This window comes from Rhinichthys klamathensis, unplaced genomic scaffold (genome assembly GCF_029890125.1).
Source record: "Rhinichthys klamathensis goyatoka isolate OS25496 unplaced genomic scaffold, OSU_Roscu_1.1 h1tg000254l_1, whole genome shotgun sequence".
NCBI classification, from domain to species: Eukaryota; Metazoa; Chordata; class Actinopteri; order Cypriniformes; family Leuciscidae; genus Rhinichthys; species Rhinichthys klamathensis.
In genome coordinates, this window is record NW_026606776.1 from 822,293 (window position 1) to 877,156 (window position 54,864).

Genomic DNA, 54,864 nt, shown 5'->3' on the forward strand with positions numbered 1-54,864 from the left:
AGCACTGGCTCCCTGATCTGTTTGTTTAACAGGAAGCTGTAGTAAATGCATGAATGTCTACGGGGAATATGGGGAGACGGCCGGTGAGTGGTATATAATATGTAGTGAGCTTGTGTGCAGATAAAGTCCATTAATCTGTTGTATGAAATCTATCTCATACCCCTGACTGACAGTAGTGATAGAGTGTGAGAGGACAAAGACTGGCAGAACACTGTGTCAGGAGAGAAAGATTGAGAATAAAACTAAATATATACACTCACCTAAAGGATTATTAGGAACACCATACTAATACTGTGTTTGACCCCCTTTCGCCTTCAGAACTGCCTTAATTCTACACTGTAAAAAAATTGCTGTAGTTATGCAGCTGGTTGCCAGTAACTTACTGTAGATTTAAATTGATGTATATTTACTGGCAACAGTTTGTTCAAAGTTAAATGAACATTAAACATTAACAAGTCTTTGTCTTTACAGAATAAAATTATAAAATAACAATCTAATGCAAAGCATTCTGGGAACCAGAAATCTTCATCAACCTTTTTCTGTTTTTTTCCTTCAGATTTTGGTTCCCAGAATGCTTTGCATGAGGCTGTTATTTTAATTTTATTCTGTAAAGATAAAGACTTGTTAATGTTTAATGTTAATTTAACTTTGAACAAACTGTTGCCAGTAAATAACATCAATTTAAAACTACAGTAAGTTACTGGCAACCAGCTGCCAGTAATACTGTAATTTCTACAGATTTTTTTTACAGTGTACGTGGCATTGATTCAACAAGGTGCTGAAAGCATTCTTTAGAAATGTTGGCCCATATTGATAGGATAGCATCTTGCAGTTGATGGAGATTTGTGGGATGCACATCCAGGGTACGAAGCTCCCGTTCCACCACATCCCAAAGATGCTCTATTGGACTGAGATCTGGTGACTGTGTGGGCCATTTTAGTACAGTGAACTCATTGTCATGTTCAATAAACCAATTTGAAATGATTCGAGCTGTGTGACATGGTGCATTATCCTGCTGGAAGTAGTCATCAGAGGACATGGTGGCCATAAAGGGATGGACATGGTCAGAAACAATGCTCAGGTAGGCCGTGGCATTTAAACGATGCCCAATTGGCACTAAGGGGCCTAAAGTGTGCCAAGAAAACATCCCCCACACCATTACACCACCACCACCAGCCTCCACAGTGGTAACAAGGCATGATGGATCCATGTTCTCATTCTGTTTACGCCAAATTCTGACTCTACCATCTGAATGTCTCAACAGAGATAGAGACTCATCAAACCAGGCAACATTTTTCCAGTCTTCAACTGTCCGATTTTGGTAAGCTCTTGCAAATTGTAGCCTCTGTTTCCTATTTGTAGTGGAGATGAGTGGTACCCGGTGGAGTCTTCTGCTGTTGTAGCCCATCCGCCTCAAGGTTGTGCGTGTTGTGGCTTCACAAATGCTTTGCTGCATACCTCGGTTGTAACGAGTGGTTATTTCAGACAAAGTTGCTCTTCTATCAGCTTGAATCAGTCGGCCCATTCTCCTCTGATCTCTAGCATCAACAAGGCATTTTCGCCCACAGGACTGCCGCATACTGGATGTTTTTACCTTTTCACACCATTCTTTGTAAACCCTAGAAATGGTTGTGTGTGAAAATCCCAGTAACTGAGCAGATTGTGAAATACTCAGACCGGCCCGTCTGGCACCAACAACCATGCCACGCTCAAAATTGCTTAAATCACCTTTCTTTCCCATTCTGACATTCAGTTTGGAGTTCAGGAGATTGTCTTGACCAGGACCACACCCCTAAATGCATTGAAGCAACTGCCATGTGATTGGTTGATTAGATAATTGCATTAATGAGAAATTGAACAGGTGTTCCTAATAATCCTTTAGGTGAGTGTATATATATATAAATACATATATAGTAGGCTATACACACACAGTGTGAATGCATTAGATGTAAAACCAGGCAGCATTTATGGTAACTCTTTACAATAAGGTTCCATTTATTAACATTTTAGTTGCATCTTTGATGATCTTGGAACAACATTCCAATCAACCAATCAGATTTGAGGGATAAGTTTACAGTTCATGTCGAGTTTGGGCTTAAAACCAGAGTATAGGTGCTTCGACATCAGTGTTATTTACCTATCATTTCACTCTGATTTTAGGGATAATTTATGCTTAGGGTTAGGGATGTAAGGACTACATTTTTGGACAGGATTGTTGTACCAGGATCAGCAAAATATGTTGACTCAGGAACACGTCTAACTCAGCAAAATCAGGACGTGCAATGGAAGACAGCCCAAGCACACAATGTCAAACATTAGAGCATGTCCATAGTTGTTAATGATGAAAGTTTGACAACTTTTTCCTGTGGTTCCAGAGTGATTTATCACACGGCATTTACGGCTCAAGTGACTGGCAAGCAAGCCGAGCAACTGCCATTTCGTTCAATCTCTTTAATATTCATCTGTATATTTACGTAAAGTGTACACATACAATATGGATGTATTGACAGCTTTTAAAACATAAAAATACTAACGTTCGAACATCTTTAAAATGTATTTAAAACATATTTTTGAGCCACACCCCATACCCATAACACTTCACAATATGTAAAATGCAAATAAATGTAGTTAAATGCTATTATATAGATGTTTTTATCGTGCATTTTAGCAATAGCTGACCTATGATAAACAAAATAAAAATCAATCTATTTATTTATTCCATATATATATTATTCTATGAACCTGAAAGGATTTGTAAATATTTGCATATGGCTAAAGATTTTTATATGTAAACACTGTCGATAATGCAAATGTGCAAAAATTTGTTTTTTTTGTACACATATACAGTTATGGTTGTCATTGAAATGGTTTTTTTCCAGATATTATAGGTCTTCTTGACACCTTGAGGGGAACTGACTTCATACATTCTTTAACAATCATCTCAGCAGCAGTTAGTCAAGCGTATTTGCAAAAAAATGACTCAGAGAAGTTGCTCTCTTGTCATTAGCACTAAAGTCTACTTGTCAGTGACTGCGGTGTCTAATTCTGTCTGATTATATGAACTACTGGCCAAAGAAATCCCTACGGATTCATTCATCACATTAGCATAAAAAGCCAGATATTCAGTATCATGCTCATAACAGACCATGAGAGTCATAAGAGTCCAGTCGAATTTGCAGTGTGCATTTCTCTTTATTTATTTAGATTTATTTGTTTGTTTCTCCACCCCAGAGATAGCTCACGGCAGCTAGTATATTTTTAGCAAACTCTGCATTACTGAAAGACACTCAGTGAACAGCCTGGAACAGATTTCTCCCATTTACAACAGTCTGTCTTGTCTGGGACGTGGTAAAGAGCTTCTAATTGAGGGGTATTTACTTCATTTGAACTTTTTTCATGCAGTGTCAGGTTTTATGGTCTCATGGGCACTAGCTTCTAGATAATAGTTTACAGATACAACAGTGTGGTTAAATAATTCCAGACTTATGCTTCACTGATGTAAAGGAAATCGCACATTATAATTTATAATAAAAAGTGTCATCATGCAATTAATATTCAGTCAGTAGCCATGTTTCCATCCAAAATTGTGAATTTAACTCGGAATATCACATAAAACATTTGTGAATAAAGCAGCGTTTCCATCCCGTTTGTTCAAAAGGTCACTTCACTTTCCAGGAAAATTGGCACAAAATATCTGTAATAATATTAGAAGTTTCTGCAATCGGGGAAGAAACTGTGGCTCTTTTTTCCTGTATACATGACGCAATAAACGCTGTCATGTTACCTTGCGTTTGGATGCCTGGTGTTTGTGAACGCAATCATGTACGACACTTCTTGGAGGGAATTAAACCAAATCATTTTAATGACAGACTTTGGCTCAGGCATTTCAGAATAACTAAAACGACATTTGAGATTATGTGCAATGAAACTGTGCATCCTGGCAGTTACAACCAGTGTTTTTATGCAATATCCCAAAATTCACATACAAATAGGTGGATGATGCATTCAGTTTGCTATGCTCTTGAGTAGTATTATGCTTTAGTTTGTGAGTGAGTTGCATTCAGATTTGGTCTCTGTACTGCATGACTGTGCAGTGACCTGCAAAGCTTTGTGCTGTACTCCTTTATATCTGTCGACATCTATCACACTACACTTCAAAAACATCCTCTAAACTACTCTTAAACCTCTCAAAGAGCTTCCCTTTTCCCAGTGGACATGGCATTGTGGTAACAGCGCACATTGGTTGAACAAACAGGTATTCCTGCACCCGAGTGCAACAAACAATCTGCAACATTCATCTGCTCTAACCTTTCAGTTTGTTACCCGTCTCAAAGCGTGAGTCTGTGAGAAGCATGCCAGATGAAGCCTAAAACACTCTTTCCCCTGTTCTATTCTTGGCTGCTTGCACAGAGCATATAATATAAGGCCTGGTATGGTAGAAAATGGACAGGCTGGGAAATTAGGAAAGTTTTAATGACTGATGCTATCTCTCTGCACTTTGAGAACTAACAGTCAGTAATTAGAGCTGGTAAATTAGACCCCATTCAGGCTAAAGACTATCATTCACACAGTGCTTATAGAACAGCTCCTAAGTGCATTATCTCTGCCTTTGATCTCTATCGAGACATTTAGTCTCGTCCTTCACCATGCAATTATGTATTTAGTCACCAACAAGTATAAAGCCTCAATATTTAAAGGGATAGTTCACTTTGAAATTAATTTTTGGTATGTTTTAGCTTACCTCAAGGGCATCCAAGATGTAGGTGTCTTTGTTTCCGCAGTAGTTTCAATTTTGATATTTTTAGGTCAAACCGTTCTTGTCTGTCAGTCATATAATGCAGGTCTACGGTCACTTCCTCAAAGAGCATGCACAGAGAAGTCCAAATTAAACATGATTTAATGACTCGTAAATGTAAGTACACATTGGCTAAGACACGAAACGAGCGGTTTGTGTGAGAAAACGAACAGTATTTATATCGTTTTTACCTCTTGTAAACACAGCCACGTCCAAGTGATCTGAGGGCGCCGGCGCTTCGGTCTTTTCCGGCAAGCGCCAGAAAGCGCCGCAAGTGATCTCTCGCGCGTGTACGTCACTCATTGTTTACACAGAACAGAGATTGTAGGTAAGACGGCTAATTAAAATGGTACTAATTTGCGCTTATCCGGGATGTTTAAAGAAAACAATTAAAAAAAAATAAAAAGTAAAACAATTGTATGAGTGACGTACACGCGCGAGAGATCACTTCCGGCGCTTTCCGGCGCCATCAGATCACTTGGACGTGGCTGTGGTTACAAGAAGTAAAAACAATATAAATACTGTTCGTTTTCTCACACAAACCGCTCGTTTCGTGTCTTAGGCCATCAATGTGTAGTACTTACATTTACGAGTCATTAAATCATGTTTAATTTGGACTTCTCTGTGCATGCTCTTTGAGGAAGTTACCATAGACCTGCATTATATGACTGACAGACAAGAACGGTTTGACCTAAAAATATCAAAATTGAAACTACTGTGGAAACAAAGACACCTACATCTTGGATGCCCTTGAGGTAAGCTAAAACATACCAAAAATTAATTCCAAAGTGAACAATCCCTTTAAGTGTAACAGGTTTCAAATATAATCTTAATATTAACAATTTCGAGTTATTTTTGTTTTTATCTTTTGAGATGCCATTTGACCCTTTATTTGAGTAAGCATTTGAGCTCAAAAGTTTACATACCCTTTGCAGAATCTACGAAATGTTAATAATTTTAACTAAATAAGAGGGTTTAATTTAACATTTAATGTAATGTAACATTTAACATTTAATTTAACATTTAATGTAACATACTTTCCATAAAAAAAATAACTAATTAACACAATTAGTTACTTTTTCATGGAGTAATGCAATAATTGAATGCATTACTTTTAAAAGTTACTATCCCAAACACTGTGTATGAGTCCCTCAGTTGTCCTCAGTGTGAAAAAAATGGAACTCAAAATCATACAGTCACTGCTGGAAAGGGTTCAAACATGCAAAAGAGGATGGAAAGCCAAAGCCGATTTTTTTTTAAGAACTGTGGGCAGTTTAAGTCCTCAGGACAAACCACTTATTTTGTGGTAAATTAATACATGTGCAGAGATATACACTTCAAGCAAACCGTGGAAACAGTCTAAATTTGAAATATTTCATTAGACAATTTTTATGGCGTTTTAAATAGGCACAGATAACTGATTCTGCCCTTCAGAAAGTCTTTTATAAACCACCTCTCACCATCTTTCCGCTATAGAAAATTTGACCTTTGAACTTATATTTGAATATATAAAAAGTCTTTACCTAAATTGCTCTTGGTTTTGTCCGAACTTCTAAATATGATTTTTGAAATTATGATAAAATGATCAAGACAACATTCAGTTGATGTCTTTGACGAAATATACAATTGTGACAATGTAACTGATCTGCTCACAGACTGACGTCTCCATCATGCCATAAAACCTTGAGCAGTCAGTCCACCTTCATCAGAGCCAGATCATGTGCATGTGTTCAGCATTTATAGATTCTGTGCTAGGCTTCATATGCAGATTGAGCAATTGACCTGCTTCGACCTTGTTGGGATGCCCAGACTGCACTGGTGCCCTTCCCTGGAACAATGACAGGTTCTTTTACATTTCTGATAGTCTGTCTCCATGATGCTCTTTTTCTTTATCCATCCTCTCAACTGTTCCTGCATCTTTTTCATATAATTAGAACTCCTCAACTACAGCTCCTTTACCATCATCCTCCTCCCCTCTGGTACATCTTCTACTCTCTAACTGTAACCCATCTTCTGTGCCCCCTTTTAAATAATCAAAACTATTGTACAGCATCCCTCCTTCCCGCTCCTCTTATGCACCTCCTCCTTTATAGCCATGACTCCTCAACTTCACCTTCTTTATAATCTTTGTCACCTCTCCTCTACTGTACCTCCTTCAATCTAATTGTAACTCAGCTGCTGCACCTCCTTCTTTAGAACACATACTCCTCTTATGCACCTCCTTCTTTATAACCAATTGAACTATTGCACACTCGTCCTATTATAATTCTTATTCTGCATCTCTTTCTCTATTGCCATTAATCTCCTTTGCTGCACCTCTTTCCTTTTAATCATACTTCTACTGCCATTCTTCCCTTTAACCGTAATTACTCTATTGCACCTCCTGCCCTCTCATCATTCATCTCTTCTACTTCCCCTCCTTAATCATAACCTATGCACCTTTCTCCATCTAATCATAACTACTTCACTGCACCTTTCTACAAATCAGAATTCAACCTCTAACTCCTCAACTACACCTCCTTCTTTATAATCATTATGCCCTCTCCTCCGCTGCACCTCCTTCTCTCTAACCGTGACTCAGCTACTTCACCTCCATCTGTATGATTACTCCTCTTCCCTCTAATCATAACACCTCTATTATACAGCCTCCTTTTCTCGAAACTCCTCAACTGTATGTCCTTTAATCATAACAGCACCCTCTTCTTTCTTATAACTCCCCTTATGCTCCTCCTCCTCTATAGCATTACTCCTCAACACCACCTCCTTATAATCATTATCTCCTCTCCTCCGCAGCTTTTAACTCCTCATCTTTTAACTCCTCAATTGCACTTCTATTAATCATAACTGCTGTACTGCTACTCCTTCTTTAGGGAATGCTCCTCGTCCTATATAGCCATTATTCCTCAACTACTCCTCCTTCTCGATCATCATCTCTCCTCTCCTCTGCTGCTATAGGGCCGTCACTAGCGGGGTGAATGTTAGTGACGATTCTATAAGGGGCCTGGCCTTAGGGCCAGCTACGGCCCTGTCTGCTGCACCTCCTTCTCTCTAATCATAAATCAGCTGCTTCACCTCCATCTTTATGATTACTCCTCTGCACCACCTTCCCTCTAATAATAACACCTCTATTGTACCACCTCCTTTTCTCACAACTCCTCAACTGAACTTCCTTTAATCATAAGTGCTCTACTGCACCTCCTTCTTTCTTATTATGACTCCCCTTATGCTCCTCCTCCTCTATAGCATTACTCCTCTACACCTCCTTCTTTATGATCATTATCTCCTCTTCTTCGCTGCACAGCCTCTCTAATCGTAGCTCAGCTGCTTCACCTCTTTCTTTAGAACAGGGGTGGGGAACGTTGATCCCGGAGGGCCGCTGTCCCGCAGAGTTTAGCTCCAACCCTGAAAAAAACTCCCCTGATTAGCCTTAGTGATCCTGAAGACATTGATTAGCTTGTTCAGGTGTGTTTGAATAGGGTTGGAACTAAACTCTGCAGGACAGTGGCCCTCCAGGATCAACGTTCCCCAGAATGGTTTTACTATGTCGCTCCTTCCCTCTAATCATAACTCCTTTATTGCACCTCCTTCTCTTTTATCATAACTCGTCAACTGCACTTCTTTCTCTTAAATCATAACTGCTGTACTGCACCTCCAACTCACAAATCACAACTCCTTTTCTGTATCTTTTACACCTTCTTCCCTATCATACCTCCTCTACAGCACATTTGTCCTAGTCTTTCTCTGTTGTAATAACTCCTTTACTACACCTCCTCCCTTCTAATTTAATTTCTTCTACTGTATCCCTTCCCTCTAAACATAATTCCTCTATTGCACCTCCTGCTCTCTGATCATTCATTTAAATGTATAATAATATATTATTCTCTTCTCTGACCCTTTAACTTATTTACTGCACCTCCTTTCCACAAAAAAACTCCACTCTAACATAACCTTTAATCATAACTTTTCTGTTCCTTATAGTTCTAATTGCCCACTGGCCTCCAACTTCCTTGCTCTGATTCATCTCCTCTCCATATTTCCTCTGCATATCTCTGCCATCTCTACTTACCTCCTCTTCTCCTCACTTTTCTCTCATTCGCGTCTCTTTACTGTACTGCAATGCAGCAGAGCGGAACTGGGCGCAGCTCAGGGAACCTGAGAGACCAGCCCTCTGTCAGCTCGCCTGCACTGGCAAGGATGCTTCTTAATCACACTGCACTGCCTTACTCTCCACATCAGACATACAGTCTACACTGGATGAGTTTGTCTGAATTTGAGACTGATATTGATTCATAGATATGTGCATCAATTGCTCCATAAAAGGATGCTTCCACAAAAGTCAGATACTTTTCCACAGTGAAAGAGAGGAATCTTCTAGCAAATAAGACGTCTGTATGGTTCTGTATTATTAAACTAATAACCCACTAATATAGCTTACTATTATTTCGGTAACGCTTCCTTTTACAGTCCTGTTACCCATGTACATACTATGTACTTATTATAGTAATTACAATTACTGGGTAATAACTAGGTACTAACCCTGAACCTACCCCTAACCCATGTACTTGCCTTATATTAGCCAGTACTTTCTAGGTAAGTACACTGTAAGTACACGTAAGTACTGTACTGTAAAAGGAAGCGTTACCATTATTTCCGCAGTATATAGTACGTATACTATGCACATTTTCTGTATCCATAGAGACCCATGACTTACTGCAAAATGTGTATACAAATGTGTCAAATGTATACCACAATGCAATGCACGTGACTTTATATTTCCAGTGTTATGAATGAGCTGGAAATAATTAATTAATTAATCTCCCATTTGTAAAAATGTCTAGTTTGATTCATGATTTGATTTGGCTGATAACTTTTAAGACACTTTTGGTAAAAATGTATTTCGATAGTCTGCATTAGACATTCTACTAGCTAACTATAAGCAACTTTGCAACTACATGTCGACTAACTCTCATTAGAGTATAAGTAGATTGATTAATATCTGCTAACTCTTTATTTTGATGTTACCAGAACAGCCATTCTGACTGTATGTAACCTAACCCTAACCTTAACCTGAGTATACTAATACTTATGAGAGTTGACATGTAGTAGCAAAGTTACTTATAGTTAGTAGTATACCAAAGTGGACTATCGAAATAAAGTGTAACCACATTTTTAAACAAAACTAAATTTAAAAACACAAAAATTAAAAAGAAAATTCCAAATGCAAAATTTGACAACAGCATATTGTACTACTGTTTGAAATATTTATCGTGGTATAATGCACAGGGTTTCACAGAAATAATAGGCAGCATACACCGCGTAATATTCAGTAGTAGCCTATAGTTTTATATTTCATAGCCTTAGACCCACAAGGGATTTGATTTTAGCAGTAATTTGGCTGCAAGCCAGAGAGAATTGCAAATTCAAAGACACTAAGAGAAAGTATCTGCAAAGAACATAAAGGTATGTGCAGCTCTACGATAAAAGGCCTTTTTAACAGCGCCAGATCTTATCTAAACAGCATTTCTGTCGTCGATAAGAGGATCAATTGATGTCATCACAGGCAAATGCTCAGAAACTTAAATCCGTCCGGAGCCTCCCTGCTTGAGTAATGATGAAGCGGATTGAGGTCGGCTCAGAAGCCGGATCTCAAAACCAAAGCGAAAAGCTTCTGATTTCATGGTATAACAGTTGAGAAAATATGAATTTATTCATGACACACAAAAATAAAGGTTTGTAATAAAGTACTCACTGATGTTATGGCACAATAAAGAGCTCTGCTTCATATAGAGAGATGTTTGATTTTAAAAACAGATCGGATGGTTAAACTCAAATTAGCAACCTGGGAATAACTGCTCCTGCAGATTGCTGATTAAAGCTTTGTGCTTTAGTATTAGTGAAACAAATAATAAATGCCATGCATGCATACATAATGAAAATCCTTTAATATTTTGCACATAGATATATTCATATTATTATTGTTATAATAATAACTGTGAGTCAAAAATAATAGTCATTATATGCATATAAAACTAATCCATTAATTTACTATACTATGCTGTACGTCTGTATATAAAACAACATAAAGAAAGACCTCATTAGCTTATATACAGGAGCTTTTAGGGAAGGAATAATAAAGCCAATAAACACGCATACACACACACACAGAATCAGTGCAAAACACTGATCAGGTTATTCAGTCACTGACAACATATACAGAGTCCATTCTGCTTTCGTTGATGACCATAAACCATACACAAACACCTTGCACTGGTGTCAGTCATGTAAAAAAAAAAAACAAGATATGGAAAACCTAGAAAACATGACACTGATACTCCTTCATAGATGTCTGGATGAAAAATGAACATTAAAGTTATTTCAAATAGCTTTGGCTGAAAAGAAACTGCATAAATAAATATCAAGGACAGGGAAGCACCTTCAGAAAAGCCACAGCATCATGTTTCATGTGTCCTATTGCTACTCAGAATGATACAGAGAGACACCGATATAGAGAGAGTGTTTGATTACCCAAATGCAGTGCTGTTAAACATCTGTAAACCACAGGAGACATTTCGATTCTCATAGCTGTGTGTGGGTGTGTCTGTTTCTGTGGTTTGTGTGAGCGTCTTCTTTCACCAGAACATCCTGCGTCTCTCTCTAGTCCCCTTTGAAATGATTGCACCAGAGGGTCCACAAAGCGAACTGCAGCTATGACAACTGAAATGGGGCCAGACTGCTCGGCCCATCGCACACAAGGTGAAGGGATGGAATATCTGCCTGGTTGGAGTGGGGCTCCAGGGGCCCCTGCGTCTCCCCAAACCTCCAAGCAAGGGTGTGGTCAAGAGGAGCCATCAAAACTGTGGACACAGAAATTTCACTTTCAGCGGTTACAATTTAAAAATCATGACATCAAAATTCATGTCCCCTCATGATCTTTGATTCTCACTTGCAATGACATCTTTACTGGTGCGAGGGTGGGACAACCTGTCACTCACATGAGATCCACCAATAGCAAACCACAACCATCCAGTAATCACGTCCCGCTTTACTTGCTATGATATGGAATATCCACGGAAGTGTTACTAGCTACTCATTTCGCAGATAGTTTGTTTCTGTATTGTATAAGTATTTGTTCTAGCTCTTGTTTTAAATTATTTTGAGCCGTTATTACGTTTACTCTGTTGACGTTGTTCAAGCAGGATGTGACGGTTGGTCAGTGGTATTTGTCCCACCCCTCCTTCACTGTGATTGGACGGCTGGGTAAAAAGGGACAGTGATGAGCGCTGCGTTTTACCCAAACTTTAAAGTTCTTCAACTCTCGATAACTGCTAAAAAACTGAGTTCTCAGCGCTTCAGTGTGAAATTGACACTCAGCACCTCATTACACTCCTGCCGTTTTAAAAACGTGGCGCTACCATTGAAAACAATTGGAAAAAAAACGCTTTAGTGGAAACGTGCCCAAACATGCATAAACATACCTTTTACAAACCAACTGCAAATGTTTTATTAAGGGTGTAATCTAATAAATGCAATTAACAAGTCATCTAATACCATTAAAAATTAAGAGTCTTCATAATATATTATTTTATGAAATCGTAGAGCTTGTTTTGTTCGTTTTATGGAGAGCTTGGTTAATCAGACCTAGTTAAGAGACTTTTATTATACAAATGTTTCATAAAATTTCCACAAATTTATAAAACTGATCTGAGATCAGGTCAAAATCAGACAGTGATTCATGGGTTCAGAGATCGCCAATTTTTCCATGTCGATTCTTATTATCATTTCTACTGAATCTTGTATCATGTATTTTAAATATATTTCTAATTACACATTGTAACGATGAAGTTGCAATTTAGTACAATTAAAATATAGTAACTTTAAATGTAATATTGATAACCACACTCCAGTTAAAATTATAATCTTCACCTTAGTATTCAACACATCAAAATAAGTGTACTTCTGTAAAGCATGACAAAAGATTATTAAAACATAATGATTTAAAATGTACTTTTTTGAAGTAAAACTTTTAATGGGTCATTTTTGAAAAGCACTTAAAAACACTTTTTCTGCAATATAAAGATACAGCAGAAATAGTAAGAATAGTATGCTATTCCGAATTCAGCATATGTCAACACTGGACATAAAGCTGTGCCTGTTAAGCGATTTTAAACAAATAGTTCGCCATAAATGTGTCATCATAATACTAACCTCTGTTTTGTTCCAACCCTGTATTATTTTCTTTCTTCTGTGAAACAAAAAAAAAGAGATATCTTCAGAAGAGCTTTAGTTATTCATTCAAGTAAAATGGATGGTGATTTATATTTTTAAAAAGGCGCCGTACATGTAGTCCATACTCCTTGTGCTCTATATTTCAAGTCTTCTGAATGCAAGCATAAAAAAATATTTGAGAACTCCAGCATATAGGGGAAGTTTTTTGGGGGATTTGGGGGCTAAGCAGTTTATACCATATTTTTTTGTTTTACAGAGGAAAGAAAATAATACAGATGCCTTAACATGAAGGTGAGTCAATGATGACAAAATTCAGAATCACAGGTTTTACAAGAGGATTACAGAAATCACCCATGCATTAATTACCACAAACAACAAGAAATTGAAAATCATGGTGTGAAAAATCAGCATTCCTGTGTATATACCATAGTGAAATCTTGATGGGATTGATGAGTTATCCCTAAGGATAAATGTCTGCCTTTGAGCTATTAAATATTAACAAAGCCATTTTCTGCCCCTGCTGGGCAGCTTTACGAGATCACAGAAAGATAGGGTCACCTCTACCGTTGCATTCATACACATAAGGAAGCATACATGCATGGACCATGGTGACACTTGGGCTCTGTTTTAACTATAGTAAGCTGCTTACTGGATTCTCTCTACATTAACAGCTTTCTACCTGAAATGACAATTGAAATGTTCTGTACAGACAGCAACCCCATTAGCCTCAGACGCTACAGTCTGTTCATGCATATTGCACACAAAACTGGAAAGCACTTGAGAAAATCAGATCAGACAGAACTCTTGACAACTGGAAGCAAGGAAGCAAAATTGTTCAGGTGGCAGCGTTCACACTTATTCAAATGAACCGCACTAACAGGGCACCAGAGTTCGTTTTATTCAAACCAACCCTGTCAAGTGTGAACACACCCTAAACACACCTGGTTAATATAATGAGCACTTCACTGAGCTAGTCTCTAGATTTGCCAAAGTTTGTTAGGTTTGTAGCATCAAATTTGAAAGATTCTCTTTCTCTACAGCCTGGTGTTTTCTGTAGACCTGTAGAACAATTTGAATTGTTTTTTTCAATGTCAGTCTGTTGTCGTGTCATCACTGGTTTAGTTTGTCAAACGATGTCGATCAGTCCCAGTCCACACTACTGCGTTTTCGTTTAAAAACGGAGACCTTTTGGTACGTTTGCACCTCCCGTCCAGACTAAAACGGAAAAAACGAAGACCTGAAACGGAGAAGTTTAGAAACGCTGCAGCTCCGTTTTGCGTTTTGAATCTCCGGGGGGGCGTTTTAGTGTAGACGGGACAAAACGGAGGACTTTAGAAACGATGACGCAGAGGCTCACGCTCGGCTCTATGATTGGGTGTCATCAGTCATGACGTATCCTTCCCTGATTCGTCAGCCACCCATCACGTGTCAATCCGTTTCATGTTTACACCGGCACGCGCATGCCCAGTGCTGGTGAATGGTCACGTGATCCGCGTTTTCAGGCGTTTTAATGTGGACGGAGATCAATTCTAATACGCAGGTAAAACGCTGGTGTGGACGGAGATGGTATTCGTTTTAATTCTCCGTTTTTAAACGAAAACGCATCCTTTCTAATTAAGCCGTTCTTGGCTAGAATAAGCTGTGAATCAGAATTATTTTAGTGTATCAATATTTTGAATTAGCTTTTATTTTTATATTTTCAAGTTTTCATTTGAATTTTAGTGTAAGTTTTAGTAAAGAAAAAATTGTAATGTAAAATTGTAATGTGTTTTTGTTATTTTTAGTACTTAAACGTAAACGTATTTTATTTCAGTTATAGTTGCCAAGGCAGTTTAAGCTTTTCGTGGAATATTTCAGCTTTACTTCAATTAACAAAAACGATTTTAAATGGTTTTAGCTTTAGTTAAAGTCTCCCTGTGGTAAAAATCAGGTTCCCTTTCGTAGTCACTCCGAGTTACGTCGGATGACGGAGAATGGGGGTTTCGCCAGAAAGCCTATCACCTTCGAGTATTAAAAAACGAGCCTATGGCAATGAAATGCCATGGGTCTGCGGAATTTGCATAATGTATCTCCGCCCCACCGCGTGGGTATTTAAGGAGAGACACCTGCAACAGCAGATCATGTTTTTGCTTCGGAGCCAAGAGCATCTCTTCACTCCACAAGCCAAATCCTGAGTTTTCTCAGTGACTACATCTCTTCGAGACGAGCGAACTCTCCGGTGTTGGTGTGACGGCGGTATCCAGCGAGTTTCACATTGCCTGCGAGCTGAGCAGTGGTCAGTGTGTTCTCCCTGGTCGCTTCAACATCCGCGGAGTTTTTCCTCTCACTAAAGAGCTGCACGCGGCACGTCTTTTTAAAGACGCGTCTTTCTAAAGACGATCTGCCCGTGTTTTTTTGAGTGTGGTATTCTGATAGATTCAGCTGATGGGCGCGAGCGCTGTTTTGAGTGTTTGGGCTTTGATCGCGCTCAGACAGCGCTCGTGGGTGTGTCACGTTCTCTCACTGGGAACGTGACCATCGCAATGTAACGGTCGAGACTCGATGAGCTCAATGAGTGAGAGTCCCCTCATCCACACCCCGATCTATTTTTCTCCACGTGAGATAATACTTCGGCTGGTGGCCAGGGTGACCTAAGACGGCAGGTCTGGAACTAAACCGACGAAAAATTCCTCGGTCCACACCCCGTCTTTCACATTGCAACCTGCGTGGTCCCAGGTGAGTTCGCCGGCCCGCCTGCGGGCCCGCGGTCTCATTCGGTACCCCGGCTGATGAAATCATGTATCACCACATCACAAGGTGAGCTGGAGTCCTCTAGAGATGATGGCTCGTCTGTGCTGCCGTCCTCGGATGTGCTAGCATAACGAGTTTGATCCAGAGTGCACAGCTATGCTTCCCGGGTGATTGGTTTTTGGGGGTGGCGAACCCAAATCCTTTCTACCCGGACGTGCATGAAGAGATCATGAGATCGTAGAAGTCTCCTTGACTTTTCGCGACTGCTCAGTGGCCTCTTCCGCCTTCTCTGCCCTTGTAGAGGCCGCGGCCTAGGGTGCACTGGGGTTCCCCCTGTGGAGTGTTCTGTGGCAACACTTATGTGTCCCCACAGCGCCTCCACCTGGCGTGGCGACTCTTAAGCACCCCTCCAATGCCTGTAGGTTCTTGTCTACTCCGGTGGCGGGGACCTATAGAGCTGCGGGGCAGGCTGCCACCTCACTGCGTGTTATTGCCATCCTCCTGGGTGTTCAATGACATGCACGAGGGTAGGGCTGATTCAGGGCTCATCCTTGAGCTGCCTGCCGTCACCGACCTTGCTCTCCGAGCGACGTAGGTGACCGCACGCTCCCTGAGTCAGGTGATGTCCACATAGGTGGTCAGACACCTCTGGCTAACCTGGTTGATGTGCGCGAGGCTGAGTGATTTCGTTTCCTCAACTCCCCCATATCCCAGGCTGGCCTCTTCGGCGGCGCGGTCGAAGACTCTGCCCAACAGTTCTCGGCCGCCCAGAAGTGGACTGTGGCTATTTTGTCTGACCCCGCGGCTTTGCTGCCTCCAGCTGCCGGCTCAGACGCCCCAGTCCGCTTGCTGCCGAATGCGCCCTCCTGCGACTTCCGCCCCCTCCCGCCCGGCCCCCAGCAGCACCGGGCCGCGCCGTGGAGGTGGTCGCAGGAAGGCGCCCCTGCCCGTACCGGTCCCGCAGCCCCGCCAAGGCCAGGCTTGCGGCGCTCCCGTTACGTGCAGCTCAGATGTGGGTTGCAGTTCTTCAGGGAGTGGTTGCAGGGCCACTCCTTCCCCCGGTGGAGGGCTGGGGGAGAATCTTTCTAAACCAAAGAGCTGCATCCCATCTCTGAGCCCTCAGAGGGCCGGACGACAGTGCGCGACGCTCCCGGGCCTTGCCGCTCTCGTCCCCCTCTGTCTCTGAGGGCGCGGATGACAGTGTGTGCCGTCTCTGGACCACACCACTCTCGTCCCCCTCTGTCGCCAGACCCCTGGCAGAGCAGACCCCCGTGGAACGCTGGTCCTTCCCTGGTCTCCTCTGTCAGGACGCGGAGCATGACCGTGCCCCCGCACCGGGCCGCTATGCCACCCACGCCTGGGCCGGTCACTCCGCTTCGCTGCCCCTCCGGGGGGACGTCTGTCGTTCGGATGTTTCCGCTGGTTCAATTCTTGGGAGCTTGGTTAGAGCTTCCCTACCTGTCCCGCTGGGTCGCCCGAACTATCAGGCTCGGCTATGCGATCCAATTCGCACGGTCTCCTCCCCGCTTCAGGGGAGTCCGTTACTTTGGTTGGTGGCAATGCCCCGATCATGAGAGCGGAGGTTGCCACCCTGCTGGCGAAGGGTGCAATCGAGACTGTCCCTCCAGCCGAAATGAGGTCAGGGTTTTACAGCCCGTACTTCATTGTCCCCAAGAAGACCGGTGGGTTACGGCCAATCCTGGATCTGCGCGTCTTGAACCGCTCCCTTCTCAGGCTGCCGTTCAGGATGCTCACGACCAAACGCATTTTCGAATGCGTGCGGCCACAGGATTGGTTTGCAGCGATAGACCTGAAGGACGCCTACTTTCATGTCTCCATTTTACCTCGACACAGACTGTTTCTTCGGTTTGCTTTCGAGGGGCAGGCATACCAGTACGCAGTTCTCCCATTCGGGTTGGCTCTGTCTCCTCGCGTCTTTACGAAGGTCGTCGAGGCAGCCCTTGTTCCCCTGCGCGAACACGGGGTTCGCATCCTGAATTACCTCGACGACTGGCTAATATTAGCTCACTCTCGAGTCCAGGTTTGCGAACACAGAGACCTAGTGCTCCGGCACCTAGCCCGTCTGGGCCTTCGGATCAACTGGGAGAAGAGCAACCTTTGCCCCGTGCAGAGGATCTCTTTTCTCGGTATGGAGATAGACTCGGTCGCCATGTCCGCGCAGCTTACAAGCGAGCGCGCACACTCACTGCTGACTTGTCTTCGACAGGACCCCAGCGCCTCATGCATGTCAATTGCCTCGAGTTGCTGGCAGTACGCCTTGCCCTGCACCGCTTCCACGCGCTGCTCCTGGGTCAACACGTACTTGTCCGTTCGGACAATACTGCGACAGTAGCGTACATCAACCGTCAGGCTGGTCTACGCTCTCGCGTATGTCGCAACTCGCACGCCACCTCCTCTTATGGAGTCAGAAGCACCTGAGGTCCCTTCGTGCTAATTACATTCCAGTAGAGCGGAACCTTGCAGCCGACGAGCTGTCACGGCTCCAGCCAACCTTTGGCGAATGGTGACTCCATCCCCAGTCGGTCCAGCTGATATGGGACCAGTTCGGGGACGCACAGATAGATCTGTTTGCCTCCCACGACTCATCCCATTGCGCCCTGTATTACTCCCTGACCGAGGGCACGCTCGGCACGGATGCACTGGCGCACAGCTGGCCGCAGGGCCTACGCAAGTATGCGTTTCCCCCAGTGAGCCTTCTCGCACGTACTCTGTGCAAGATCAAGGAGGACGAGGAGCAGGTCATTTTGGTCGCCCCATACTGGCCCACCAAGACCTGGTTCTCCGAACTGATACTCCTCGCGAGAGCACCTCCTTGGCCAATTCCTCTGAGGAAGGACCTCCTTTCTCAGAGACGGGGCACCCTATGGCACCCTCGTCCCGATCTTTGGAGACTCCACGTGTGGCTCCTGGACGGGACGAGGCAGGTTTGAGTACCCTGCCACCAGCGGTGGCGGCTACCATCATTTCCGCTAGAGCATCGTCCACGAGACATGTCTATGCGTTGAAGTGGAACCTCTTCGTCAACTGGTGCTCTTCTCGCCGAGAAGACCCCAGGAGATGCTCGATCAGTGTGGTGCTTTCTTTCCTGCAAGACGGGTTGGAGCGTAGGCTGTCTCCCTCCACCCTGAAGGTGTATGTGGCCGCTATCGCCGCTTATCACGAAGCAGTTGAAGGTAAGTCTCTTGGAAAGCACGACCTGATCATCAGGTTCCTGAGAGGAGCAAGGAGATTGAATCCTCCTCGCCCTCCTCTCGTTCCCTCTTGGGACCTCTCAGTGGTCTTAAATGCCCTGCAGAGGGCTCCCTTTGAGCCTCTGCAATCAGCTGAGCTTAAGATCCTGTCTATGAAGACAGCGCTCCTGGTTGCGTTGGCCTCCATCAAGAGGGTAGGGGACCTGCATGCATTCTCCGTTGACGAAGCGTGCCTAGAGTTCGGGCCCGGTCACTCTCACGTGATCCTGAGACCCCGGCCTGGATATGTGCCCAAGGTTCCCACCACTCCCTTCCGGGACCAGGTGGTGAACCTGCAAGCGCTGCCCCGGGAGGAGGCAGACCCAGCCTTGGCACTGCTCTGTCCAGTACGCGCACTCCGTGCTTACGTAGACAGGACACAGTGTTTCAGGACCTCAGACCAGCTCTTTGTCTGTTATGGTGGGAAGCTGAAGGGAAAGGCTCTCTCCAAACAAAGGTTGTCTCACTGGATAGTGGACGCCATTGCTTTGGCATACCAGCAGCAAGGTCGACCATGCCCCCTTGGTGTGACCGCCCACTCCACCCGGAGTGTGGCGTCCTCTTGGGCTTTAGCGCGTGGCGCCTCGCTGACAGACATCTGCAGAGCTGCAGGCTGGGCGACACCTAACACATTCGCCAGATTTTTCAATCTCCGAGTGGAGCCAGTCTCCTCCCGTGTACTGTCTTTTTCAAGCTAACACGGGAACCGTTAGGTGTCTTCGCTTGCTCGCCACTCCACTCCACGGACTGGATACGTGCGATATTTCCTCAGGTAGCCTTCCTCTCTGAAGCCCTGAGTTCCTCCAGCACTGTTGACGCTGCCGCCAGTGTCTATTGCCTGTGCGTCGGCTAGGTGCCTCCGTGTGCATGGTTCCTCCTCCGAGCAACCCCCACATGTGTATTTCCACTGTAAGCCTCTTTGAGCATGTGTCTTTCCCTCGGCAAGCCACCTTGCCACTCCTGGAGTTGAAAGTAGATGCCACCCCACGGGCTGGTCACTCCAGTGTTCCTCCATATGTAGCCCCCTCGGGCCATATGTGTATTCTTAAGTCCTCCCTACGGGTAGGCATGCTGCGGCATATCTCCCCTGAGATATGCTTCCCAGTGTACCTTGGTATTCCTGTGTTAAGTAGGACTCCTTCGTCCGTGCCTATATCACGACAGGGAGGTCAGACTTCGCAGGGCACTGGAAGACAGCTGTGAAGGTGGCGTGATTACACGGGGACCCCCATTCTCCGTCATCCGACGTAACTCGGAGTGACTACGAAAGGGAACGTCTCGGTTACGGATGTAACCCTCGTTCCCTGAGACGTTACGTCTCCCTGCCACTTCCGCTGTACCGCTGGGTAGACGCCTGAGTTCAGTCTCGGCTCCTCAGCGAAGACATGATCTGCTGTTGCAGGTGTCTCTCCTTAAATACCCACACGGTGGGGCGGAGATACATTATGCAAATTCTGCAGACCCATGGCATTTCATTGCCATAGGCTCGTTTTTTAATACTCGAAGGTGATAGGCTTTCTGGCGAAACCCCCATTCTCCGTCATCCGACGTAACGTCTCCGTTCCCTACTCAGGGAACGAGGGTTACATCCGTAACCGATACGTTTTTAATATTGTTTATATGTCTGTGTTGTGTTTTTAATATGCTTTAAGACAAAACGTGTAAATTGATAAATCAGCACCATTGCTGAGCATTTTCTCCTTAAAACTGCAGTGAACCAATGACGGTCTCAAAAACGCAATTTGAAATCGCTGGTGTTTCTGACGTCACAAACTACTTTGTAACCAATCAAGTCAACATGTGATCGTCAACGAGTGGATCTGAGCTGGTACGAGTGAGTGGAGGCGGGGCTCATTTGCATATTCATAGAACCTCCTATACTAAATGAGGCAAGGGTGGAGAGTTACATTCAAACTATTCTAAGGCCTGAAGACATTTTTTTCAAGGAAAAAAAATTAAATACGTCATTTTGGTGATGTGGTTTAATCCCTTAAAACACAAAGATGTGATTTAAGGGATCAAATTATTGACTACGGGGGGACTTTAATAATAACAACACTGATCAGAACAAACTGTAACAGTGCTCACTATTAATCCTAGTAGTTTGACTTTAGAATGTTGCTAAATGAACAATTTGACACATACATATTGGGTAGAATAGTTCATTTTTAATTAATTAGCTCGTTGTGATGCATCAGCAACATACAATGCTGCCTTGGTCAAAATAATTTATTATCAGCATAATTTAGCTGCATGCCTACTGTTTTGGAATAAACAGGAGCACACCAGTGATGCCTAAAAATGCTGTCTAGGTAGGCAGCTCACTAGGGTTTGGAACAGAGGCATTGAAGCAGAACTCACCTGTCCCAGAGCTTCACGTTCCTGCAGTTGTTGCTGCAACATCCTGCTGATATCAAAGCTGTGAAGATAAAAAAAGAATTTTGTGGATTTTAGTGTCTGGAAGTAAAAAAGCCCATTTTCTTTATTTTTAATGGTAGGCTGTAAACCTTCCAAGACAGACCAACCAAAAGCTTAGAGATCGTTCAGCAATGATATATGCTTCTGCAGAGGCCACACATGAAAAAAATGGGAAAAAAAATCCAATATTTTGCAATACATTGAAAATATATTGATTTTACCTTTATCATCTGTTGAAGTTTTATATTGTACTGCTGTTACATCATTCACAATGTTTCATGGGATTGAGACCCTCGTAAAAGTAACACTGTGTTTATACACTCCTACATGTAACTCATTTGGATTTGGCTGATCAACAGAGGTGTTGGTAAAATGTAACGTGGTTTGAGCTATTTGAGCGAAGTTAACGAAAGTTAATATAGTGTAACTAATAGAAATATCTTATCATCCTCCATTACGTGGTCGCTATTTACATCTCAAATTGTCTGTAAACTCTTGACAAGGCAACGACTGACGCATTTGTATTACATTCCAAAGAGCTCCGCTATCAGTCCCACAGTGGAAAATGAAACCATATCCTTATCGGCTGGGCCGGATCAGCACGGAATGGATCAGTTAAGCAACGAGAACGATATTTCATATTATTGGTAAAAGACCATTTTGCTTAAGGTTGCGATGAAACAGAAGTAGCAACAGATCTTTTCTTCCATATTGTGATGTACATTAAAGTGAAACAGATTATCAGGGGGGGGGGGGGGGGGGGGATTATATATTATATATATATATATATATATATATATATATATATATATATATATGTTATGTGTGTGTGTGTGGGGGGGGGTGTTTGTGTGTGTGTGTGTGTGTGTGGTTTAATTGGACTACATGAGTGGAGAAGTCCCGCAAGTCACCAGAAGATCATTTTGATAAAAAATTGCAGGTCAAAACATATTTTCAGAAATGAAGCATATATGCATGGGTGAATTTTTCACAATAAGATGAAATGCATTTAGAAAAAAACAGATTTTTAGTGAATTTTGGTGTCCCTGTTACAGTGTAATTATACATTTAAGTACTGAGTAGTAATAATTAACTTTTTCCTTGCCATTGACGGAATTTTCCGGCTTTCCGCGTTTTCACTGTTATACGGTAGGGGGGCGCTATTAGGCATCTTCTGAAAAAGTACAGAATCTCCAGATCAAGACATGTGAAGACGAAGCAGAAACAAGCGATAGCAAATATAAGCAGATGCATATGTAAAATAACGTGATCATCAACATTAAACAGCATATAAATCAAAACTGCCTAATGTTACTGAATGAAATGTCGACACAGGACGAGCTATAGGACTGTGAACCCATTAGGGATGTTGATTGACTCAATCTACTCCATCTGTGTTTTGATTATTGTTCTGAATACGATCTGTAGTCTTTGATAAAAAACATGATTTTCTCAGCTTTTTGCTCAAAATGTTGCTTTTATATGAAACTTACCCATTCAAGTGTTGATAAAACTACACTCCAAAAGGGTTGCAGGTAACATAATTTATAGTTATTATATTACATGTAACATGTGTAACAAGAACATTTTAAAATAAAGTGAAATCAACTTTTTATTTCATGCCAACTTTAATGACAGCAAATCCTGATGTTATCCAGCATGATTTGAGATTGTTCCAAAGAGCATCTTGTGCTTCAATGGATGGAAATCTCCCTCACGATTGCGTGATACCGGGAATCCTTGCTTTTTGATTTGTTTCATCACCAAATATTGATTGGATGCTTATCCTTGATCATCCTTTGAGCATTTGTGGAGCAGATTCCTAAACCACTTTGTCGTTCTTATTATCTGCTGTTTGATCAAAGCTCCCCTGGACATCAGATTTAGTTTGCGTTCTCGGTTGTTTCTGCACTGTTTCATGCTTTATCTGCTTTCACGTTGTCATGTTGGCGGGTAAACCGGTCAGGGTGTCTGTTAAAACCCCCTAAAGTGTTTCTTAGAAGTCCACAGACTGGCATGAATCTTTAATGGCCAAATGCAATCGCACGCCTGAAGCAAATATGATAACGAGATGAAAAAACAGAAGCGGTGAATGAAACATAGAGCACTATGCCGCCTTAATGGAGGCGAGCTCAGACAGAATGGATGTGTCGTCACTCTATATGAATGAATATCGAATGACTTTGAACAGTCAGAGTGCAGGAAAGATGGATATCCTCAGATTAGCCTGCCAATGAAAGGTGGGCTCATATATGTTGCATGTCAGATTTTACTCATAAAGAAGTCTGAGAATGTAGACATGCTCTGTGAATAGTATCTTACCGTATGTTCTTACTCTGGCAGATTACACCAACCACAGTGTGAGGTTTCTCAGCCCAAAGGTTGTCACTATGTCTGCTAGTGTGTGTGTGTGTGTGTGTGTGTGTGTGTGTGTGTGTGTGTGTGTGTGTGTGTGCTCGACGGGGTGGCATATGGGAAAAGCAGACAGGTTTATAGTTGGTTTAGTCTTGCCGAGCTCAGTAAAACAGGTAAATGAGGATTTGCCTGTGGTCTCCAGTGTGCAACTAAACCTTAAAAAGAGAAAATAACTGCTCAGGCGCTGAGAGGGCAACAATTTATGTTGGGAGTCTCTTATTTCCTACAGACAACCCTCGGTCTCTGGACTGTTCCTAGAACCGTTCGGCCAGACGGTGGAAAGTGTCTTATGATATAGGAGAATATGGTGCTCACACTTGTGGAGGAAAAAACACCTCAATTTTATTCAGAGGCCAAACTGAGGAAAAATATGCAATTTGGTGCAGTTGCTGCACCAAACAGGGACATTAAATTCTGATAGCTTGTAATGCAAATCAATGAGATCTTTACAACAGTATAGCGACTAATGTGATACTGTATTGGGTTAAAAGACAGTTCTTTCATATGCATTATTGAATTCATAGGCCCTGTTTACACCTGGTGTTAAGATGCGTTTTGGTCGATCGGATCACAAGTGGATGACGTTAAATACACGTGTAAACGGGATCTAAAACGTTTTGAGCTTGTCCACCTTCGGCCACTTACAGAAAAACCTACATTTACCCTCCCATACGCTGATTTCACGCTGCCGCCATTTTGAAATCGAAAGCGAGGCTCCGGTGGGAAGAACCCCGGAAGTACAGATAGACAACAATGCTTGGACTACCAACCTGAAGCTGCTGCCGCGATTTACACGAATGGATGTTAATATCCAATATAGGGTATGTGTTACGAAGTAGCAGGAATGAAGCAGAGAGGGAATCCAAACGCAAGCACTTTAATAATCCAACAAACAGGTAAACTCAGAACTAGGATCAAATAACTCAGAACACACTACAAGTAACATTAAACAACAACCGACAGCCAACAACTGAAACACAGGGGTTTAAATACACAGACAAACAAGCTAAACAAGATAACAAGGGGGCGTGGTTAATAAGAGACACCTGGGGAGACTAATAGACATAGACGAGGAACACCTGTGGACACTGAGCAACAACATGACAAAAGACAAGACACATGGCAGGATAACATGACAAACAGGGAATCACATGACAGACAAGAACAAGGAACAAAACACAAAACCCACACCGTGACAGTATGTATATAGTTCGTTCCTGCTTTTATTTTTTCGTTCTGAATTATATATAAAAAAAAAAAAAAATTATAAATGAATTTCACTGTAGGGCCTATATAGTCTAAAGTATGAAAGAAATGTATGTACATTTTTAGAATAACTAATTTCTACATTAAACACAACAATACGCCATCGCATTCGCGACTCTCCTATGATTAAAAGCGACACTTCCGGTTTTCTTCCCACCGGAGCGATTTCAAAATGGCGGCTGCGTGAAATCAGCGTACAGACTATCCTCTCAAAGAAATCAGAACAGATTTCACAATTGACCACAGACCACAGGTTGAAAGTGGGCGAAAGAGACGGATTAAAATAGCATGTATTAAAATAAACAGGAATGTGTCTCCCTCGTCTACTTGTGATCTGATCGACCAAAACGCATCTTAATACCAGGTGTAAACAGAGCCTTAGGCCGTGTGTCCACCAAAGCGTTTTTAGCCAGCTGAAAATGCTAGACGCTCTGCTGAAAACGCCTAGCTGTGGGCGTTTGAGAACGTTTTGGCAGCACAGTGTTTTTTCCGTTGAGACGTTTCGTTGCTATGATACAGAATATCCGCAGCACAGTTTCTTGTAACTGAATTCGCAGATAATTTGTTTCATACTAAAAATTAATTTTTCATCCATTTTGTTCGGTTAGCTCTGCTGGTTGATGTCGTTGTACAGAAAGAATGTTGTGACAGTTGGTCGATGTGGTATTAGTCCCGCCCCTCCTCCACTGTGATTGGACGGCTGGGTAAAAAGTGACAGTATTGAGCGCTGCGTTTTATCCAAAGTTGAACATTTTTCAACTCTCGACGTCCAGTAAAAAACGCCCGGCGCTCGGTGCTTCAGTGTGAAAAAAACGCTCGGCGCCTCGTTACGCTCATGGCATTAAAAAAACGCGGCGCTTCCATTGAAAACAATTGAAAACATACACCAGGCGCGTGAAAAAACGCTTTGGTGGACGTACGGCCTTAGATCAGTCATTTGAAATGTGGCAGGAGATCCAAATCTCTTGTTGTATACTACCGTTAACATTAACAATCATTATTCAAGGCTATACATTATAATAATTGTCTAAGCATAAGTTTAGCTCTTGAGCTTGAATATTGAAATTGCATTGTGTAGGCTTTTATAATGTCACCGTGCTTCTTGGCTGGTAGCTTACAACATTCAATTTGCCCTGAAAGCTCATGGTCAGATATTTATGCCATGTGGGGCGACTCAGATCAGTCAGATATACAGTCTATCCTGAGAGACGAGGTGCGACGGTCAAGATATGTGATTTCATATTTGTGCAGGTTCAAAACTTGTGTCAAGATGAATATCTCCTTCTTTTTCTCCTATATCTATAACAGACACACACACACACACACACAGACTTACACATTTCCATCATCGTAAAACAGGGATTACAGGAGAATGTCCTATATTTTCAGAGATCATGGGAACGATTAAGCTCTGACATGGGAGGAGGCCAAAAAATGCTCTTATCGATGAGAAGGAGAAGATCTTGCTCTCCTCTGAATTGTTTGGAAGTAATAAAAAAATAGTTATAAATAGATGCAGGAGTCTGTAAACATTGGCGTTATGTAAATGTTCACATTTCTTTCCCATGATCACCACTGTCACACAAGGACATCTGCCTGCATCATATTTGTAATTCCAAGTAGTTTAATACTTGCCTAAACAAACACAGATGTTGTCTTTTATGTTGTCAGTTTATTATTTTCACACATCTGCACTATAGTTGTAGATTCTGGACTATAATAATACAGCTCATCCAATTATTTTTAATACCCTACCATGCATAAAATGTCTTGCTACCTAAATATATCATTGAAATAATCACCTCTCTGACAGCCTTGGGTTTTGTTTACACTGCAGAGGAAACGTGATTTTTATTTCATTTTTTTCGTCTTTAATCTGATTTCGTAGACTAAAAACTGAAAGTTAAATGTTGCCAGATCCGATTTTTTTAATTCACTTTTGCTCGCATGTCCATATTTGTTGTGACAGTAACGATGCAAATGCGCATTCACCATTCGTAAGACTTGAGCAATAGATCATGCAAAAAACAAAAAGCACGCAGCATTTTAATGAAGTCTTCTTCTTCCTCTGCAAATAAAAAATCAACTTAAATCTCATTTTAGTCTGAAAATAAAAAAGACTGAATAAAGAAATAGACTCTGTAACCAGCCAAAAAGAAAAAGAAATAGATTCAGGGCACCTGCAAAATACTAGCCAATCAGAAATGCTCTCTGGCTGTCAATCATTTTGTCTGTTCGGGTTTGCTGATGGCGTGCGGTTCAACAGCTTCCAGAACCTTTAACACACTAATATGCTGTCATACTGTATCATCCAAACAAAGAATACCCACAATGCCCCTCAGAGCATGCTAACTGAAGGTCATCGCCTAATGAAGCTCACTGCACATTTGTGCATGACAGTGTTAACCCATATCCCTTCAGGCAGAGTCATGCTCAGCTCAGCCGCTTCACACGGATGCGGGATCCATGGTAGCGCAGAGTTCGTTGTCTTAATCCCACACATAGCTTATTACACAAAATCAAAAGCATTAATTCATTCTTTCTTGATTCTGCATTGTGCTTGTCATAAAATATTGTCAAGCTTTTTAAAAAGACCATTTAAACTCACTGAAATGTTATTAAATATGTTGCACTGTTTGGGAAACCTGTTAGAAAACAGTTATTTTTGCAATTACATTTAGTAATGCTAGTGCAAAAATAAAATGCAAAGCAGGGTTTTTATTTTATTTTATTTTTTTTTATTTTTTATTTTTGAAATGCACAATCCTCACACAAAGCCATGACTCAACACTCTAAGCTGAGCTCGCCATGAAAATCCATTAGGGGACCCGTGACTAAGAGCTCACTGTAATATTCTTTCTTGGGGAAATGAAAATACTCAAATATGGCGCACAGGGCAAGAATTATAGGACATTTTCTCACTTCAGATCCTGTTTTTGTTCAGTTCATCTGCTTAAACCCTGCCACCTAAATGTAAGCCGATTCCTCTATAGCATTTTGTGCACCGGTCAAACACTGCTAAGGGGACAAGGAGGCCACATATCATTCAATAAATTTCATGTGATCAGTTCCTTATTTAGATTTTTTTCCCAGTATTACATATTTTTATCACATTTATTACATATTTGTAACTTATATTTCTGTTGAACACAGATGATTTGTTATTGCCTGTTTTTTTTTAGTAACTGAGTCCCAAAATATAATAAATAAATACATTTTAAATCAAATAAATATATACATAAATATATATATATATATATATATATATATAAAATATGTATATACTGTAATTTGTTAAAGAGTGTAAACTAACATTTTATTAAAATAACATAACATAAAAATTCAAATGTCTCCTTTAGTATACAATACTTTTGTTACTAACATAAAATGATAAAAAAATAAAAAAAAATAAAAAAATAAAAAAAATACATATATACAGTAATTTGTTAAAAGTGCAACCTTCCTAAATCTTATTAAACTTTTCTAAAATTGTATTATAATAAAATAATATACAATTAAAATTAAAACGTGGGCTTAAGTACAAGACTTTTGTAAGTGTAAATCTTACTAAATTAAAATAAATAAAATGCATATATATATATATAGCCTAGTAATTTGTTAAAAACTGTAAACTAAAAAAAAAATGTAAAACTAAAATTTTATTAAAATAAAATAACAAAAAACTCAAATGTAGCCTTCAGTCATACACATATACAGTAAAAAAGTGTAAACTTTATGAAAATAAAATAAAATAAAATAAAATGGAATAAAAACTAAAGGCTTCGGTATACAAGACTTTTGTTAGTGTACATTTTACTCTTTAAAGCTTTATTAAAATAAAATTTTAAAAAAATTATAAAAAAATGTAAGCTTCAGTTAACAAGACTTTTTTAGAGTGTAAATTAATAATAAAATAAAATGAAAACTGATTCAGCAGGACACCTGTAAGACTGTTAATGGAAGTAGGGGAAAGGTATTTGCCTTCTGTACATGGGGAGGTAAACACTGAGAAAGTCGTCAGCTTCAGGGCTAAATTTAGAGCTGGAGTCAGAGGGGGGTATCTCCCAAGGTCACGGAGAAGCACACACAACAGCATTCATGCTCACACTAACACACACCTACACACATCAATTGAGATACAGGTCTGCCTAAACCACAGGCTTCCCTGGGGACTGGAGAGTTTGAGTCTGAAGAGGTCTGACTTCTGTATTATCTGGAAATAGCTTCTTTTTTTTCAGAAGTTGTGTAATGGCCGCTTTGTCTCCTCTTTAAAACCCTTATCTGTGGTATTAAGGTCTCAGATTTGCCATGGTTTAAACTGAAGTGAAACCTGAGAAAGAAATCTCACATGCTCAAGAGTTTCAAAAGTTCCACTGGGTTTTTAAGAAAAGAAGCGTAGACCAGAATGTTTAATGTGATTTAACATGCTAAAAAATAGAAAATAATAGGTTTATGAGAGAAGTAACAACGTCTGATTTAAGAACAAATTCAGGATCTTTTTGTTAAACGAGTTAATTTTGTTCATAAAATTCGTCTTAAGAATAAAGGTTCTGTATTGGCATCTATCATTTTATGAAGAATCTTTAACATCCATTCTTTTATAGTGTAAAAAAAGGTTCTTTAGATTTAGAAATGTTCTTCACACAAAGACAGAAATGGTTCTTTTAAGAATTGTTCAGCAAAAGGTTATTTAGACCCCAAAATGGTTCTTCTATGGTTGTGAAAAATCCCCTTTTGGAACTTTTTTCTAAGAGTGTAACCATGATTTGGTTAATGAGTTTACTGACTCAATGAAGGGTAAGATTATCAGTAAAATTCAACCTTCTGTCACACTCACACAATGCTACTGTATGGCTTTACAAGACCTGGAATATAGTTGATGAGTCACATGGACTACTTTTACATTTTTATAGTGCTTTAATGTCCATTAGAAGTTTGAAAGCTCCAGTCCCTATTCATTATAATTGGATGGAAACGCTTGGCATTATTAAAAATGTCTTGTTCCACAGAGGAAACAGGACATTCAGGTTTGGCAAGGCATGTTGGTGAGTAAATGATGACGGAAGTTTCATTTTTGGGTGAACTAATCATTTAACCTTGCACTGTTAAAAAAAAACACTTTGGTCCATCCATCTGCTCACAGTGCGGGGTCAGCAAAACATACAAATCTGAGCCAAGAGATAAACAGAGAATAGAGCGCCCATTTTTCTCTGCTTATACAACAATGCCCTCATTTTAGTGTTTAGTGACGTGGACATACTTGTCAAGACGCGTTTTCTTCAGCATAAAGCTGGATATTGACAGACATCGCCAGATCAGTGTAGCCACATACTGTTCTGCCTCTATGAAAACAGCTTTCATGTGAAATCCAAAACCACATTTCCGGCATGAGCTGACAGCATTAGCTACTGTACAACGTGATTCCCATGCAAAATGAAGCCTCCCTGAAAGAAAGAAAAAACCAGCAGCACGATGGTATTAAGATTAGTTTTGAGGAAGTCAAGAGGTGCTTGTTTTCATGCAGGATTTCAGCCAAATATGCAGAGGGATTGTATTGTGACGCTGTTATTTAGATGCTCGTTTATCTGAACTTGTGTTGACTAAAGCACTGTGAGGTTTATAATCATGTGATTTGGCTTTTTGAATAAGAGCCACATGCTAAGAAAGCAGAAAAATAATAATTCTCTGAAAACCTCTTACAGGATTATCCAGAGCTTCAACATCATACATCCCTAGTCTACATCTACGCACAAGTTTAATTCCCACAACAAATACAAGTTGTAGTGACTGCTAACACACTGCAACACACTCAATTTGAATGGATTTTTTTAATAGCTTAACAATGCTGTCAGCCGGCCGGTAACCATTTCCATTATGCCGGTCTGCAAAATAGACAACCAAAGCTCTTATGTCACGTTTTGTTATATAATTGTGGTTAAACTGTGATATAACTGTGATATAACTCAAAAGTTCAGTTTATTCACTTCAGCTACCACTGAGTTAATAAATAAATAAATAACATTGGCTGCCTGGGCACTGCAACAGTAACTGCTGACAATGCTGATAGATTCTCTATAAAAGCGGTCACTGACAGGGCACTTCAACAAATACAGATGTCAGAACAGTATTCTTGTTATCTACCCTTACAAAAAAGAGGTTTATTCAAGTGTGCAATTAGTATATTTCTTTTGCACTAAAAATAAGAAAGTATACTTTGTCTACTTTTTCTCAGAAATATACTTGAAATTGCACTTACTGTGTGACAAAAAGGTCTACGTACTTGTACTCAATCATTTGATCGAGATATACTTAAAAGTAAAATTAAGTATAAGTACAGTTGGCTTGTAGTTCTGTTTAATATTTTGATTTGATTGAGTTGCCTATTAAAAACTTTTTTCACATAGTTTTAGATACAGCATTATAAACTTACATTGTTTGAAAAAAAAATATTTATAAATAAAACAGATATGTTCCTGATTCTAAGTATATGAATTTTTGTGAAGGCTAGTCCACTTAGTGTACATAGCAATTTACATTTTTTTAATTTGCTACAAATACTCTTTCACCGCCATTGACTGAATTTTCGAGATGGTCCTCACTGCAGAACATGAAATCCACGGGGAGGAGTCGGATCCAGATCCAACTCCTCCCACCTTACATATACCTAAACCTACCCATCTCCGCCCCCTGATCCCTAAACACACCCCTAATCCCTAAACCCACCCCTAATCCTACCCATCTCCACCCCTTGGATCTTGATCCGACTCCTCCCCGTGGATCTTATGTACTGCATTGAGGTGCTACTGGAATTTTCCGGCTATCCATGTTTTCACTGTTATATGGTAGGGGACGCTATTACGCATCTTTGGAAACAGTACAGAATCTCCCGATCAAAATACAGGCGAAGAAGAAGCGGAAACAAGTGATATGCCTTGTCCAAATCATAGATATCCATAATAAAGGCTAGATGTCTTACGGCGGAGTCTCTATCGTCATCACTGTCGGCCATCTTGTCACAGGCAAGCTTTCTGGCGGGCTCTGTGGTGCCTGATGTAAGATGAGTGATCAGCACGAACACAAATACTCTTATCTCGTTGAAATCTTGATGGATTTACAAACGGTTTGGTTTCTTACAAACGTTATTAACGTGGCTATAATTCTGGATGATTATTTATTTATACACTTATTATTCATAAGTATGTAGTGTCATAACTACATCTCTGACGTTTATAAGAAGCCAAACTGTTTGAAAATCGGTAGAAAATTGAGCAAGTTATGGTTATTTAAAAAGTACATGCACCATTAAAACACAATGTTACGAGTGAGCGAGCTGCCTGTGACAAGATGGCCGCCAGGTGCGGACGTCGACCTCCATTGGCCAGCAGCGCGGACGAGACATCTAGCCTTTATTATGGATATCTATGGTCCAAATACCCACGCTTGCGGCCTTTGCACTTGACCACTTGTCTACTTGCATGACGTATTTTCTCTATTTGGCCCGAGTGTTCAAGTAGGCGTAAAAGACTGCAAGTGTGTGTAGAACTTTTGATTCCTCGATGGGACACACTTATAGTCTTGCAAAAAATGCAAGTGTTATAGAGCTTTTATTTATTATATTTCCAATACTTTGCATTTAAAAAAAAACTTCTACATGTCTGTTCAGTCGCTATGTAACTATCAGAAGACACACATTTAAAATTCTGGTGCTTCTAATTAAGTGATAAAAACAGTTGAAAATGTTGTACAAAATAGGTCTACACATCCCATACTCATCTTTGCACCAATAAAATGTGCAACACTTTATGTTTTTACTACCAAATTATATGTATCTAATTAATTTAAATAATAGTGGAATGTTTTCCTCGACATCTCGTGATTTCGGGGCACATGATTTCCCGAACATAATGCATGATGGGATACGCTTAGCCTCGAAAAGTATGCATTACACCTAGAAAAAAATGTTTTTAAAATGGAAAGAGTTAAAGTACAATTAAAGGTATATTTCAAGTATTAAAAAAAATAATACCTAAATAGGAACATAGCAGTATACTTAAAGTGCAAAAATTAAAATGGGGGTGGGGTGGTGTGGCGCAGTGGATAAGAAACATGCCTTTGGTGTGAGAGACCTGGGTTCGAATCCACTGTGAGACACCAATGTGTCCCTGAGCAAGACACTTAACCGCTAATTGCTCCAGAGGCGTGCGACCTCTGAAATATAGCAATTGTAAGTCGCTTTGGATAAAAGCGTCAGCTAAATGTAAATGTAAATGTATAGTAAACAACCCGTATGGTCACTTGTAGTATAGTTGCAGTACAAACGAAAAAAACTTATAGTTGTGTACTAAAAATGTTTACTACTGGTACACTTAAAGTATAGGGTACTTAAAGGTGCTATATGGAACTTTTCTTCTAAAATGAATCCTTTTTTTATTGCCTGTGTGTGAAAGGGTTGTAATCACACATTACAATGATCCACTTGTCGGGTTTTGCTATTACCTCTGAAGGCCAGTATTCCTATTTCTATGTGAAGTCTCCGGGTCGGATTTTCTGCGAAATCCATCGGATGTGACGTGCACACGCGCTCCCGAGCCTCTTATATACAGTCTATGCGACGGCACTGCAGCTGACGACATGGAGTCTGATAACACCAAACACTCCTGCCTCCAGCACAACACAGACTCCAACACAAAAATATTTTTTTTAAAAATTAAAAAAAGTTATCCGCTGAAGCTCGTCAGGCCAAACGTGAATCGGATTGACGGACGAAAACACGGATCAACATCGGCAGAGCGTTTGAATTATGGAGAGACCTCCGCTATTTTTATTGTGATAAATTACAAGTTTTCAGATATGCTGAAATAAATAATCGTAAACTGTAATGAAATAGCAAGATAAACTACAACATGAAATGAATACAAAAGACTGTTCCAGGATAACAAAAAGTAGGTGCTTTAGGATGTAACTTTTATTTTATGTACTAGATCTACTGTCTAACGTCACTCATCCCACTACTATCATATTGTTTATAATACACATTTCCAGACACGTTCAGTACAGTAATGTTACTTCCTACGATCTTACTGTTACACTGAAATTGTTCAGTCTAGTTCACTAACCGTTTTCGTTATCATATTATACATTCACCTATGTTGACATTGCTGATTGTGAAAGATACACAAATAGTTAGTGAAATGCCTTATGCTAGATAACACCACAAATGTAACGTTATCATGGTACGAGCAGCATGGAGCATTAGTTCAACGTCAAGCTGATAAAAGTAGCCTATTATTGTAACGTTGCCGTGGGAGATTACATGAGTTTCCAGCATGATGTGTGATGCTTTCTCCGATGTGTTGAAAGTCTCAGTGTGGCCGGTACCATGAGTGCTCGCTCTTGTGTTCGAGCACACGCAAGAGCACGAGCGCTCTTGTAAAAATTGGTTGCAATCTGGAACATCACCCATAGAGGCCGCTAAAAAATACATATAGCACCTTTAAAAGTATACTTTTATACACTAAAAAGTGGGCCTATTTAGTTCCAAGTAGTACTGAAACAGTACACTTGCAAGTATACTTTAAGTACATTGATATTAGTATACTTACTACATAAAGTATACTTAAAATATACTTGAACTTTACTTAAGTATATTTATTTTTGCATGGGTAGGCAATAAACGGTAACACTTTACAATAATAGTACATGAATAATCATGTACTAATACCTGAATGAATAATTATGAACTAATGATGAGTTAAGACATGTACTAATGAGGAAGTAACCCAACATGAGTCATATGAATTCCTGCATGAATATACCATCTTAACTACACGTTAGTACATGCTTGTTAATTAATGCATTAATTAACATTTCGGGGTAAACTAAATCAAAATTACTCTAGAAAATGGACACATTCTGTGGCCCAAAAGAAGAGCAAGAACCCTAACTGACTAACATCCAACTGCATTATGATATAAAGACAGTAAACCAATCCATAAAATAAGCACATAAATAACCATCACCTGTGCTAACAGTGATTTTAATTTTGAAAATTGCATCTATTAATAAATGTGTTAGTGTAGGTATTTCACTATTGATGGCAGCAGTGGAATCACTTAAAACAGAATGAGATTAAATTGTTTTTAATGATGAATGCATCATTACATCATTGTGTGTTCAAAGGTTAAATGTAAACATTGCAAGACATCTAGTCATTCACTGATGTTTGTGACAGTTGCTGGTGTCAAATTTATGAACAATTTTACATTGTGCCCTTTTAGTACATCTCTCTTCTGATCTAGAACATGTTTGATTTAGTTTACCCCGAAATTTTAATTAATGCATTAATTAACAAGCATGTACTAACGTGTAGTGAAGATGGTATATTCATGCAGGAATTCATATGACTCATGTCGTAGTTAAGGTTAGTTCCTCATTAGTACATGTCTTAACTCATCATTAGTTCATAGTAAAGTAATTATTAATTCAGGTATTAGTACATGATTATTCATGTACTATTATTGTAAACTGTTACCTAATAAACACAGATGCTAAATTAGACTGATTTTCTATAAAGGGATAGTTCAATTAAAAAATGATGTTACTCATCCTCATGTCATTTCAAACTTGTAGGCCTATGCATTTCTTTCATTTGTGAAACAAAATAAGATATTTTGTAGAACATTAGGGTCCAAACTACATTGGAATCCATTGACTTTCACTGTATGGACAAAAAAATAGCATTTTTTCATGTCCTACAGACGGTTTGAAATGACATGATGGTGAGTAAATGTTGATAGAGTTTAATTTTTGTGGTAAAATATCCCTTGAAAACATTACTTTACACATACTCAATTATAGTTAATCAAAACCACAGAGCATTTCAGAGCAGCATTAGGGTTGTCCTGGGGAAGATAGGGATGATCTGGATGTGTACGGGGTCAGTGGACAATGGTTTTCCCTTTGGGACCAACACCAGAACAGGCTGTGACAGTGACAAATGTCTACAGCAGCATTAAGACACAGGACAGTACTGAAACCACAGCATCCGACAACAACAGTCATCTTGTTAGCAATTACCTTTCATTGTTAGCGCTTAGCTGAAAGGAATTCTTATGGTTCTTTGCAATTTGTAAAGCTAATATCTTTCAACGACTATTATTGATTAAATTTTGACCTTGTCAAGTGACAGAATGCTATTTCTTCATCAGGGAGGTTCCATCTTAAAACATAACAAATAAATCTCATCTGTAAAGATGAGGGAAGCTAATTCGACAACGTAAAGAGTCCGCTAAAGAAGTTATTTGGTATTTTGAGTTATTTAAATTAGGACATCCTTCTGATCTTGCGTGGTTCTTATTTCATCTTAAGGGGGCATTTCTTGAAGGTAATGAATGCAAAGTGAGTCACATATTTCACCTTGAGGTGAGTGTTTTATGGGTGGTGTGAACTATAGACTACTCAGCATGTTCTCCTGTAGAAATCGTTATCTGCAGCTGTGGGATATGCACATAGCTGTCTAAAGCCTTTGATTTGCACCATTTCTTATAAACTAAGTTATATGCATTTGTGTGTGTGTGTGTGTTTTTAATCATGTGGGATTTTGTACAGTCAGTAGCCTAAATCTTTCATCCCATAACGATTTCGTAAAGAACTTCCGTAAAGCAGCAAAAAGACAAGACATTAGCTGTCTGAATATGCCTACTACCTTAGTACACGAAAAACAGTACAGCATAGTGAGTCCGATTGTCCAAATATATAGTATTTTAAAAAAAGTAGGTGAAAAGTACCCGGACGGTCACATGAAAAAACCAACATGGATGTAGTACATCATTCATTCATACTACACATATTCATACTATATAGAACATACTTTTGTAACAGTCGCAAAGTAAGTTCAAAGTAAGACTGTATGCGATTTCAGACACATCATTTAGCTTTTTAGCATTTTAATAGCCTATATTATTTTTCTATGTGTGCTTAGGTGTTTGTGTTAGTTATAAAAAAGCACCATAGTAGCCTATTAGCAAGATCTTTGTGATGTTTTTTGCTAATGCTAATGCTAATGATGCTTTTAGGACATAAACCATGGTAATTATCATGCTAATCACATGCTATAGAATATTTTTGTATACTATAGGGCTAGGTGTTTGTAACTTTCCACAGAAATGTGCATCAGAAATTAGGCAAAATAGGGCATTGTATGAAAGGGGAAGTCTAACACACTGTGCCCACTTGCTTTGGTTTTATTCTCAATCATACCAGGCATAGGTCTGGTGTCTTTGTAAAAAATAATTAACCCTATTTTAAGTTGGATGGGTTAATGGCAATCTGACTGTGGGTGGCAGGCTAGTCTGAAGGAAACTACCTCAACAACAGCAACAGGTGACAAAAAAAGTGTTCTTTTGATTTTATGTGTCTTATGCCTACTTCATGTGCTATATCGGTATTATCATAAACACAAGTTTCCTAGTGAGAAATCAAGTCATATTTATATTGGGAATCTCAGAGATCATTTTTATATAAGTTTCAGAGTTGGGTGAGCCATAAACTTTAAACTTTAAAAAATAGCAGAGGAGAGACCCATTGCTAGTGACTGTTAAATTTGATTTATATATATATACTTTCCTACATCTAAATTGCTTTCTCTTTCAATTACAGTCATGTGTACTGATGTATATTCATAATATTCTATTTTACAAGTGCTTGATTAAACTCTACAGGACATGCAGTGTCCCTCCAGAAGCAGGACTGGACAATCCTGATCAAGATACGGGGAATGTTTAGATGGTTCCCAACAAAAGGAATTTTATTTACATTTTATTTATCTTCTCTACATTTTTGGCTTTAATAAGATTTCCCCAAGAATTAGGCAAGAATCAACCTGCCATCCTCCATGATTCCTATTCTTTTCGACAATAAAGCAATTGAACGTGATGAACTCATAATAAAGACTTCAGAAGTGAGAAGTAGGAAATTTCTAACAGCACATGAAGGCAGCATAACGTGCACATGCTTTGATCGGATCTCGTAATGCTCTATGTTTCTCGTTATGCCATTTATCGGAACATATAATATTTTACTTATTGGCAAATACTAAGCTGGGTGAAAATAGGATAAAGATAGAAAAGGATAAATATGTATCAGGCATAACTGCACACCTTCAATGTCATTTAATTTCATATATGTGTCATTTTGCAAGTCAGACCCACCATTCACACCATTGTAAAGGCTCCGATGATGTGGCGACAGCTCGTCTCCTGCCAGTCTACGTGGTGACGTCTCTCTACCAGGGCTGCCGAACTTCCCATGCTCAGGGCTCATGCTGTACTGGTGCCTCAGCATCTCTGGACTACTTCCTCCCAGCTTGCTTTTGTCATGGAGGAACTCTGACGTTCCTAGCAGCATATGTCTAGACTCTGGACTCCCAGGCCCACCTCCTAAGCTTCCCCTGTGCCTCTGAATGTAGAGCTCGGGACTCATGGGCTGCCCTGGAGCCAGATGGTGCTTCGGATGAGTCTCCGGACTCCGGTGGCCCAGAGATCGACCGTACTTTTCTGGACTTAGCCCTCTAATCAGCCGATGGTCAGGCACAGATATGGAGCCACAGCGAGGTCGGCAGGGCTGGGGCAGAATGAAGGGATACTCCAGGCTGGTGCTTCTGTGTCGGACAGGAGGGTCAGGGCTGGAGATCTCCCCGCGATCTCCTTCCCCTCTCTTCCCAAGGCGAGACTTCTGGAGATCCGGGCTTTTATTCCCAGTTCCTCCGCTAGACGGTGGCTGTGGCTGCTTATGGTGTGGATGTTCGGAGCTGTCGGCACTTCCTGCGCTAGAAGTGCTGCTTCCATCCCCAACGTCCCGCAGCAAGCCAGGTACCAGGAGCCCACTCTGGCTGTCAATGGAATTGCGACATCCAGTGGACCCCGCCCCACCTTGGACTCCTTCCCCTCCGCTGCCACCTTTGTCTTCGTCTATCAGCAGACAAAGTTCCCTCAGCTCCAGGTTCTCCCGAATGACCTCCTCCTGCTTGTGCTCTAGTTCTGTCAGCTTCTGAAGGTACAGCGCCACATCCTTACGCATGACGCTGGCACTGAAGCGGCCCAGACGCTGCCACTCGCGCGACACTCGCTTGCCCTTCTGCCGGTCATCGTCCAGGAAACAGCACAGGTCTCGCAGTTCCCGATTGTCATCCTGCAGCTTCTGGTTTACCTCCTTCAGCATTAGAGGGAACACAAAAAAATGTTTTTACAGAGAGTTTTTACATAAAACGTTTTGATTTAAAGACAAAGAATAAAAGATATGGACATTTTGAGACCACACAAACTCTGATTTAATCATTAATTATGAGACTTAAGTTTGGAAGTGTGGTTGAAAGGGTTTGTTCAAAAAAAGTCCATCATTCATCTAAGATAGAACAGTCTAAAGGTATGATCTTATTACGTGCCACATTTGCCAAACATCTGCCTGAGTTCAATTAAAGCAATAGTTCACCCGACACACATGAGAAGCAATGGCATTTTTTGCATGAGTGATGATTGAACTTGATGAGCTAAGATTTCAGAGCTTCAAAATATTTGTAGTGAATGACAACTAAGATATGGCTTCAAAATATAGCGCAAGAGTTGTTTGGACTATTATTCTGGAGCTTGACATGTGGTCACTTTAAGAATTGCCATTGTATGGAATAAAGCTGAATAAATCCTTTTAAAAATTAACATTTGTGTTTCACAGAAAAATAACAGCATATTGAAAAGACAGCTTGATCATATAGCCTAATGAAAGTTTTTTTTTTTTTTTTTTTTTTTTATCTGTTCCAAGATTTAAAAGATACATTCTTGGTTTATTTTATGCATCATTCATAGTTAAAAAGGCTCACACACAACAGGTACAGCTCAAATAACGAAAATATAATTCTTGTCTGGCTGAGAAGTTTTTAATTGCTTCGCTTGATTTTTGCAAAGTTGTTTTAATCAGAAGTTATGCATACGGCACGAAAATATTCAAGGCGTTATTCCTACAGGAAGAATGATGTTTCTGGCGCATCCTCATGAGCGCAGGTGTGCTCCAGACACCCATGATCTGCTCACCTTCAGCCCCCGGATCTCGTTCAGATGCAGCTGGAGGCTGCGGTTCACCTCACGAATCAGATTACTGTGATCCAGGATGACGCTAATTTTATGGGCTTCAGACCTTCGGAGTCGCTGCACCAGCTCCTCTTTGCTCCATTGGAGGAGCTCTTCATCCGTGAGGTTGGTGATTTCTTCTGCTGGACTTTCTGACGCCTTAGATCCAGGCTGTGCTTGTAGAGATTGCTCCATCAGAAGAGGTGAGCTGCTACTGGTACCAGGTGCTGATCAAATATTAATGAGGCAGGCTGTTAGGAGGAGTCAGGGAGACAGAGGACGCATCGTGGAGTGATGCCCGTATCCGATGCCCTTAGAGTGGGAGTCGCCTCGACTTTTCCCAAAGCAACAGCTGATGCAGCTGACGAGGAGAAGAAAGGCGGCGGCATACAGAACAAGTCCGCGCGGATTATTCAGCATCGACTCCTATTCATAGTTCTTGTAAGTTTAGAAAAGTGACGGTATAGGATAGCAGGGGAGATGTGGGTGTTTTCAGGCGGCCCGATGCGCTCGCCTCCGTCTGCCTCTGCGCGCTTCACCATCCTCATGGAGAGACGGCAGCATCCTCAGCCTGAGCTCCGGAGAAATGAGCGTGACTGCAGCGACTCTCTCTCTCTCTCTCTCTCTCTCTCTCTCTCTCTCTCTCTCTCTCTCTCTCTCTCTCTCTCTCTCTCTCTCTCTACTCTCTCTAACACACACACACACACACACACACACACACACACACACACTGTGCTTGTGTCGTCCATGTTTGTGTGTGTGTGTGTGTGTGTGCGCGTGTTGTGAGGTGATGCTGTTGTGAAAGTTGCATTTAAGATTGTATCTATGCGCCATCTATGGACACATTGAGGTACTACACATGAATAATTTAAATTAAGTTATGTTCGATTATACAGCTCTACTGTCTACCTTCTTGTATATTTGGATGTAAACCTTTTAGATTGTAGTTACTTTTTCTGCATTCAGTGCACTCTATAAAATAATTATGTGGCTGTATATCACAATAATAAACTTTGCTTAGCCTACCTTAATAAAATCTCTGGATTACTTAAGTGATTATTTGAGTTGTTGGACATACCAAAATATGTGGATTCAAGTTCAATTCAAGTTCACAGTATTCATAAATATTAGCTTTTAAATGGTTTTCTCAAATATTTGAATTGCCTTAACTATTAAGTTTTATTTGTCATGTTACCAAATTTAGCTATTCCTCAACTTAATTTTACATTTACCCAATTCGATGTATATTTGAGTGATTTCACAGCTTTAAAATGTACTGAATATTTTTAAGTGTAAAAATGTTTCACAAAAAATTGAGAACATCATAGTTTCAGTTTTTAAAGTGCGTTTTCAAAGCTGATTTGTGTGCATTTTTCATTAAAAACCCCCTTCATATTGTCTACACTTGCCTCTGAGACATATAGAAAATATAGAATCAGCCTACTTAATAATATTATAATATTAATTATATCGACTGACAGATTCAGTGACATTTTTCCCCTTGACCTAATGTTTTACTCTGAATAAAACCATATTAAATTACACATTACACAAGATTATTTGTACAGTGGCTTTATCTTTGTACACTTTTAAAACAATAAAATTAGGCACATCTAATTAAAATGCACTCATTTACATATTACATGAATCCATCGATATTAATAAACAGATTTCAGTACTAAATGCTATTTTTATAATATAATATAATATAATATAATATAACATAATATAATATAATAAATATATTGCGTAGCCCTTTTTATTTCTTGGCATGGAAAGAATGCGAGAAATGTGTGGTCACGCACAGGTGTTTACGCAAAACTAATTTGCATCCTACGCTGCATCTACGCATCTACGCACAGAAATTCGACACTGCGGCGTAACGTTTTCTTGACGTCAGACGGAAGCAGCCAATCGTTGCGCACCGAGTGTGTAGTAACACGTCACTCTTCTGAGCTCCAGGAACACCGGCCGGGGGCGAATCCTGCACGACGAAGTCATTTTCACTTGTCAATGGTGGTGTGATCACGATTATTATATATTATTTATTACAGCCTGGATTCAAAATCCTCATTGATTAAAAAGGTACGTCTATTTCTGTGTTTTGGGAATGAAATGGGGCCCGGTGATGTGTTAGATGTAAATCGCAGACCCCGGATTAGGTCAACGGAAGTCAGTTATGTTTGTGTGTTAACCGGTTACACGGATGTAACGTTATTTAGCAGTGTGTTTCGACAATAATGTTAAGGACAATCTATTTTTAAATGATATTTCTGGTGTATATCTTGCTTTTCTCCTGATTTCATTTGAATGTGGTGTAATGAAAGTGTGATGGAATAATCTAGCGCGAGTTGAATAGCCACTAAAATGTCATGCAGATGTTTTTATTTACTAAAATATATAACGTTACTATTGTAAAATATTAACACCAATGCAATACATTTAAGAACCTTCAATCAGTTGTTATTAATGTGTCAACTTTGCTGACCATTAACAGTTTGTTGTACTCATTCAGTATTTTATCCTAGTAGTTTTTTCTTATTTTGTGATTTCTGTCATGCACATCATGTCTAGTGTCATGGAACAGTGAGTTCTTGCCTGTCTGGAAACTCTATCATTGTGTAACAAAACAGTCAATACTGGTATTGGACCATGATTTAGCATTTCCAGGGATCCCTCTGGTTTAGGGTTATCAGAGGTTAAAGTCTTCTCTAATACTTTGTTATGTGTCTAGTCAGCAAACCTGTGGCTTGAGTTGAGTACGTACTCAGAAACCAAATGTTTAAAAGCTGTCACTAGGGCAGTACCCTTTCAAAAGTTACACCTTTGTACCTTATTTACCCCTAGGCCTACATACTAGTAACCTAAATAGTACACCAGTACCTTTTGAAAGAGGGCTGCCCTAGTGACAACTTTTGTACATTTTTGTCTGAGAGTGTAGGTATTCTAGGACAGGTGTGTGTTAAAAATAGCATCTGGTTTTGCTCCTCAAAACATCTACGCAGATCTCTGATCAACAACTTCTTATTGACGTTTGGGGTTTGGCGTAGATATTAACCACTCTAGCCAAGTGGCTTTGTTCAAAGATGACAGTTGCGTGAAAGAATTCCTTCAGTCAGAACGAATATAAAAGAATGCAATGTCCGTTCACATTGCTGACATGGGCGAAATAGTACTTGTCACTCAGGTATTTGCTTTTAATTTTACCCTCTGCTATCCTACTCGTCCAGTTTGGAGACACAACCCATTAGGTGTGGTTTAGGGTTAAAAAGACTTCTCTGCTCACTGTTTGTTCATTTCGCTCTTTCTGGTCGTTCGCAGTTGTTCACACTGTCATGGCGACCTACCAAGAGTTCATCCAACAGAACGAGGATCGTGATGGAATACGCTGCAGCTGGAACCTCTGGCCTTCCAGCCGCCTGGAGGCCACACGGCTTGTGGTTCCTGTGTCCTGCCTTTACACTCCTCTCAAAGAGAGACCGGACCTGCCTCCCGTCCAGTACGAGCCCGTACTGTGCAGCCGGGCCAATTGCAAAGCCGTACTCAACCCACTCTGGTAAGGACTGAATCACTTTTCCAAGCAGTGTTGAGTTCTGTTTGTTTGTACAGTGTGTGGCCATTATAGATAAATAATATGATGACATTTCATTATGATATCTGAATGACTAATTAGTTGGTGGACTGGAATTAAGCTTACAGTCAGCAAAAGAACAGTTCATTCTGTCTTTTTAATTGAACGTTGGTGTCTTTTATCATATTGTTGTTGCCGTCAATTTGTAACCACAATAAAGCACAACACAACATTTGTATTTTGGTTTTGATTGTTTTTAATTTAGGGTTAGTAAAATAGTGCTTTGCTTAAGTGGAGATTTGGTCCTTTCCTATAGTTTTCTGCAGACTTGCTAATCACATTATTCCAGAGCTTTTTAAAATGTTATCTATAAAGAGTTATTTACTCACATTGTCATTGTGTATGTTAATTGGGTCAGGTTAATGAACTGCTAATTGTTGCTTTTAACTGCTGTGAATGAAGGAAGACTATTGTTTCTCTTCATGTGCTAATGACTCGCTTATGAAAGGGTTCGTCTTAGACAACTTTAGCCCATTTAACACTTGATTTCTTTTTGTAGTCAAGTGGACTTCAGAGCCAAGATATGGGCCTGCAACTTCTGCTTCCAGAGAAACTCTGTAAGAATACATTACTGAATAAACTCATTTTCATTCTTGGCTTTGGTCCATGTGATTCTCTAGCATCAGTCACACTTGTCACTGCAAGTAAATATTCATCTGTTTCTTCACAGTTTCCTCCATCGTACGCAGGCATTTCAGAAGTGAACCAGCCCGCAGAACTAATGCCTCAGTTCTCCACCATTGAGTACATAGTGCAGGTAAATTTACATTTACTCTGTTTACTCTGTAGTGTACATAGACATTGTACTGTACAAACATATAGACTAGCTACAACTCCTTTAGCTCACAGACAGATGCTTGTTAAAAGCCACGTTGTCATTCTGTGTGATGATGCTATCAGTGAATTTAAATAAGTGACCCATTTTAAAAAATGTAAAACTTTCTCTTATTTAAGTTTAAAAGTTATACGTGTTCTTCCTGTCAATATAAACATACCGTTCCAAAGTAAGATGTTTTAAATGTTTTTGAAGGAAGTCTCCTATTCTCACTGATTTTTTTTTTCAGTATTCTTTGATTAATAGAAAGTTCAAAAGAAAAGCATTTATGTCAAATAGAAATCTTTCGTAGCAATAAAAATGCCTTTACTGTCACTTTTCATCAATTGAATTCGTCCTTGCTGAATAAAAGTATTAATTTAATTTTAAAAAGTCTCACTGAGCCTTGAATACTGTATTTATTCATACGAGTAATATAACAAAATAAATATCAATAAATTAACTTAAATAACGATATAAGATTTTTTGTAATTATTGCAAGTATTGTCGTCACCATTATGTAACCTGATGTATTTCTCTTCAGCGTGGACTTCCAACCCCTCTCATCTTCCTGTATGTGGTGGACACATGCCTGGAGGAGGAAGACCTCCAGGCCCTAAAAGAATCCCTACAGATGTCTCTGAGTCTCTTGCCCCCCAACGCCCTGGTGGGTCTCATCACCTTTGGCCGTATGGTTCAGGTCCATGAGCTCAGCTGTGAAGGTATTGCCAAGAGCTTCGTCTTCCGCGGCACAAAGGAGCTTTCACCCAAACAGATACAGGTCAGTGATCTTTCTTTATTGTGTTTGATTTACCATTCCTAAAAAAGCCAACAAGAGAGGGTATAAATCCAGAGTTTTCAGTGAAATGAATCAGGTGCGTCATGTGTTTGCAGGAGATGCTGGGACTGATGAAACCAGCCACCTCTGGACAGCAAGGCAAACCACTAGCCCCCCATGATGCTGCTGCTTCCTGCAGGTATGAGATTATCAACATTTTACCTTGTGAAATCGTCACTCTCTCCAGCATGCATGAAAACGATTTACATGAAGGCAGTTTGCTCATTTTCTATTTTCTTTGCACCTGGTTGTTTAGATTTCTGCAGCCTGTGCAAGCAGTGGACATGAACCTGACCGACCTGCTTGGGGAGTTGCAGAGAGACCCTTGGCCTGTTCCTCAGGGGAAGAGACCTCTGCGTTCCACAGGCATCGCCCTTTCCATTGCTATTGGACTATTGGAGGTACAGCCTGCACATTATTCGTTTAAAAATCTCATCTTGTATGGTATAATAAAATCTGTATTTGACCGAAAAAGGATTGAGAGAATGTAAAAATGTGGAAAGCTCTGGAAACACTTAGTTTAGGTGATGATATTCTGAAATGCATCTTCACTGAACTAACATTCACTACTGTGTGGGAGAGATTTCCTGCAGAGAATTTTTTTTCCCCTTACATTGTAACTGTGGTCTCGCTGTGAGTTGTCAGTAATGCTGGCTGTGAGATTCAAGGTCCACTTCAGCTGTCATGTCATATCAGAACAGTTGTACCTAGTACTCAACCCAATCATTATTCTTACATAACTCTCAAGATAAGATTCAGACTCAGACTACCAACTGCACTCTTGGGTTTGTTTGATAATAAATCTCGCATGAGTGATTTAACTTCAGCATGCATTGTTCCCCCCTTTAAAAGACGACAATAATGTTTGAAAATGTTTAGACTGGAATACATACACTGTGAAAATTAATTGAAACCATTTAGAGTGTGTTTACCCTTGGCATGTTAGGTTCGATTAAAACAAACTCTGGTGCGATTGCTCTGTTAGTGCGGTTTATTTGAATGAGTGTGAACACTGTCATCCGAACCTTGGTGTGCGGACAGAGAGTCATGAGGACTGAGGAATTCCTGCCACTATTTTGACTCCTTTACGCATTGTATAAACTCTTCACGAGTTTTCAGCTGGTAGAAAGACCATCATATGTACACACACACACAAAGAGCACATTAAGCCGAACACACAGCATTGGTTTGGATGTTCGATGAGTCCCGTCGTAAAATATATCTCATAAAAGCTGTTTTTTGTTTCCGATCTTTACGTTCTGTGTTAAAAATGACAGTGTGAACGCTAAGCGAACCTAGACTAAATGTATAATTTTCTCTTTTTTTTGGTCTGGTCCAAAAGGACCAATAGAATTGATCTACAAGTGTGAATATAGATTCAGTTTTGAACAAATTAAATACAAGTTTGCAGTTCATTCATTTTCTCTCTCTATCATTCTGCTCGTAGGGAACTTTTCCTAACACAGGAGCCCGTGTGATGCTGTTCACTGGTGGCCCCCCAACACAGGGGCCCGGCATGGTGGTGGGAGATGAACTGAAGACCCCCATCCGCTCCTGGCACGACATCCAAAAAGACAACGCTCGCCATCTAAAGAAGGCCACTAAGGTGATTGCAGACTTTAATTAAAGGATCTGGTGATAGAATGTTTATGGATAACCGGAAATATAAAAAGTACGTTTCATTCCTCAAAAGCTAAATAAGAATTTCTGTTAACTTCTATTTAGTATTACGAGACTCTGTCTAACCGCGCAGCTGTAAACGGACACAGCGTCGATATCTACGCCTGTGCGCTGGATCAGACGGGACTGCTAGAGATGAAATGTCTTTCCAACCTCACAGGGTGAGCATTGATTGAAGATTTTTGAGTTTAATCATTTTACACGTCATTTAAACAGATTATTTCTTTAATGCCGAACAATTCTAGTGAAATGTAATGTATGGCTGAAATGATTTCTTGTTTTGTTTTAGGGGCCACATTGTCATGGGCGATTCCTTCAATACGTCTCTGTTCAAGCAGACATTCCAAAGAGTCTTCAGCAAAGACTACAACGGAGAGTTCCGCATGGCGTTTGGCGGTACTTTGGAAGTGAAGGTAACATAAAGTTGGCCTTAAACCTCTGTTTAGAAGTTTTGGGGTCTGTTAGAATTTTTTTTTCTAGAAAAAATTCATACTTCTAATCAGCCAGGATGCATTAAATTGATCCAAAGTGACAGTAAAGACATTATAATGTTACAAAAATGACATTTTAAAATATTTTAAATTGTAATAATATTTCACAATATTACTGTTATTACTGATCAAATCAATGCAGCCTTGGTGAGCATAAGAGACTTCTTTCAAAAAGTCTTGCCGACCCCAAACTTTTGAACAGTAATGTAAGCTATTAAGTAATGCTCCCTTGTTTAACCAACCTCTTAAACCCATTTGCCTTTTCCTTATCAGACCTCAAGAGAGCTGAAGGTATCGGGTGCGATCGGGCCATGTGTGTCCCTGAACTCCAAAGGACCCTGTGTTTCAGACAATGTAAGTCACAAGAATTTATGCAGAAGCGCTTATGCTAGTTTTGCAATGGATTCCAATAAGACTTCACCCATGTATACACATATGTGAAAATGTCTCCTTTTTTTGCAGGAAATGGGCGTCGGAGGAACGTGTCAGTGGAAGATTTGCAGTCTTACGCCTGCCACCACCCTGGCCATGTACTTTGAAGTGGTAAATCAGGTATGTTATCATCTAATTAGCTAGCTGTTCTATTGTATGTGCACTTGGGTGTGAAGGCTTATGTTTACATTGATGTTAAAATAACATTGGTATGTTATATTTTTATAGCACAACGCCCCTGTTCCTCAGGGTGGAAGAGGAGCTGTTCAGTTTGTCACACAGTACCAGCACTCAAACACACAGCGGCGGATCCGTGTCACCACCATTGCTAGGAAGTGAGTCTGGGTTTCAGCTTACAACCTCATGAAATTCTGATATCAGTCGATATCGTGTTGAAGTCATTGACTCGGTTGTTCCTTTTCATTCATAAGATCGTTTCTTTTGATGTTGATATAAACGTTTGATGTGGCCTTCAAGTTATCTACAGTCTACATATCTCATGTTTCCATTTGTGTTTGCTGTTGCTCAAAATAGACTTAATGCGTGTAGTTTTACTCCTGAATAGCTCTTCTGTAGCCCAAATTCTTGAGTGTTCAATTTGTGCGTCATTTGTTCTCGACAAACCGGTTCTTTCTGTTGTCACACCTAGTTGGGCTGACGCACAGTCCCAGATCCAGCACATCGAGTCGTCATTTGATCAGGAAGCCTCAGCCGTTCTTATGGCCCGGCTCGGTGTTTTCAGGGCGGAGTCGGAGGAGGGGCCTGACGTTCTCCGCTGGCTGGACAGGCAGCTCATTCGCTTGGTGAGTATCACAGCTATTCAGAAGGAAATGTAGGTCAATGCCTCCATTCATAAGCGGCGATATGACAAATCGTTTAGCCGTTATTATAATTCTGAATGTAAAAGTTGCTTCACACTCAAGTTTTGTGTTTGATGTTTGGTTTCAGTGTCAGAAGTTTGGCCAGTTCAGTAAAGATGATCCGAACTCCTTCAAACTGTCTGAATCTCTCTCACTCTACCCACAGGTAAAACATTGACTCCTTCAGTTAAACTCTTACGTAATAGAGCTTAAAAAGTCAGTTTGTTTAAGGTTCAGATGTCATAAATATCTTAAATGGTATAACAAAAATCTTTATTATCATTTTGAGAATGGGAAAAAAAAGGTGATGGTTTAAATAAATGTTAGCATTGCATGTTCAAAGTCAAAATGCGGCATAAGTTTGCAATCAATTGGATACCGTTATGCCAAGCGATTGCTTACTGTTGATGAAATGTGATTGTTGTAGGAGTGCATATTTTAGCAATATTGACCGACCTCTAATTTGTATGTATTGATATAATAGTACAAAAACCAATTTCAGGACATATGTATATTGAAGAAAACATGACTTGTGTGTTTTAAACTTGCAGTTACCCTGTTTTGCAGTTCAATGTGTGCCTGTTTAATTAAGTTAAATACATGATCTAATTTTATTTGTGCAGGTCTTAAAAGGGTGTTGAGTTTGATTTTTAAAAACTCTGTTTGGGGAATATCACATTTCTGATATTAAAAGTTGTTGGTTTTCTCTTGACAGTTCATGTTCCACTTGAGGAGATCCCCGTTCCTGCAGGTGTTCAATAACAGTCCGGACGAGTCGTCCTACTACAGGCATCATTTTGTGCGTCAGGATCTGACACAGTCGCTGATAATGATACAGCCCATCCTCTACTCGTACTCTTTCTACGGTCCTCCAGAGGTGATTATAAATCCATCCCTGCAATGTTATGGAGCAGAAGGAATGGAGCAATGCAGTTCAGCTTATACTCATCCTGTGTTTGTTTGGTTTTGTAGCCTGTTCTTCTGGACAGCAGCAGCATCCTTCCTGATCGCATTCTGTTGATGGACACCTTCTTCCAGTTGGTGATTTACCATGGAGAGGTACAAATGCTTGAAATGCTTGAATAATATCAAAACTCTTTAGATAAGGATTTCTTTAAAAAATCAGTGCCAAAAAACTGAGCTAATTGCAGTGCATTGACGTTTTGGGCAGATTCTAAAGTAGCATGTATCCAGGAATGCAAACCTCATTTCCTGTTGGAAGTGCACGCATGATGCCTAAAAATGCTTTACTTTAGCAAGTAAAAGGCCATTCAGTATCATTCCAAAAACGTCCACCTTTAGGTCGTGGTACATGAGTCTTTTTTCTGTGAAGTCTTTTATTTTTATAAAGTAAACATACGAATAACTTATATTGTTAGTAGTATTTCAAGATGAACACTCACTGGACTGAAGCAACTTAGGTTTACTTGATTATCCATGCATCATTTTTAGGAAACACCATGTTACAATGTGATAAAATATGATACATCAGGCTTTAGAGGAACGTTTATCTGTTCATCTCTCAATCATCATTTTATTGCATTGCTTTATAACTTTTGCCCCCATAATAAAAACTACAGAGCTTTGAACATAAAACTAAGCATTTAAATCTTATATTAATAACGGATATTATTGGGAGATATAGGGTGGCAACTGATATTTATATGTATTTTACGTCAGTAGCCGCTATACTGTTATAAAGATCTCTCATTGATTTACTTTATAAGCAGAATCAGAATTTCGTCTTTGGCTTTTTGGCTGTATAAATCAGCAACTGCACCAAATTACGTATTTTTGCTCAGTTTGGGGCTCTGAATAATTTTTTATTTTTTTTTCAAGTATGTGCTCCATATTCTGCTATATCATACTATATGAGCCTGATATAAAATTGGTTCAGTTTAGTGATGGTGTCATTGTCATCTTCACAGACTATTGCTCAGTGGAGGAAGGCTGGATACCAGGAGATGCCAGAGTATGAGAACTTCAAGCAGCTTCTTCAAGCTCCTCTGGACGACGCTCAGGAGATCTTGCAGACGCGCTTCCCAATGCCCAGATACGTCGACACCGAGCACGGAGGTTCACAGGCCCGCTTCCTCCTCTCTAAAGTCAACCCGTCCCAGACACACAACAACCTCTACGCCTGGGGCCAGGTACACACCCTTTCATGTGCTTCTCTTAGATGCTTGAAATGAATGGCCTTTCAAGAATGCATGACCTCTAATATTACGAATCTTTCTTGCAGGAGTCCGGAGCACCAATCCTCACAGATGACGTTAGTCTGCAAGTTTTCATGGACCATCTCAAGAAACTGGCTGTTTCGAGTTCAGCTTAAACTTTCTCAATAAAGGATGTACATTTAGATTGGAGAAGAACTTTTGAACCAATTATCTGGAGAAACTTCCATATCCAACCCTGACACAACAAAATGCATCTCCATGTTTGTTTACGAGGTCCTCCAGAAAAACGGTTGTTAGATGTTTTCTAATTCTCATCTACTCAAGTAGTTATTATCATGTTTGTTTGCTTATTTAATTAATTTAGTTTGGCTTTTGTCTAACAGGAAGTGTTACGTTTCATTTGTTCCCCTGTAACGTCTGATTTCCCAAAGAGAGTATGTCTTCTGTCATCATGTTGCTTGTTGCTCTTTCCCATGCATGTTCAGACTGAAATTTCTCCTCGTTCGTTTGTTCTTTTCTTTTTTTTTGTATTGCACATATCTACAGTCTTCTCACTCTCATGAACTGTACCTGTCATCTGCTCACGTGCAGGGAGAAACAGTGTTATTTAGTCCTGTTCCTCCAGTTCTGTAATTAAATGAATGTTGTATGTAAAGAATTTAAATGTGAATTGTGACCCACATTCCCGTTTTTCTTTGATCAACAATTATGAACTAATGCTATGCATAATATTTATAGTAAGAATCTCTTTTAGGTTTATTTCATTTCAAAAGATAAAGATGAAGTTGAGCACCTTGAATGTGCAAACTCTGTTCTTAATCAAAAATAAAACATTACAAATTAAAATGACTGAGGCATCTGTAGCCTACTTACTTATGTCAAGATTTTATACCTGAGAAAATGTGGCATCAAAATAACAATAATAAAAAAAAAAACATTGTACTTTTGTATTTTATTCATTTAACTGTAAAGTTTGTCTTGATTATTTGTAATGTAACTTAATTCTTAACAATGTCAACATGTAATTGTTACCATCAATAATTACAATTGTTGTTAGCCCATAGAACACAAGACAATATCATTAGATATTATTAAAAAAATATCATTAGATATTAATTAAAAATGAGTAGCCTGCATTATGAAATGTTATAGGCTAAAAATACTTTCAATAGAAACTAAATGGATGATAGGAGAAAATGGACCGGAAACGTTCTTTGCTCCAGGCCGGTTAGTGGAATCTTGCGCCCTCTAGAGTCGCTTAATATTGGGTTTAACGGAATATTTGGAGTCGCATCCAAATCTAAAGACGTTTTTGATTCATTTTTTTATTTATATTTGACTCAAATAAAGCTGTATTAAATGTTGGTTTGGGTGGGGTGGGGTTATATCCAGTAATCTAACAACAGCTTTATCATCCTGGCTAGAGCGGAGAAAAGTAACAGATACCAGGATTCAAATTTGTATTTATTTATTTATTGCTTCTTAGGCAGGACAATACTATAGATCGGAATTATTACGCTGTTTACTAGTATTTTAATTTATTAATTCATAAACGTTTTAGGAACCATTTAACCCCGCATATTTAAGGCACTCGTTCTGATTGGTCGCTCATTCTCTACGGAAGTGACATGTTTTAATATGGCAGCGTCCTTGTGAGTGTTATTGCCAGTAGCCTGAATTAATATTTTACATTATTTTACTGATGGACCCTGTATTTTGGAACCGGCGTGCTTCACTGGTCTATGCTGTTGGCGTTTGGACCATGCTTGGTTACGGATTTTACCAATACATGTACGGAAATGGTCATCTTCCAGGTGAATTATAACAGGACACTTCGTCCCCTTGGAATTATAAGGTTCTATCTGCGTTCTGAGCAGTTTTGAGATATTGAGCTTCAAAGTTTTTGCATTACATATAGGAAAATTTATATGGGGAACAAGTTTCTTTCAAACATGAAAATAACAGGGACCCTAAATGTATTCTAAATATAAAATCCTCTCAAATTTGTAAATATTTTTTTTTTGGAATGGGTCAAACGCAGAACCTTCTAATTCTAAAAAAAACACTTTTCGCTTAGAATTATAAGGTTCTATCTGCCAAAACATTATTTGAACATTAAATATAAAATTAATGTTGTAACAATGTCTCAACATGTGTTAGAAAGTAATATTTTATCCTTTCTATGACATTTATTTCATATTTTTTAGCACTTCCGTGTATTTAGGACATTTCAAATTAAGCAAGGTAGGTCTAAATATTTTGTCCAGTGCAGAATCTTAATTTCCGTTACCAATTTGGTGGGTAATTAAACACATTATTGCAGAAATTGTTACTTTAATCTTTCTTTTGTTTAGACAGAAAGCAGCTACTGTAATACATCTGAGCAGGACTTTATTCCAGCTAAAGTGGGCCAGGTGAAATGGCTTTCTCTCTAGACATCAGTATGGCTGAAATAACATGCTAACGTTTATTGTTGTAATTAAGACCCCATCAATGAAATTGTTAACTATTTGACCTTTAAGGCTTAAAATTGTAAAAATTAAGACATTTTAAGACTTTAAAAACTACAAGAAAATCGACATGCTTCAGCAAATTAATTCATAAAGTTTAATAATCATTGAAAAATGATTCACTGACTATATGATCACAAAAAATGTCAGACTAATTTTTTAATCACACACACACACTCTCTCTCACTCACACACACACACACACAGTCACACACTTTCACACACACACACACTTTCACACACTCGCACACACACACATTTTCACACACTCGCGCACACACACACACTTGCATGTTAAATGTTTTTTTTAAATATTCAGTTTACTCACTGCATATTTGTATAATTCAGATAATAATAACTATAATAATAATTTACATTTACATTTATTCATTTAGCTGACGCTTTTATCCAAAGCGACTTACAATTGCTATAGCCTATATGTCAGAGGTCGCACGCCTCTGGAGCAACTAGGGGTTAAGTGTCTTGCTCAGGGACACATTGGTGTCTCACAGTGGATTCGAACCCGGGTCTCTCACACCAAAGGCATGTGTCTTATCCACTGTGCCATCACCACCCTTTAATAGTTAAATAGTCACCATAATAGTTATTAGTAATAACCTCATTGATAATTAATAATAATAACCAATACACTATAAAGAAAATGGCCAAATTGAAGCCACTTCATAACACTACACAATTTAGTGAATATTTAATTTACTGTAAATGTATAGCATTATGCCTTTATGGGGTTTCTTTTTGTCTTCAAGGAAAAGTTGGCGACATGACATATAAAGTTGATTCTGATTGGTCCTCTTCTGTGCATTCCAAGTGCTGATTGGCTCACGCAGATAGAACCTTATAGAGCCAAGTTCGATTTTGTAGATAGAACCTTTTTGTTTTTTCAATAAAAAGTCCCACAATGTACACAATTTAAAAAAACACATCACATAATGTAAATAAGTTGTCACAGAATAAGAATATGTGAATAACTCAATTTTGACAAAAATGTCAGATAGAACCTTATAATTCCAAGGGGACGACTTACGTTACAGATCAGCTGTCATCAAATCATCTACAGACATTTTGACTTATCTTTCAGTAATGTCGTTGATTTCATTTTTTTTTTTAAATGTGTCATGTAGTAGCTAATCACTGGGACATTATTATACTAAAGAAATGACAACGTTGCGTCTATTTTGAAACTGTATTGT

At 39.8% G+C, this 54,864-nt stretch overlaps 2 protein-coding genes across 3 annotated transcripts; one reads left to right on the top strand and one right to left on the bottom strand.

The window, feature by feature from the left end:
* Positions 1 to 10,720: 10,720 nt before the first annotated feature.
* ccdc85al (coiled-coil domain containing 85A, like) lies at positions 10,721 to 40,853 on the bottom strand. Of its 2 annotated transcripts, XM_056266948.1 has the most exons (5): positions 40,185 to 40,853; positions 38,310 to 39,309; positions 21,364 to 21,421; positions 13,001 to 13,037; positions 10,721 to 11,649 (listed from the first exon to the last, which is right to left on the bottom strand). In XM_056266948.1, exons 1-5 carry the CDS (start codon positions 40,413 to 40,415, stop codon positions 11,644 to 11,646), a joined length of 1,332 nt encoding a protein of 443 aa, XP_056122923.1. In that variant the 5' UTR covers positions 40,416 to 40,853; the 3' UTR covers positions 10,721 to 11,643. The 2 variants fall into 2 exon arrangements, with proteins under 2 accessions (XP_056122923.1, XP_056122924.1); XM_056266949.1 differs by lacking the exon at positions 13,001 to 13,037 and having other exon boundaries at positions 40,185 to 40,852.
* A 1,296-nt stretch (positions 40,854 to 42,149) lies between these two features.
* Positions 42,150 to 51,634, top strand: sec23b (SEC23 homolog B, coat complex II component). Its single transcript, XM_056266867.1, has 19 exons — positions 42,150 to 42,305; positions 43,542 to 43,776; positions 44,351 to 44,408; positions 44,522 to 44,608; positions 45,210 to 45,446; positions 45,560 to 45,642; positions 45,760 to 45,904; positions 46,951 to 47,109; positions 47,229 to 47,344; positions 47,473 to 47,596; positions 47,948 to 48,028; positions 48,137 to 48,226; positions 48,335 to 48,441; positions 48,756 to 48,909; positions 49,055 to 49,132; positions 49,682 to 49,843; positions 49,939 to 50,025; positions 50,895 to 51,116; positions 51,209 to 51,634. Exons 2-19 carry the CDS (start codon positions 43,556 to 43,558, stop codon positions 51,296 to 51,298), a joined length of 2,301 nt encoding a protein of 766 aa, XP_056122842.1. The 5' UTR covers positions 42,150 to 42,305; positions 43,542 to 43,555; the 3' UTR covers positions 51,299 to 51,634.
* The last annotated feature ends 3,230 nt before the right edge of the window (positions 51,635 to 54,864 follow it).

Coding starts and splice junctions, on each gene's coding strand:
- ccdc85al (XM_056266948.1), bottom strand. CDS start 40,415: ATGGAGCAATCTCTACAAGCACAGCCTGGATCTAAGGCGTCAGAAAGT. Junction 39,310..40,184: donor ACGAGATCCGGGGGCTGAAG/GTGAGCAGATCA, acceptor CTAATGCTGAAG/GAGGTAAACCAGAAGCTGCA. Junction 21,422..38,309: donor CCTTTACAATGGTGTGAATG/GTGGGTCTGACT, acceptor TTATCTTCACAG/CTTTGATATCAGCAGGATGT.
- sec23b (XM_056266867.1), top strand. CDS start 43,556: ATGGCGACCTACCAAGAGTTCATCCAACAGAACGAGGATCGTGATGGA. Junction 44,609..45,209: donor CCATTGAGTACATAGTGCAG/GTAAATTTACAT, acceptor ATTTCTCTTCAG/CGTGGACTTCCAACCCCTCT. Junction 47,597..47,947: donor GCGGTACTTTGGAAGTGAAG/GTAACATAAAGT, acceptor TTTCCTTATCAG/ACCTCAAGAGAGCTGAAGGT.